Source organism: Cajanus cajan, chromosome 5, assembly GCF_000230855.2.
Source record: "Cajanus cajan strain Asha chromosome 5, NIPB_CcT2T_4, whole genome shotgun sequence".
NCBI lineage: Eukaryota > Viridiplantae > Streptophyta > Magnoliopsida > Fabales > Fabaceae > Cajanus > Cajanus cajan.
In genome coordinates, this window is record NC_138521.1 from 23,487,048 (window position 1) to 23,559,136 (window position 72,089).

Consider the following 72,089-nt stretch of genomic DNA (forward strand, 5'->3'; position numbering starts at 1 on the left):
GATACACGTGAATAAAATTTGTAATGAGTAAAAGATATACTCTTTACTAACAAATAATTTAATAAAATATATTTATACTTACTATAATTAATAGGTAGAGTCAATGGATATCAAAGTAATTTACATGCCTATCCGTTAAATATTTATTATAATAAAATTTGGTAAATGCCTTTATTTAATTATGCAACATTACATAATAATGTTCATTAAATGATCAAAAGTAAATGCTACAATTATAACTTTTATATTTAATCGGTTGGACTTATATATAAGTAAAAATAATTAATTTCACATTAGTTAAGAAAATTTACTAAATGTATTTAATTTTTATAAATTCACATAAAATATGCTTTATATTTTTTAAAATATCCTTAATTACATGATAGTATCCTTATTTATTATTATAAAAGGTATTTTTGAGTTAATCCAAAAATCTTAAACATTTTTTGCTTTTATATATAGGTATAGAAGGGAGTATAATAACTTTAAGGTTTAAGATTTATGATTTAGAATTTGAATTTATAATTTGTAATTTTTTTTATATATTATTATAAATATGTATCTCAATTATATTTTTTAATAAATTTGTTTTGTTAATAGAAAGAATACATTACACAAATGTTGTATCGAGAACTTGAGCCATAAAATCATGGAAGACTTAAAATGAATTTAACTTTGTATTGAGACAACATTTTAGTATTTATTCAGTCATCAACATTGAATTTATTGAAAAGTTTATAATATTTAACACACACATTACCCAACAACTAACATGGACAAATCCATGTTTGTATTTAGGGGACTTGGCCTCCCAACTTTTTACGAACAATATTTTTTTTATTAAACAGTTATTCTTAGTTAAATTTAAACTTAGGGATAATATTATTTAAGTTTTATTTATTTTTGTATTTTTATTTTGAATTAAATATAATTTTTGTCTTTATAATTTATCATTTTTTTTTATTTTTAGTTCCTCTATTTTTTTATTATTATTTCATCCCTAATCTTTTATAACGTTTTAAAAATAGTCTCCTTTGTCAACTCTCGTTAAAAAAATCCAATGTGATAAACATAATACATATTATATTTGTTATATTCTACTTTACCATTGTCATATAGATAAATTGATTTTAATTTTTTTTAGACAAAATTTTAACATGCACTTCACTATTGTCACTTCATCATATTTTTCACACACCTTTTTCGAGTCATGGAACGTCGTGCCCTAATTTTCGTTAGTAGTGAAGTTGGACCCCGACCTTCTTTCTCCAATGAGGTGTCATGCTCGTTGTTTTGATGGTAGTCGAGGTGGCAACTTCCTTGATATCCTGAGCCAATCGACACAACTCTTCATGGTCTCGGAGGAGGCGACATTGGTGGCAACTTCGGCTAAATGGTGATGCTTTGGCAGCACATATTTGCACACCCTCTATCGCTCATGTATAATAAAATCAATATAATATTTATGAAAAGAAAGAATAACTCTAAATAAGGTAAAAAGTATCACATCTTAAATGCAAACTCAAACTAAACACCTAGTTATTACAAAATTAAGAAATACGTGTAAAGAGATAAACTATAATTCTCAAAACAAAGATATAAAAACACGTTTCTTAAATCCCTGATGTCATAGGTATAAAAGCTATCCCTTCTATCAATTAAAAATTCTTCTAGAAAGGAAGCCTCCTACAAATATATTTAGAAATATCCACAAAAGAGATAGGGAAGTGAGAATATATCTCACTCTGACTACCTGTGTAAAATAAGGCAGGGTAGCCAAATACAAACAATACTCTTAACAAATAATCATATACTTTATAAATCCATACATATATAATAGAGCATTAATTTAAACAATACAACTTAGTTCATACTTCATCTCATCAACACATAAATCAAATATCACTTAAATACATACAATATGCTATGGTCATGCAAAGACTAGACTCTTCTAACTATATGCATGTGACATCAGTAAAAACATTTTTCCCTACTTGAAGATTGAGTAGTTTAAGAGTACATGTCAGGTCAAACCATTACCACATTCTCACTAAAAAGATATATTAATAAGGTCTCATTGGGATAGCTAAGCCACACAAGATATGCCTCATGCACACAATGGGTGAAACTAGGACTTCCCAAACCAAACTATCTCCAAGGACTAATCCCTAAGCTTTTACATAAAAGAGTTTTTCTTAGTGGTGTATTCCACATCGTACCCATCACAAAACACACATGCACATGTGCATGACATTCAATACTCTATGCACTTTCAACAAGAAATCATTTGTTAATCTATAATTTTCAATACTTCACAATTTATCACTTATCACATTCACTTAGCACAAATCCCTTGTCACTTATCATACTATGAATATCACTTATTTACAAAAATTCACGCATATATGAAATTTAGGTTCCTTGGCGAGGCATAGCCTATGCTCAACGTGTGTGAGGTTGTGAGCCTCTAGAAGGATCATGCCTGGTATGATTCCCCTTGTGCTTGGTGAGATGCATCTAGAGGGCCTCTAGAGTTCTCGTGCCTGATGTGACTAGCTTATGCCTAACATCAATAATGTCACAAGTGTTTTGGGCTTCCACACCTAACAAGACTAAGCCCACGCTTGACATTGAGGACACAAACATTTTGTGTTTCCTACACCCAACGAGTATAGGTTGCCCAACCACTATACTTATACATCAAAAAGAAAATTTCTCTCTTACTCAAAAAATATGTACAACATATTACTTTTTTTTTTCCTTGTTTTTTGTTTTTGTTTTCATTTTTTATTTTATTTTTAATTTTTTGTTTTTTGTTTTTACCTTTTTTTTGTATACAAGATAAATATTTACAACTACATATGAGAGAAAATTTTCTAAATATTTTGAATTCATGATCTCCTGAAATTTTCTTCATTCCAACCCTTACAAACTCTCAAACTCCCCCCAAATTAGAAATTTGCTTCCCTCAAGCAAAAGACATCTCATTTATGCTCTCCTAATCTCTAAGTGAGGGAGATTGATATTGGTTTTTCTTTATGAGGTTAAAGGGGTTGACAAAAAGAATTTTAAAATTGTAGGCTCAAATAGGGTTCAAGTGGAATTAAACATTCAAAGGTTGACTATTTGACCCTTGGTTAAATTCTTTCAAAGAAAAATTTTCCTAATCATGTCCATGCTTCATCATACCATGTAACAATAAGATAATCAAGCAATATTAATCACAATAATGCAGTGATGACTCTCAAAAGGTGTTTACAAGATGCACTTGTCAAAACCTGAAAAATTCTAATCTTGCCCACAAATGGTTAAGACTTCCATTTCGAAAATCTTATCGGTTAAGAAATGCCCGAAAACCAAACTAATCCTCAATCAATAGTTTTGAAAAGTATTCGAAGGAGTCACCACCAATGCTTTACTCAAAACATCGAAAAAAGGAAAGATTTTTATAAAAAATGACCTTCAAAGCCAACCTTGGGTTTGGGGGTCGGTTACGCATAGGGAAGGTATTAGTAGGCATGGCATTCTAACCCGACCCCGTGAGTACCCGCCTGAACTCGCCCTGATTTGGACGGAGAAAACCAGTGTTGATCGGGTTCGGGCTCGAGTTTTCCTCGATGGGTAAAATCAGGGACGGGGATGTTAATACTTGCCTCGCCCCGCCCTCATACCCGTCCCACTTAATAATATAATTAAAAAACTATCCTTATATATATATAAACTAAAATTATAAATCTTTATATGTATTTTTTTTTATTTTATTTTATTTTATTTTTTTATATTTATTAGAAATAGAAAAAAAATAAAAAAAAAGGTCCAGGAGTAGGGGCGGGGGCGGGGTGGGGAAACCTGAATCTCGTCGGGGGCGGGGATGGTACCTAGATTTTACCCCCAGTGGGTATTAGGGGTGGGGGCAGGAAACATAAAACCCACCCCGCCCCGTCCCATTGCCATGCCTAGGTATTAGGCACCCTACAACGACCTATCTCAGTACCCTATGACAAAATTAGCACGATAGAGAATAAAAGTTTAAATATTTAGTCCCCTTTATTAATGGTTATTTACATGCTTAACTTTAAAATTACATGATTGAACCTAAGACATCTACATGGTCGCTTTTATTTATGACAATGTTTATGACAGAAATAGTAGATAATAGAGAAGGAATTTGGTGAGAATACCTCTTGAACGAGCTTTTATAAAATATGCTTCCAATATGGTGGACTTGAGGCGCTTTTTGGTTGCCTTACACATTACAATTTACCTCACAAATCTCAAGAAATACAAAGAGGGAGAGAAATAGAAGATTTTGAGCTATATAGGACTCTACTAGGCAATTTTTTCCTCCCTTAGCACCGTACATGAGTCTCATATTTATAAATGTCAGACTTAATTGGAATGGATGTTCTGATCACCGAAATGGGCTATTATAGATTAGTTTGTTATGAGCAATTTTTTAAATCTAGAACGACCCATTTTGAAATTGAAATGACTCGTTCTAGATTTGAAGTTAACTCATAACAACTTGGGTCAAAACAACCCATTTTGGATTGGTAACGCCCCATTTTGACCTAGGGTTTATAATCCATTTAGAAGCTTGGAAAGGTCCATTTTAGATTGGGAATGACTTGTTTCGGGTTCCTAATTCATTCTTTTTGGGTTTTTAGGCCTTTTGATGTCATCCTGGTCCATTTTAATGTCAATGAGCCATTTTGATGTTGCGTTGGTCCGTTATGACGTCATATTCGGGCCTTTGGGAACTCCTTTGTCTCGTACTAAAGGCCCATTTCCTTGTTTGCATGCCCTAGAAGGAATTAGATGTCTACAGATGCCCCTTTTTACTTGTCCTTTGGATAACTATGTGTTGTTTTTCCAAAGCCAAGTAAAGACATAGACATTTCATCTAGATTTTTTCTTTTGCTTCATAGTGTAGGTGCTTCCACATCGTTTCCTTCGGGTAGATGGGTTTACCTGTATCCTTACCCTTTGGAGCAACTGAGTATCGAGTTATGTGTTCCATTGGGTGACAAGGATGGTAAACTATACCATTTGAACTTCTAGCTTGGTGTAGATGCTCCCTACTGATGCCCTTGGTCGCTTGTTCGGTGATGGCGTGATTGAGGCTTTATTCAAAGCACATTGAGGAATGAGTATATTCTAAGTTCAACCTTTCTAACCTGGACTGACATTAAGGCTTTAACTGGCCTTTTTCAAGTGTTCCTTGGCATAGCCTCTCCAAGCTACACTGGTTTTAGGGGTCCAACCAACCTTTGAGTGTTCTTTGGCACATCCTCTCCAAGTTGTACTGGTTTTGAGGGTCCAACCAACCTTTGAGTGTTCCTTGGCACAACCTCTCCAAGCTATACTATTTTTGAGGGTCCAACCATCCTTTGAGTGTTTCTTAGCACAGCCTCTCGAAGCTGTACTGGTTTTGAAGGTCCAACCAACCTTTGAGTGTTCCTTGGCACAGTCTCTCCAAGTTGTACTGGTTTTGAGGGTCAAGTCAACCTTTTTCGATCTTTTATGTGAGTATCCTTTACTAGCCTCTCCAAGCTTGAGGTGTGTAGATGATCATGTCCTTTGTGTTGGTGGATGCGAGAATCTTTTGTAGGATCGTATTTTGGTGATCCTGGTTTCGTTCTTTGTTTTGAGGATTTTAGCAGTGTCCTCAAATTGGTGCTTGCAGAGTGCCCCTAGGGATGATGGGCAAGGGATGCCTGGCGTGCCCCTTATTTTGGGATGAGATTAGCAAGGTGTTGGTGATGTCTCTACTTGTGTGAGTATTGTGATGCCTCACCTTGTGTGAATATTGTGATGCCTCTCTAGGCGTCTTTACCGGGGAATAGATGGGTGGTAGAGACTCTGGTGTTGCCTCTACCAGTGAGTATTGTGATGCCTCTCCAAACGTCTTCATTGGAGATGGAATATGTGGTAGGAATTCTGTGTTGTTCTTGCCGTGTGAGTATGTGATGCCTCTCTAGAAGTTGTGCTGGGGATATATAGCAAGAATTCTGTATTATTCCTACCGTGTGAGTATTATGATGCCTCTCCAGACGTCCATTGTGATTCCTTTGATTGTTTGATTGGTTGGTAGGAATCTTGTTTTACTCTTGCCAGGTAAGTATTATATGCCTCTCTAGGCGTCTATGTGGATGTTGAGTTTTTCTTTGTGGATGAGTGCTGATTGTTGAGGTGGATTCAACGCGGATGTGCTGTTGGGATGTTGTTTGGTAATGCTCATTGTGATGACATTGTGAGCATGAGGATGTTGATGTGGGAAACTTGGATGTTTTGTTGTCATTACTGGAGTGCTGGGGAATGTTTGTCTGTAGTATTAGCATGGTGTGGGATATTGATGTGGCCTAAGGGTGTTGTGGTTTGAAGATGTTGTGATTGACATGTGGATGGTTCTGATCTTTGTTGGATTGCTTGACTTCATCATGAGATAGGACTGCTACTATGGGAAGACCTTCCCCCTTGCTTGTGGTTGAGTCCCATGCTGAGGATTCTTCTGAGCCTTGAGCTTGTCACTATTTTCAGCTTTAACTTTTCTAATGTGGAAGCTTCGCCTTTTTTCCTATGTTGCTTATTTTCTTTTTGTTTCGACTTTAACTTTATTCAATGTACAGATGATGGATGCATGCTTTACTAGAATATCTATATTTTCATTGTTTATTTTTTTAGATAATTCCCCTTAGACGTGAAAAATTGTTTTTCTAAACATGAATTTCACGTATGTCATGCATGTGCAATATGCCTTTTAGGTGTCCCCTGTTATCCATTGTCTCGGGAAAATGGCCTTTCATTTCTCCTTCAAGCGAAACTTCTTTTGAATAATCTTCTCTCTTTTTCCCCGTTGTTACAAGTGCCATGGAACATTTTGTATTGCTTCCCACTTATTAGGAGCCCATACACGGTTGTTTGTTCATTTATTTTTCCTTTTATCAGACAGATTCAATTTTCATTTAATCAATAATAAAACACGTCATTTAAAGATGCAGGTCAAGAGAAATAAATGAAAAAAGGTATCTTTATTATAAAATCAAAGGCTTTAAGAAAAGATTACAAAAAGGAATTTAGAAAGAATGGCTAGCTGAGATAGGCCAGTGTTTGGGCTCAAGCAAAAATGTCCCTTGGAAAACAAAGGTAAACATCCCCTTAGTCGTCCTGGACTGCATGCTTCGAACTCTGACTAGATTCTTCAGGGGGCTCCAATTCCTTGATAGGGTATCTAGTTCTCTTTTTGGTTTTCGATTTTTTTAGATGCTTGTCACCTTCTTTTTATATTATCCCTAACTTTTTCCTAGGACGTATCCTAGCAAGATTTTTTTGCAAGCGATCTTGTTCAAGCGTAGCATTTCTTCACGCGTCGGAGTTCACTGGATAAGTTAAATCCTCACCATCCATGTTGGTAATGATCAATGCTCCGTTGGAAAAAGCCCACTTAACCACATACAGACCCTCATAGTTCGGTGTCCATTTCCTTATCTTGTCTTTCTGAGCTGGTATGAGCTTCTTGAGCAGGAAATCGCCCTCTTAGAAGTGTCGATGATGAACCTTCTTATTAAAAGCCTTTTTGATCCTCCTTTGATAAGTCTGCCTATGACAGATAGAATCCAGTCTCTTCTCTTTTATGAGGTTTAGCTGATCAAATCTACTTTGTACCCATTCAGCCTCGGGGAGTTTTGCCTCCATGAGCAGTCTTAAAGAAGGAATTTTCGCTTCTACAAGTAGGACTACCTCCATACCATATACTAAAGAGAAAGGTGTAACAACAATCAATGTACGGACGGATGTTCTATACCCATGCAAGGCAAAAGGTAACATCTCATGCCAATCCTTGCAAGTGACGACCATCTTTTGAACAATCTTCTTTATGTTCTTATTGGCTGCTTCAACCACCCCATTCATTTTAGGTCTGTAAGGGGAGGAATTCTGATGAATTTTGAAAGAGCCACATAATTTGGTCATCATCTTATTGTTGAGGTTGGACCCATTATTTATTGTAATCTTGTCAGAAATCCTATATTTTCATATTATGTTTTTCCTAACGAAGTTGACCACCACCTTATGGGTTACATGTGCATATGACATTACTTCAACCTATTTGGTGAAATAGTTGATGGCTATGAGGATGAACTTATGTCCATTCAAAGCTTTGGGTTCAATGGGCCTAATAACGTCCATGCCCCACATTGAGAATGGCCATGGTGATGTCATTACATTAAGTTCGTTGGGTGGGACTTGGATGTTATCCACGTATACTTGGCACTTTTGACATCTTCTTGCATACAGGATACAATCCTTCTCCATGGTTGACCAAAAGTAACTTGCCCTCATGGTTTTCTTGGCCATGGTGTGTCATGTCATATGGGTACCAAAGGTTCCCTTGTGGATTTCTTTCATCAAGGATTGAGCCTCCTTGTGATTGACACATCTTAACAAGACTAAATAGAAGCTTTTCTTGTAAAGGCTTCCCCATGTGATGAAATCCAATAGCTTTACGTCTAATTGTCTTCTTATCGTTGTCAGATGCTTCGATTGGGTATTTTCCTCTTTCAAATATATTGCTAGATGTTAAAATACCATGGGTGGCCATCATCTTTTTCGTCTACCGTGAAACAATGGGCTTTTACTTCATGGCGTCGAATTCTAATGATCGACATCTTGCTTCCTTCTTTTATGGTGAACATGGAGGATAGTGTGGTTAAGGCATCTGCCAATTGATTTCCTTTTCTTGGGGTGTGTTCGAAGTTGATTGATTCGAACTGGGGTATTAGGTTTTGGATGTATTCATAGTAAGGAATTAATTTGGAATCTATGATTTCCCATTCGTCCCTTAATTGGTGTATTACCAAAGTTGAGTCGCCATAGACCTCTAATCTCGTGAAGCCGTTGTCGAGAGTGGCATGCAAACCCAATATGATGGCTTCATATTCGGCCATGTTATTGGTGCAATTAAAGTCTAATATTGTCATCATCGGTGTGTTTTCCTTATGATGACATTAGTATGGTGCCTATCCCATGTCCCATCAGGTTTGAGGCTCCGTTGAAGAACATGGTCCAAGACTCCTCCTTGATTTGTCCTTTTTCTTCATTTCCCAGAGCTAAAACCTCTTCGTCAAGGAAATCATCCTTTATCACATGGTGTTCATCGGTCAGTCCATTTGTTAGATAATCAGCCAAAGTGCTGCCCTTGATTGCCTTCTATGTGACATAGGTGATGTCATACTTTGATAACAATATCTACCATCTAGCAACCCTCCCAATGAGTATGGGCTTTTCGAACAGGTACTTGATGGGATCCATTCTTGATATCAACCAGGTGGTATGCCTTAGCACATATTGTTTTAATCATTGAGAAGTCTATACCAAAACACAACAGGTCTTTTCTAAAGGTGAATACCATGTCTTGTAGTCTGTGAATTTCTTGCTTAGGTAATAAATAACTCTTTCTTGATTATTGGTTTCATACTACTGACCTAACATACATCTTATGGAACCTTCCAATATTGTAAGGTATAGGATTAGAGGTTTCCCCTCGACAGGAGGCATCAATATCGGTGGGTATGCCAGATATTGTTTGATCCTGTCGAAGGCGAGCTGACATTCTTCACTCCACTCCATCGACTAGTTCTTTCGAAGTAGTTTGAAGATGGGAGTACAAGTATCGGTTAATTGAGATATGAAATGAGCTATGTAATTTACTCTTCCAAGGAAACCTTTGACCAACTTTTTTGTCTTTGGGGGTGACATCTCTAAGATGGCCTTGGCCTTATTCGGATCCACCTCTTTCCCTTTTTCACTGATGATGAACCCAAAGAGTTTTCCAGATCGGACTCCAAAGGTACATTTGTCAGGGTTTAGCTTCAACTGGTACTTAAGAAGTCGATTGAACAGTTTTCTTAGATGAACAAGATGATCACGTTCACTTTTTGACTTAGTGATCATGTCATCCACGTAAACCTCAATTTCCTTATGGATCATGTCGTGAAACAAAGTTATCATGGCTCTTTGGTAAGTCACCCCGACATTTTTCAATCCAAATGGCATCACCTTATAACAGAACATGCCCCATGGTGTAATAAAAAAAGTTTTCTCGTAGTCCTCGATGACCATTTTGACCTGATTGTGGAGGTATTATCCACAAGCATGTCGAAGTGCGGTAATGGGAAGTCATCTTTAGGACTAACTCAATTTAAGTCTCGGTAGTCGACACAGAATCGTACCTTCCCGTTTTTCTTTAACACGGACACTATATTTGAAAGCCACTTGAGATAATGAGATACAACCAAGAATCCAACATCCAACTATTTTTGTATTTCTTCCTTTATCTTTAGGGACCACTCAGACTTGACTCTTCAAAGTTTTTGCTTTAAAGGACAAATCCCCCCTTTATAGGCAATTTATGTTCGACAATTTCAGGGTTTGATCCCAAGTCGACCTTCTCGATTCTCTCTTGATGAGGTTGGATTATTCGGGCCTCTTGGTCCAATAGTCTTTGCATTTTTGATGAGAGGTCCTCCTCGAGCTTGAGTGATGCATTGCAGACGTTCGGATTTTGATTAATTTTGTTTTCCTTAGTCATGATTGCTTCTTTTAGGTTCTGTATTTGGATTTTTGAATTATAATGTATGAGAAAAGGAAGAAAAGAAATGAAAAATGGACAAATTTATAAAAATAACGTGTTTTATTATTAATTAAAAAAATGTCATTACAAGCCCTTTCAATGTGGAAACCCACGATCTTGGGTGGGAGCCATGGGTAAAAAGAAATAATAAACTTAAAAAACAAAACAAAACAACCCTCTAACGGAACCCTTGCTCTAGCGGCCTTTCAACAACACCACTCCAAGGTCATTACTCATCATGCTTAGGGAACAACTGCTTGTCGATACTAGGTGTATTGGTATTGAACTTCAACCACCCAACATTTATAAGCCCTACACATGAAGCTGTAGGGCCTTGCAATGTTCTACCAAATGTCTGAGAGAACCGAAATGGTAATGACACCGCTCCTTATGCCTATACCATGTTGGGTAAGGTGAATCCAACCTCTTAAATGGGGAACTCGTACCAATATTGAAGCCTTTAGAAGCTGGGGTAGCAACTCCCCATAGGTAGTAGGAATTTTATCCATCATCCTCTCCTTCCTTGGCTTAGTTTGTGGTGCAGCTCAAATTCTTGAGGGGCTGATCGTAATAGTGACAACGTTGACCCCTTCCTCTTTTTTCTACCCATAGGAATTCTTGTGGTTGTGGTTCATTGGGGCCTTCCCTATCTTCCCGCTCTTTAGGCCTTGCTTGACCTTTTCGCCCATAGTGACTATGTCGGCAAAGAGGGTCAATGTGTTCTTTATCATCTTGTCATAATAGGGCCCACTTAAGGAGTTGATGAACATCATCACCATCTCCTTGTTGGATAGCAGGGGCTCCACTAATGCAGCCAGTTCACTCCATCTCTATGCGTAAGCCTTGAAAGGCTCATCACCTTTCTAGCCCAAGCTTTGCATATTAGACCCATCAGGAATCAGGTCATTGTTATACTTGTACTGCTAGAGAAAAGCGTCGGTGAGCTGTTTCCATGTCTGGACTTTCCCTTTGTCTAGTTGCATGTACTAGTTGAGAGCAACATCATATAGGCTTTCCTGAAAATAGTGTATTAGGAGCTTCTCATTGCCTATGTAGGTGACCATTTTCCTACAGTATATCGTCAAGTGTCCTTTCGGACAGCTAGTCTCGGTGTACTTATGAAAATTGGGGATTTTGAAATTGGTGACGAACTGGATGTCCTACACCAAACACATTTCCATAGCTTCCTGAATGTCAAAGTTGTGGCCCTCCATAACTCTCAGCCTTTCTTCCAAGGCATTCATGTGATCTTTGGAAGCATCCCCAACATTACTGGTGCTATTATCATCTTGCTGCAGCTTGTTCATGGCTTCGAACATCTTAACCATTTATTCCTTGAGCTGTGCGAGTTCTTCATTAGGCACACGGTTCCTCTCCACTAAGGCTTCCATAACTCTTATCCTTTGAGCCCTTGTAAGTATAAAGTGTTGAAAAACCACCTTTGAGGGACAATGGCAGCTTCCTATTAGGCTTATTGAATGAGAATGTTTAAAGGAGGTCTTTAACAACGAATTGGTGACTCACCTTTGTGAAAGTGAGTCATCGGTGTTCCTTTTCGTAATATTTTACGTGTGACAAAGGTTACATTGATTCATTTCTTATTTTTGTTAGAGATTCCTTGCTAACCCTATATATGTGCGACATACATGTTTTCTTTTGCATATTTACATTTATTATTTTTTATCTTAGGGGAATTATAAAAATGAACAAATAGTTTGAACAAACAACAATGCAACAATCATATGCTCAAACAACGTACACCCATGAGTAGTCATGTTCAAATCCATGGTTTATGGTCCCTGTCAAAAGAAAGTGCTTTGTATAGGAAGGTTCTAATAATCCTCACTAGTCTTTAAAGGCTCCCAAACTGCCCCCATTATAGGGACCTAGTACCTCTATCGCCATCACGTGGCAAACTCATAGGTCTGACGCAGTATTTCAGGTTAAAGTAACTGGTTATCATCTTGAGTGTGATTTTTGACAAGGCTCTCAAGCTGCATGACCATTCTTGGACCGGTCGTACGTTAACCACTCCCTATGTTTACACACTCATGCCCCCGGGTATAAAGGGAACTATTGTGTACAATTGTTTATTTCAAATAGGTGTGAAATTTAAACAAATATACATATATCAAAGCCAAATAAAATAAATACATATAAAGCAAACAAAGTAAAGGGAGCAAATATTTGAACTAATATTCTTATTTTGCTAATTTCATCATTTATTTGGGCTTGAACCTCTTTAAGCTTCCCCAATGGAGTCGCCATCTATCGTAACCCAAAAAATTCCGATCTTCCCCACAAATGGTTAGGACTTCAATTTTGAAAATCTTATCATTTAAGGAATGCTCAAAAACCAAACTAATCCTCAATCAATGATTTTGAAAATTATTCAAAGTAGTCATCATCGATGTTTTACTCAAAACATCGAAAAAAGGAAAGATTTTTATAAAAAAGACCAAAACAGCCTTCATAACCAGCCTTGGGTTTGGGGTCAGTTATGCATAGGGAAGGTATTAGGCACCCTACAATGACCTATCTCGGTACTCTATGACAAAATTAGCACGATAGAGAATAAAAGTTCAAATATTTAGTTCCCTTTATTAATGATTATTTACATGCTTAATTTTAAAATTACACGATTGAACCTAAGATGTCTACATGGTCACTTTTATTTATGGCAATGTTTATGACAGAAATAGTAGATAATAGAGAATGAATTTTGTGGGAATACCTCTTGAGTGAGCTTTTATAAAATATGCTTTCATTATGGTGGACTTGAGGCCTTGGGAATGCCGCATTTTGACCTAGGGTTTCTAGGCCATTTTAGAAGTTTGGAATGGCTCGTTCCAAATTGGGAATGGCCTGTTATGGGCTCCTAGTTCATCCTTTTTGGTTTTTTGGGCCTTCTGATGTCATCCTGGTCCATTCTGATGTCAATGAGCTATTTTGATGTCATGTTGGTTCGTTCTGACATCATATTCAAGCCTTTGGAAACTCCTTTGTCTTGTATTAAAAACCCATTTCCTTGTTTGCATGTTCTGAATGAAATTAGGTGTCTACAACACTCTACTCACCAACTTAAGTTTCTTTACTAACCAATCACTTGGCCTTTATGCCAAAAACACTGACCTTAACAATGTGTCTTAAATGTAACAATACTATGATAGTGTGAGTACAACCAAATTTATTTTGTTTATTTTTAGATTCATTGTTCAAGGTCATCAAAATACTAATCCAATGAAGCATTGATTCTAATTAAGATTAATAGTCAAAATTCATGCACATTATTAAAAAAAAAATAGTCACTTAAAACAAAATTTCCAATTGGTTAGAAGATAAAAGAAGTGTCAAAATATTCCAATTGGTTATTGAAACAAGGCATGCAAGATAAAACTTACCTTTATGTTAAAGTGATGAGAGGAGAAAAAGAAGTTTCTTATGTTTTGAGTGTGTAGAGAGAAAATGAAAGAAAATGTGAGAGAGTGAAGGAGCTTTGGGGGTTATATGATTTTTTTAAGAAGTAACTACTCCAAAAATAAAAGGGATTTAATTTTCAAAATTGCACACAATCTGCTCAGGCTTTTAGAAATGGTTGAGCGAATTGCTTCCAAAGAGCACCTCAAATTTTACACTCAAAAAAGTGCTAAGCCCCTTAGAAAGTGTTGAGATGTTTTGCTCCAAAAAGTACCCTCTATCCTAGGGCCAAAATATTTGAGCCATTTTCAAACGAATGAGTGCTTAGTATAGACAGTGACTTTTTTGTTGTTGTTGATATAAATGGCTCAACTCTTTTGAAATGATTCAACTCTTTGAAAACAAATCAACCCTTTCAAAAAGGCTAAGCCTTTTTTCCCTTGGGACCATGCTTTTTTTAGTGTTAAGTATAGGGGACAATCCATTTAACCCTTTCCAAATAGCTAGGCAAATTGCTTCTAGAGAGTAAACCTTATTCTTAGTTCAAAAATGCACTCAACCATTGAGAAATGGCTCAGTTGTCTTAGGTAGAGAACCCTCTTTCAAAATTATTTAAATTCTGACTAAGTCCTTAACTAAAACTTCTTGACTTAATATGCTCTCTCATTTTCTTTCTTGCAAAACTCAAGACAACTCAAGTGACACAAAACTAACATATAAGCTTAAGATAAAAGAAACCAAACTAAATTATAAAAACAACCAAACATGAAAACTAGATAAAGGAAGCAAAACTTAGTTGCAAATGAACAAGCATGAAAACTAAATGGCTAAGCTACTTCCCTGTAAGCGCTTGGTTAACATCTTTAGCTTGATGAAGCTAAATTCTTTAATGATCTTGCAACATAGTGGTGAACCTTTCAACTTCACCACCCAAGGAAGGTTTCAACCTTTTGTTGTTCACCACCCTACTTCTTTTAGTAGAAGAATCCTCCAATTCAATTGCTTCAAACTTCTATTATTTACTAGAGAGAATTCTCAACTTATAATTAAGCAAGAAAAATGATCGGCTAAGCTTGAGCTCCCATTTGAGGATCTTTTTGTCATGATATTTTCTTTCTTTTTTCCTAATTGATTTAGGCACAAATTTATTTTCAAGCTTGTCATGTGATTTCTTTGACTTCTTCAAAATTTTTGAGATGTGATTCTTATCAAGTGTGTCTATTTTGAGGCATTCTTCTCTTTTATTTTAACTTGGTTGTTACTTATTCTCAAACACACTAAAGATAACTTCTTCATCTTGTGCCCTCATTTTAAGTTTTCCACTATCAACATCTATGACTACCTTAGCCGTTTTCATGAAGGGCCTTCCCAAAATCAAAGGGATCTCCATGTCTTCAGCCATATTCAATACCATGAAATCCATAGAAAATATGAACTTACCAACTTTTACCAAAACATCCTTAACCTCTCCATGTGGGAATTTGACAAATTTTTTTTAGCAAATTGCAAGGTCATTCTAGTAGGTTTAACATCCAAATCTTCTATTCTTTTAAGCATTGATAATGGCATAAGATTAACACTAGCATCAAGATCCATCAAGGCTTAATTTATCAACAGAGAGACTTCCAATGGTAATAGGTTTAGTGAGACTAGCAAGATCTTTTGATTTTGGCGGAAGTGGCTTTTGGATAATTGCACTACACCTGAAATCTAAATGAATAGTCTCCTTATCAATAAACATTTTCTTTTTCGTTAGAAGCTCCTTCATAATCTTGCATAAGTTAACATTTTCTCTAATTCTTCTACAAATGGAATATTGATTTGTAACCTCCTGAAGATGTCTAGAAACTAAGCAAATTGTCTTTCCCTGTCATTTTTAGAGGGAGCATCTGGATATAGCATGTCTTTCACAAGAAGGGTCTTGGTTACACCTTTCTCCTTCTTTCTTGCTTGATTTTTTCTCTCATTTTTCCTTTTTCTTTCATTTTTTTTCTCATGTTTTATTCAACTCCACTCCTTGTTCATTCTCATTTTCAACTCCTACATTTTTCTTGTCACCAACAACAATCTATTTTTCATTCAAATTCTCAACTATCTCTCTTCCTATCACAATGCCTCTCCTAGTAGTAATTATTTTCCAATATTCCTTGAGATTGAATTATGTGTTGGCTAAGAATTTATTATTTGGTTGATCTACCAACTGTTTAACCAATTGTCCCACATGTATCTCTAAATTTCTAATAGAGGCTTCAGTGTTCTTTTAATTTGATGGAAACTTGTCTTGGAATCGGATTGGATTTGATTCCTCTTCAAGCTTCTCCCTAGACCTTTGGCTCCTTGGTTCTCCTTAAGCTTCTCCAAAGCCTCCAATGGTGGATGAAGCTTTGGAATTCACCAACAATGGTGAGGAACACGCCACTCCTTGGATGAAGATTAACCACTTTAAATCTCACCACACTCTTGTATGAAGAGGATAAGAGAAATGGATTGAAGTTAAAGAGGTTAAGACTTTTGGAAGAGAGAAAGTCATGAACAAATTTCAGAAATATCTCTATAATTGCATCAAAAGTATTTACAAAGTGAAGGAAAAGACTTATATAGTGAGGGAGTGGCTTGTGGTGCAAGCTAGACTAACTATGATTCAAGGAGAACCATGGTTAGATTTCTTGCACTCAAGCTAACCAGTTTAGTTATCTAGGAGACTTTTGGAACAAGCTTCTAACTTAGAAGCTTGGGGAGCAAGTTAGGCTAGAAGCTTGTAGCACAAGCTATCCAAGTGTGTGGGAGAAACCAAGTAATTTCGGCCAAGGAAGGGAGCTAGGCGGCCAAGGCTTTTTTCGTTCACTTAATCCAATCCAAAAAAACTTAGAATTAGTTTAGTTAGGTTCACCAAATGATGGTGAGACCAAGCTAAATCAATTCCTTGGAAAAAAAAATGGAGGAAAACAAGCCTAATATGTAAAATTTAGCCTAGGCCCACCAAAGACCCAATTACTAGTTACACCTACACACCTTACTATTTGTCACCCACTTCTACTACTAAAAATATGAAAAACAATGACCCTTAATACAAGGTCAAATTGAGCAAAAGTCTCCAAGTAACATACCCTAAAATCCTAAAGGGATAACCTATAAGAAGAGAAAGAAAATGCCTCACAAATATAAAAGTAAAATACACCTATACAAGTAACTACTATGTACAAGTATCATACAAGGTATATACAATGGAAACTAAGGGACTAATAAGAGGAATCATACTCAATGCTCATGAAAAGCTAAGGTCTAATAAGCACTTCCTCTGTAGAAGCCTCCTCTAGCCTCCTAACCATGGACCTAGTTAAAGGCCCAATGGTCTTCAAGTGTGCAGCCTCCTTGGATGGTCCTCCATCATAATTGGTTGTGGACACCTACATGAACTGAGCGAGTGCCTCCTCCATTTTTGACAATCTATTTGATTGATTTCGAGGAGGTTGTCTCTATGATGGTCCTACTTTCTACTTCCACCTACAATACTAATTCTGATTACTTCTCCAACCTTGGTTCTGATTGTAGTTGTTGGAGAAATTACCTTGCCTCCCTGCATTATTCATATAACTAACCTCTTCCTTTTGCTTTGAATCAACAATGGTACAATGACCATTTGGATGGTCCCCTACACAAAAATCACATTTCATATCCTGCTTATATTGAAAGCGTGAAGATGATCCTTCTTGAAGCTTAGACATATGTTTCTTCAAGTCTTCCATTTGTTGAGAAAGAAGTTTGCTTTGAGCTAAGATTGCATTTTGTGTGTCTAGCTCTAGAATTTCTCTTTTGGTGGGTTGGCTTCTATCATGGTGGGCTTAATAATCACTAATTGCTAGAGCATCAATAATGTTAATATCTCCTTCAAAATATTTTATCATGATTTTCAACATCTTCCCACATTGTTAGACTTTGATTGGAGTGAGATTGTAGCCACATTTTTGGCTTTTCTTCTCAAAGAGAAATGGAACAATCTAAGATACACTACCTCCTCATCCTCCCCAGGTACTCCCATGGTGCCAAATAATTTGTAGAAGGTAGATAAATGAGTGTAGGGGTTTTCATGATCCATCCTTGCAAATTGATTAGAGGTGATCAATGAAAATAAGGTCAATTTCATTTCTACTCCTTTTGCAAGTCTAACTATGCTAGAGAAGTGCCTAGGTCCTGAATAACGAGTGTATTCCCCTAAAAGGCTTCTGGGATTGTTGTTGTGTGGTCCTTCACCTCTTAGATTTCCTGCATCACCTGGATCAAGCATTGGTACATGCTCTAATTGTTTAACTGAGTTGAAGTCGATGTGCCTTCCTATTGCGAATTTTCTTAGTTTAACTTCTTTTGCTTCCTTTTGTTACTATTATTCCCCCTAGTTGTTCTATCCATTTCAATTTCAAATAACAATTTCTCAACTGGAGTTTTACCGTGCATGCAAAAAGAATCTAAACAGAGAAGTTAGCATAAAAAGCAACAAATATTAAATATACTGCTATAAATATATACAACTTAAATACAAACATGCTTAAACAATGATAAAATGAAATTACTAAATATCTTGACACAAGTCTTTGACAATGATGCCAAGAAACTTGATGAGATTTTGAGGCAAACGCATTTAGTCATTGTAGTATAGAAATTAAATACGGATTGTCGAATCTTAGGGACTTGGAAGATACTTATAATTTCTGCCATCTTAGTAAAAGCTTGAAATATAGAGATTCACAAGTATTATGAACATGATGATGATCACTTTTATATTAAAATTATAAAAGATAACAAGCAAAGCAGTAGTAAAGTTGAGAGATAATAGTAGGTAAATATGTTAGGATTAAGTTTTCCTAATCTCACCCTTATGTTCTCCTAAGACAATGTACATATGATTTCTATCATCCAATGTCATTGATTTCATTAATATCATTCCAAATCAATTCCTTGCATTTAGAAATTCTAAGGAGTCTAACTCAATAAATGTTTCCATTATTCATCCAATTAGAAGCCTTGCATTAAGTTTAAGAACTTGTTCAACTAACAACTCCAAATTTATTCCTAGCATTTAGAATTACTAGGTGATTTGATTCAAAACAAGATCCAGAAAATGTTTTCCAACCAAAATCCAAATCAAAGATCAAATATGAGTGATCCAGTCACCTTAGCATTCGAAACGAAATCAAAATCACTAACAATAAATAATAGAAAATTGCACACGTACACACGTATATAAAATCAAAAGGAGTACATGAGAGTTTAATGGATTACATTCAACCCCAACAAAAAAAAAAGACCAGTCATTCATGTTGATGAGAGCTAATCCAAAATACATAGAAAAGGAGTAGAAGATCGAAAAATCCAAGAACCCCCATTCCCAATTCATTATCAGACTCCTTGCTTGCTCCCTATTTTTTGCACAAGTCTCTATAGTTATCTATTTCTCTCTCTTTCTATTTTTCCCTCCAAGTCCTTATATGGGAGCATCAAAATAAAACAAAGTATAAAGGGGAGAGAATAAACCACTTAACCCTTTCCAAACGATTGAGTGGTTTGGAGAATTCTTCATGGTGACAAAAATTTATCAACTAAGCCCTTGGGAATTTGCTAAGCCTATAAGAAACCAAAGTTTTGCACCACTCTAGAGCCAACCCACTCAACTCTTTCCAAACGGTTGAGCAGTTTAGCCTCTACTTCAAATCTTGCTCTTTGCCTCTTAAGGGCTCAACCTTTTGGAATCGACTTATCCCTTTTCCAAACACGTAAACAGATTGAATTTTTTTTTTGAGACTTTGGATCTTCACTAAATCCTACAAGACATAAAATAGGAGTTTAATTAAAATTTTCACCAACTCTTGATAAAGTAACTAATTTACACAACTATTTTAAAATTTGTAATAATTTAGTGCAAAACACAAATTTCCTCAAAAGTAGTTAAATAAGTGTCATGAATTGGAAAATTGGCATGAATTTATATTGTGAATGACCCTCATGGTTGCTTCCTTATTAAACTCATGTTACCTCCTCTTGCATATCCTCCATATATAGTACTAGTGACTCCTTGGATTCCTCTATCATTGTTTTCAGCTTGTTATTGTTTAACCAGGTTTGCACCCTGTTTCTCCTATCTTTGATCTTGTCTTACTGGTCCTCGACCATTGCCTTTACCTCTACCTCTATAATCATTGCAAAATGTTTGATTATGTTGAACATAATGATCGAGTTGACTTGTTTAGATTAACTTTTAAATTTTGTCACATAATGTCCAACACTTTTCAATTGTATGTCATTGATTGTGATGGAATTGATAGTGTTTATTCTTATCAACATTAAGTGGATTATCCACTGGTGGAGGTAAGGTAATAAGATTTGCACTATGAGCTTTTTCTAAAATATTTGCATGAGGAGCATTTAACGGAGTATAAAAGTCATACCTTAAGCCTTGTTGTTGACGAGGAATTTTGAATTTTGCATTATTGACGACTTTCAACTTTTCTATACCACCACTAGATTCACCTTTGGAAGATGATAGATTTCATACTTTATTTTTGAGCTTGATATGTTCTTCCATCTGAATATAACCATCAATTCGTGCTCTAAGTTTGTCCATGCTAACAAGCTCTCTTTTGCATAAATTGTCTGTAAATGGTTCGGGTTTGAGAGCCATTAACATGGGAGAAAGAGCAACCTTTGTATTAAGATTATAGATTTTTATTGATACCACAACAAAATGCTCCATAAACTTTTGTAACGGTTCATCATCTCCTAGTCTCATATTGGCCAACATTGTTGACATGATGTGATGAGGATGACCAATAATGTGTTATGGTTTGAATCTTTGAATTAAAATAGCAAAGGAATCAATCAATCTTAATGGTAATTATGTATACCAACTTAAAGCCCCTCCTTTCAGGGATGTTCAAAAGGCTTGACACATGATAACATCATCATTAGTATACAAATTCATATGTGTGATATAAACATCAATATGTTCATTAGGATCAGTGGTTCCATCGTATCACTCCAAACTTAAAGGTTTCCAACCTGTAGGAAGCGGAACTTCCATGATACCATTCACAAATGAGTGTCGTCTAATAATGGCATGACCATTAAGATAATTATGATCATGACTGCCATAATGAGAAAAATGGGTGTTATCATGAACGATAATGTGTTAAGATTGATATGTATGTGTATGAAAAATAGTGTGGTGTTCTTGTCGCCACCGGCCCGAAACGGGCTTTCGGCATTCGCGAAGGATGGTTGGACTCTTTTATTTGTTTAAAATATGGATTGCTAGGATGACTTATTCTCAAACTGAGACCTCGTCAAACGAGCAATTTTATTAAAATGATTCACCAATCCATGTTAATCCCAAGCGGGACCCTCCATGAATTAGTGGTTTTCGCAAAAGGAGGGTTCTTTGGAGTCGCCACCAATGTTTTACTCAAAACATTGGAAAAAGGGATAAGGCAATTGATTTTATAAATCAACTTTGGCCATTACAACCAGAGTTGGGTAAGGGAGTCGGTTACGTGCGGGGAAGGTGTTAGCACCCCACAACGCCCCTTTCGGGTTCCCTATGACAGATTATTTTATAAATAACAGTGTAAAATTACTAAATTACCCCTATTTATTATAAACGACTATACTTTAAATATCTACATGATGATAATTTTAAATATGCACACAGAAAGCAGTAAAAGGAAGGACTTAAGAAGAAACCTCTGAAGCGTGCTTTTATATATTTCGAGTAAAACTGGGAAGCTTTTTGGCTTTCCCTCGCTCTACAAGCCCGCTCGCTCCCTCCTATAAAATTTTAACTATGGAAATCCGGAGGATTTCCCTTCGACTAGGTTCGAACCTCAAGCAAAATGGCTCGTGGCTCAAGAACTTCGTCGGATCAACTCTCCGAGTGATTTCTAGGGCAGAACACTGCTCAAAAACCCCAGAATACTCAAGGAGAGGGTTAAAACTGCGTGCCAAAGTGTTTAATGACGTCAAAATGACGCCATATTTATAGGGAACAGGCGCAATACGGGCTATGGAATCAATACGGCCGTATTGAAATTTTTGAACTTCAATACGGCCGTATTTAGTTCAATACGGCCGTATTGAAATTCAGAAATTTCAATACGCCCGTATTGAGTTCACTGCGGCTATTTGAAGCTTCAATACGGCCGTATTGATTTCAGTACGGCCGTATTGAAGTTTCAGAAACTTCAATACGCCGTATTGAGTTCACTGCGGCCGTATTGAAGCTTCAATACGGCTGTATTAAGTTTAGTACGGCCGTATTGGGCTTCATTCCCTCCACTTCCTTATTTTAAGCTACTCTAAGACCTCTAAACCTACAGATAGCCATCCTATGGTCTTCTAGGAGTCCTTCTGGCTGACTTTCCTTCGATCTTTGAGGGTCTTCGAGTTTTATTTCCGACCCGGACAATTTTAGGGGTCTACAGCTGCCCCCCCTTTACTTAGTCAAACGGCCTTTTGGTGTACCGTTTGATAAGTAAAGGAGTTGACCCAATTGTCCGGGGAATAAGCCATCCTTCCGACTTGTAGTGTCTTCAGGTGGGAAAATTGTTGAGTAGCCTCTCCAGGTTGGTGCATACCTCCGCGCTTCTAGTCACTTTGGTAGCGTGAGTCTTGCCCTCTCCAGGGTGAGTTTGCCCTCTCCAGGGTGGCTGAGTTTGCCCTCTCCAGGGTGGCTGAGTTTGCCCTCTCCAGGGTGAGTTTGCCCTCTCCAGGGTGGCTGAGTTTGCCCTCTCCAGGGTGAGTTTGCCCTCTCCAGGGTGGTTGAGTTTGCCCTCTCCAGGGTGAGTTTGCCCTCTCCAGGGTGGCTGAGTTTGCCCTCTCCAGGGTGGCTGAGTTTGCCCTCTCCAGGGTGGCCGAGTTTGCCCTCTCCAGGGTGAGTTTGCCCTCTCCAGGGTGGCTGAGTTTGCCCTCTCCAGGGTGAGTTTGCCCTCTCCAGGGTGGCCGAGTTTGCCCTCTCCAGGGTGAGTTTGCCCTCTCCGGGGTGGCTGAATTTGCCCTCTCCAGGGTGAGTTTGCCCTCTCCAGGGTCTGCGGTTTGCCCTCCCCAGGGTCTGCGTACCTCCGTGCATCTGATCACTTTGGTAGCGTGAGTTTGCCCTCTCCAGGGTCTGCGGTTTGCCCTCCCCAGGGTCTGCGTACCTCCGTGCTTCTAGTCACTTTGGTAGCGTGAGTCTTGCCCTCTCCAGGGTCTGCGGTTTGCCCTCCCCAGGGTCTGCGTACCTCCGTGCTTCTAGTCACTTTGGTAGCGTGAGTCTTGCCCTCTCCAGGGTCTGCGGTTTGCCCTCCCCAGGGTCTGCCTCCGTGTTCTTGACGACATTGGCAATGTGAGTTTGCCCTCTCCAGGGATCTGAGATGGTTTTTTGTCTCCACAGTCCACTATGCTGCTTTGACGTTTTTTCTGATTTTGTGCCACTGAGGGCTGGATAACGCAGGGATCCGTCTAGGGGATGTGCAGTTACTCATAGGTTCTTGTGTCCCAACTTTCCTCTGCGTAGTTGGTACCCATTGAGGAATTTCTGTTTCCTTGGGGTGTAGACACGAAGATGCTCTTTCTGATGTGAGCGATGCCTTATGATTTGGCTGACGTCCTTTCGACGATGGTGGAGTATCCCGGTTATCCTTATTCGGGTGACTCTTTTTTGATTTTTGGATTTTGTTGCCTCTGTGTAGGCTGTTATCCGCTAGGGGATTTTGTCATTGGTTGTAATTGGCCTCTTCTGTTAGGCGTATCAGCTTGACGTTCAATGATTGGCTGAGAGCCGGATTCCACTTGGGGAATGATTATTGATCTTTTGGATTTTTGATTTTCCTTTTTTGAAGGAGTGCCTCTTGTGTAGGCGACTGGGGATTTGAAGTTCTTATGTATCCCAGAGTATTATTTAGAAAGCCTCTTCAGGCTTAGCTTCACTCTTCGTTTGGAAAGCTACCTTCCACTGAGGAAGTTTAAGTCCTTTCGACTTGGATATTCTGTTTAGATGATCAAGCCTCCCTTGGGGAATTTTGCTGATCTTGGTTTGATAGCTTTCACTGGGGAATTTGGCCCGTGAGTGGAAGCTGAGATATCTCTGGGGAGTATTATTTCGGCGAGCCTCTCCAGGCTCAATTATTCTGTACAGTTTGTCGAGTATTATTTCGGCAAGCCTCTCCAGGCTCAATTATTCTGTATGATGAATTGGTTTTTTGTTCAGCCCGAGAATGCGAGCTGAGACGTCTTTTGGAGAGTATTATTTCGGCAAGCCTCTCCAGGCTTAATTATTTTGTGGGAGTATTATTTCAGCAAGCCTCTCCAGGCTCAGTTGTTCTGTGGGAGTATTATTTCGGCAAGCCTCTCCAGGCTCAATTATTCTGTGGGAGTATTATTTCGGCAAGCCTCTCCAGGCTCAGTTATTCTGTATGGTGAGAGAGTATTGTTTCTGCAAGCCTCTCCAGGCTTAATTATTCTGAGGAAGTATTTTTTCAGCAAGCCTCTCCAGGCTCAATTATTCTGTACAAACTGAGGAGTATTGTTTGTATCCTTGCCCTTTTTCATTTTCGGCTTTTGTTGACTGCTGTCATACACAAGCAATTTTCCTATTTTTCTATTTTATGCAATTGCCTCATGAAGAGGTCTTTGAAAATTTCTTTATGGCCAATACGGCCGTATCCATTTCAGTATGCCAGTATTGAATTGAAAATTTGTTCATAACCCTAATTTTGGTACGGGCGTACTGAACATGATACGGGCGTATTGTTTTTCTGAAGTTTATATTTTTTTGTTTTTTTTTCAATAAACAGAGAATAAGTGATCTTCCATTACACCTATCATCTGTATGCATGTATGCAGTATGATGCACCTAATTCTATTTGATTCACTTTTCAAAAGAATTAACCGATGCGTTTCTCTGTTTGGATTTTTGCCATTCCTCTAGACGGGCTGTGCGCTGCCGATTTCTGTAACCGAGGAATGATGCATGTTATATTGAGATGGGTGTCATCAACCCAGTGATTTTTCCCTTCCTTTAGAAGACATGTCAACCCTCCTATTGACCACTATATCTCCATGTTTCCACTAGATTATTCAAAAATCGTTTGGGACAAGAGAGAAAAGAAGGAAAGGATATATTTTTTCGAAAGTTTGTGTTTTAGAGGGGATTATTTATTTTTTGAAAAATGGATTTTGTAAGAATGGCTTGGCCAATGGTAGGCTTAAGTGTTTTAGGCTTGTTTGATTAAACACTTATGAAGTTAAGCACGTCTTGGTTATTAACATTTGTGATTTGACAACTTGGATAGCTTCCCTTGAGCCCCCTTGTTGAATTCGATTGATGGTACCATCATGGATTTATTATTATTCTTTTTCTTTTTGATGGCCCTTACTTTTGCCTAAAACACCCATTTGTGGTGTCTTAGCGGGCTTTTTCTTTTTGTTTATTATTTTGTAACCCTAATTTTTGCCTAGGTCACCCTTTTGTGGGATTCCTAGCGGGTCTTTTGCTCTTATTTTGCGCAGCCCCCTTTTTGGGTTTCCTGTCGAGTTTTTTTTTATATTTTTTAGGATTTCTTTTTATCCATGATGACACTTATTGAAGCCAAGAAAAGGTGCTCCAAGTTGTCGTGCACACTTCCACGCAAAATGATGTGGGTTTATTTTTTTAAGACGATTTTAACCTCATTCATGTTTATTCAAACAGGGTTAAATAACGCGGTCTAGAATTTTATTGCAAGCGAGAAAAGAAGCAATAAGAAATAATAATGAATGATTTTATTATAATCATAGTGGAAACATGTGCCCTATCGAGGCTCGGGGGTCGGGCTGTCCCCGAGGAGTGATCTCTAATAGTCATCAGGTTTACACATCCCTATTAGAAGGAAAAGAACACTTGATGACGACAGCTGGCCTTGACGTTTGTGAACCAGTCTTCTTAAAGATCTGGCTTAAAGAACGTCGAGAAGGATCTTGATTCCTCTTCGTCCTTTGATCTTTGCTAGGGTTGTATCCTAACCCTTGTTTCCCCGGATTGTTCTTGATAATAGGTAGCTCCGGGATCCCTTGGGAGTCCTTGCCTAATCCTTGTCCTGGCAAGTATCCGTTCTTTGTGAGCATATGAGCTACCTTCTTCATTTCTCGGGGAAATATCTCAACATTGGCGATTTCCAATGCTTGGAAGGCGGTTTCCAAAGCTTCCTCTGCTGCATCCACATAAGGTATGTTGGATGGCTTACTGATGAGTATGTCATCTTCAGCTTGCACGGTCACCAGTTTGTCACCCACGATGAACTTGACTTTCTGGTGGAGCGTAGAGGGTACAACTTTCGCATCATGAATCCAAGGTCGGCCGAGGAGACAGCTGTATGCAGGAGTAATGTCCATTATTTGAAATTCGACGTTAAAGATAGTGGGTCCGATTTGGATTGGAAGACTGACTTCTCCCACCACTTCTTTTTTAGAGCCGTCGAAAGCTCGAACGATCATGTTGCTTGGGCGCATTTGGACTCCCTTGATTGCCATCTGATCGAACGTTCTTTTTGGCATCACGTTCAAGGAAGATCCATTATCCACCAAGACCTTCGCGATGTGATACTCCTTGCACTTTACAGAGATGTGCAAGGGCTTGTTATGGTGCGGTCCCTCGGTGGGGATCTCTTCATCTGTGAAGGTGAGGTGATCATTAGCCGTGATGTGACTAACAATCCCCTCAAATTTGTCTTGGGATATGGTGTGTGATACATACGCCTCGTTCAAGACTTTCAACAGAGCTTGCCGATGCGGTTCGGAGCTTAGGATCAACGACAACAAAGTGATCTTCGCAGGTGTCTTGTGAAGTTGATCCACAATGGAGTACTCGCTCTGTCTGATGAATTTTAACAGCTCATCAGTCTCCTCCTCGGATTCTTTTTCCTCGGTTTTATCTTTTCCTTTTTCTTTATTCTTGGGAGCTTTATCATGAAGATCTTCGGGAGTGTAGATCCTGCCACTCCTAGTCATGCCCCCAAGTCCAGCGATATTGGAGATATCACTGTCGGCAGAAGAATGGATGTCGTATATCCATGGCACAGCCTTATTTGATTCGTAGGGGAAAGGCCTTGGAGCGATGATCCTTAACGGTGTCGGACCTTCCCCTTTGTCTGTCTTGATTACCAACAACGGAGTTGACGTGTGTTCGCTTGGCGCGGTTGTTGGCTTACACTTAATAACGAATGGCGTGCGATCCATCTTGAACATACGCATCGATTTAATCCTTTCTTTTTATTTATGTTTATTAATGATTTATTGGGAGGGATGTATGAAATGCAAACCTAGATCCCTCCATGATCTTTGATAAGAATGCATGACATGAGATGATGACGTTGAATATGCATGCATTGTGTTTATTCAACTAAGCATTATCATGTTTTTAGGATGTCCCTAAGATGATGCATGATATTGCTTGGTTTGGATAAATAACCTTTTTTTTTGGTATTTTTTGGGTGAAAAGGGAAACTACCTATATGAATGTGATGAAGGTAGATGTTAACACCATGCAATGGAAGATTCTTATTCCTATTTATTTTTATTTTAAAAAGGAATGTTGTATGTTTAAAAGGTGCAATGTATGCTCATACAATGTCACATAAAAATGCACAAACAATTCACTCATCCACGAACAGTCACGAGCGAATCACGAGGTAGGGGTATCCTGCAGAAATGGTGCATATTCAAGGTGGTTCTAACTGTTCTCACCAGTCCAAGGCCCCCAAGGTGCCCCCATTATAGGGACCCAATTCCTCTCATCGTAGGTCGATGGAAAGCTCCAACGCACCGTCGGACTCAAGTTCATGGTTATCACCTTGAGTGATGTTTTCCGACAACGGTCTACGGGCACCTATAGACCCATTCGACAACCGGCCGTACTAACATCCACTCCCTATGGTTAATCACTCATGCCCCCGGGTATAGAGGGAACTGTTGTGTGCAAAGGTTTGTGTGCAGTTTTTATTTCAAACAATTGCGTAAATTTTAAAAATACAACAGTTATTAAAGCCAAATAGATAAACATGTTATCATACAAGTGAGGGGTAATAAAGTAATTTTAACTATTATTTGTTAAAAATAATCTGTCACTAAATGGGACTGACTCTCGAGGCTTCCCCAGCGGAGTCGCCATCTGTCGCCACCGGCCCGAAACGGGCTTTCGGCATTCGCGAAGGATGGTTGGACTCTTTTATTTGTTTAAAATATGGATTGCTAGGATGACTTATTCTCAAACTGAGACCTCGTCAAACGAGCAATTTTATTAAAATGATTCACCAATCCATGTTAATCCCAAGCGGGACCCTCCATGAATTAGTGGTTTTCGCAAAAGGAGGGTTCTTTGGAGTCGCCACCAATGTTTTACTCAAAACATTGGAAAAAGGGATAAGGCAATTGATTTTATAAATCAACTTTGGCCAATACAACCAGAGTTGGGTAAGGGAGTCGGTTACGTGCGGGGAAGGTGTTAGCACCCCACAACGCCCCTTTCGGGTTCCCTATGACAGATTATTTTATAAATAACAGTGTAAAATTACTAAATTACCCCTATTTATTATAAACGACTATACTTTAAATATCTACATGATGACAATTTTAAATATGCACACAGAAAGCAGTAAAAGGAAGGACTTAAGAAGAAACCTTTGAAGCGTGCTTTTATATATTTCGAGTAAAACTGGGAAGCTTTTTGGCTTTCCCTCGCTCTACAAGCCCGCTCGCTCCCTCCTATAAAATTTTAACTATGGAAATCCGGAGGATTTCCCTTCGACTAGGTTCGAACCTCAAGCAAAATGGCTCGTGGCTCAAGAACTTCGTCGGATCAACTCTCCGAGTGATTTCTAGGGCAGAACACTGCTCAAAAACCCCAGAATACTCAAGGAGAGGGTTAAAACTGCGTGCCAAAGTGTTTAATGACGTCAAAATGACGCCATATTTATAGGGAACAGGCGCAATACGGGCTATGGAATCAATACGGCCGTATTGAAATTTTTGAACTTCAATACGGCCGTATTTAGTTCAATACGGCCGTATTGAAATTCAGAAATTTCAATACGCCCGTATTGAGTTCACTGCGGCTGTATTGAAGCTTCAATACGGCCGTATTGATTTCAGTACGGCCGTATTGAAGTTTCAGAAACTTCAATACGCCGTATTGAGTTCACTGCGGCCGTATTGAAGCTTCAATACGGCCGTATTAAGTTTAGTACGGCCGTATTGGGCTTCATTCCCTCCACTTCCTTATTTTAAGCTACTCTAAGACCTCTAAACCTACAGATAGCCATCCTATGGTCTTCTAGGAGTCCTTCTGGCTGACTTTCCTTCGATCTTTGAGGGTCTTCGAGTTTTATTTCCGACCCGGACAATTTTAGGGGTCTACAGTTCTTCCTCAACTTCATGAGTATTAACACGACTAGATTCATGACAAGGATGTCGAAAGTAGGCTATAATGTTATCATTTTTGCAAACAAGGCTTGTAGACCGACTTCATGTTAGCGTTGCATTACATTTAGGGCCTCATGATTTTGTTGTCGCATCAAATTCTATTTGATATATAAGTCTACATATAACTGCATTATCCTCCATAGTAAATGTGCCACAATTCTCTTGTTTAGATTTGTCTTATAATTGGCTTCAAGTTGAGACCATTTGTGGTCGAAGGAAAATTTACTTCGACCCCATGATGAGCGCCAAAATGTTCTTACCAAAAGTAAGAGATACTTCAACTTTACGTTAATCTCCTTCTCCAAGCTCTTTATTTGTGATCTTCCAATGTGTATATGAATTGTATATCCTCTGAAATTCCACAAGGAGAGGTTGTGTACCTACAAAAAAGACTCTAAAGATTAAGTTAGTATGTTATTTAGATGTCCTGCATGTGTTTGATCACATGCCTTTTCCTTGTTTCTAGTTGCTCCACTTCATCATTAACTTCTACTTCTATAATAGTTTATAGATGATTTTAGGCATCTCAGATTGAAAGGTTCTCATCTTATGTTTTATATATATCCAAGTTTAAAATTTGTGTTTTAGTCCCTTTAATTTAAAATGTATTTTTAGTCCTTATAATTTTAAACATTATTTTAATTCCTCAAATTTGAAATTTATGTTTTTAGTCTCCAAAATATAAAAAAATTATTAGTTTAGCCTCTCTTAATTTGTCAATATAAGTTGTAATATTAGTAATTGTTCTCCTTTTTTACAACTGATACTTGGTTCTCTAATTTTATCCTTTTGTTTTTCTTGAGACCTATCCTTTTCTCGTCATCAATCTCTCCTCTTGACATAATCTTTTATGTAACCATCTTTAATTAGTCATAGAGGCAGCAAACAATGACCTTACTCTATAGAAGATTTGAGTCACCGTAGAAGTCCTACACAGTGATAATGAGGAAGCACAAAAGAGTAACTAAAACACTATTTTTTTTAAAATTACATTACATGCACTAAAAAAAATAAGTTTTAGTCCCCCAACTTGTGTTTTTTTGTTGATATTTTAAGAATTAAAAATACAAGTTTTAAATTTTGAGAAAAAAATTAAGTTTAAATATGTTTTTAGTCTTTCAAATTTAAAATTATTATTTTTAGTTCTATAATTTTTAAAATTGTTGTTTTAGTCTTCCCAGATCATTAATAACATATTTTAAAGTATCAAAATGAGAAAATTATATAGTATCAACAAAATTTAATGTGATTGTCTAACTAATAAAGATACCAATAAATAGATTTCATGTAATAACATTTGACATATTCTCTAACAAAAATTGAGTATAAGGATTAAAGTAATTTTTTTAAAATTACACAATTAAAAAAAGATTAATTTTAAATATGAGAAATTAAAAATATTTACCTGAGAAAAAAAATTGAAGTCAAAATAAATTATATATAATAAATTTGGAGAAAAAAAATAATTAACTCAAAATAAAATATAAACTAATATAACTAACAACTGACCCTAAACGTCGCCGAGTGTCAGAAAGAGGGAATGCACATGTGGATGGAAATGTTTTCCCTATAAATAGCTGGGGGTGACAATTGAAAGCCGGTTGCGCCCTTTACCTGGGACACTAATCGGATCTCTCAACCTTTTCAGAATCCATCCATTCATTTCTTTTCGTGTCAAAATCTCATAACACCTTCGCCATGGGAGACTTCAACAACGATCCTCTCATGCGCAACCAAAACGCCGCCGTTCAGGCCCGTACCAAGGCCCAGAACCGCGCCAACGTCCTTCAGCTCAAGCTGGTTAGTGGTTACTTCCCTCTCTTTCAAATTTCAATTATTCACTTTCCTCATTATGCTTTATCCCAACGAAATTTTGTTTATTGCACCATAGCTAGGGTTTACGCGCGAAGCCCTTGACAGTGACGGATTCTACACAAATTGAATTGGTAGTGATTTTGTTTATGATGTAGTGCAGATTGGACAGAGTCACCCAACTGGTCTCACCGCGAATCTTTTGAAGCTCTTTGAGCCAAGGCCTCCTTTGGAGTATAAACCTCCTCCGGAAAAAAGAAAATGTCCACCACTTACAGGTAAGTGATTTTGCATTGGTTTTATGCTCTTATTATTGTTGATTATTGATTAATACATGATTGTTAATATATGTTAGTGTTTGTGTGTATGTGCATGTTTTGTTTTCGAAGGGATGGCGCAATTCGTGAGTAAATTTGCTGAGCCTGGTGATCCCGAATACGCTCCACATGTACCGGAAACTGAAACTCTTGTAATGTTCTTTTTCTTTCGAGTCTAATTGTGTGATAGAGTTATTTGGTATGACAATGTGTTGGATTTAGTTTCGTGATTTTGCGTGTTTGTTGCATCTGGCATGTCTCTCAATGTTGTGTTAATTTGCCTTACCAAGAGTTCATTTAGATATTAATATTGGTAATTTCGTACATACACGGGTAATAGTGTATTCATGTGGTGAAAAAGCCTGATGTTAGTAATGTTCTAATCTATTCATTTGTAATGATTGCCGAATTCTGTAATCAGGTTTTGCATGGGGTATAAGATTTTGCAAATTGTTATATGTTTGGCTATATGTTGGCATGGCTCTAAACCATGTTTGCAACATTGAATGTGCATTTATTTTAGTCATGTCTCAAGATGTTTGATTTTATGGTTGCCAATGTTTTAAATCCTGAATAGTGGTGAGTAGCAGTCGGCACCAAAAATGCTATAACAAGATATGTATATTGGTACAGCTGCTATTTTGAAATTTTTTATATAGTTTATATAATGTATTGTGTACTATATATGTATCTCAAAAATGACAAGAATTACTCAAAATTAATGACATTCATACTTAACATTCAAAAATCATAGGAGTCTTAAAAAATTATACAAGTAAATATCAACAAAAGTCAAATGCAAGTTTCCTTGATAGGAATCATCAATCATCATCATCTTCTAAATCCAAGTTGTCTTTATCATTTTCGCTTTTATCAAATAAATTAAAATCCCAAAATAGTCCTAATGTCTCATTTTCAAAGGGTTTTTTTTTTTAGAATCACCATATAGCGGCTGCTATAGCTGCTATTCAGCCCATTATTTGGTCTGCTATACTGTATCGCAATTGCTCTACTACAGCATCCCTGGTAGCAGGCAAGGGTCGCTACACTGCTATAGTGTCACTATTTAAAATCCATATGGTTTCATCTTGTCTCAAACAGATTTTAACCCTAAAATCAATTGAGCTTTAAGCAAATCTTGGGTAGCTTTTACACTGGGTGGAGAATTTTGTTCCAAGATTTTCTACAAACTTTTAAGATAGACATTTTCAAACATAATTCACTTCACTTCAAACTCATTTAAGCATAATATATTCTACAAATTTTAGATTATCCAAAAGTTTGCAAAGGTCCATCCAAACACGCACCTAATTGTCGTTGCATATCTGCTCTTTCATATGGTTCTAATTTGCTCCAATATATCGTTTTCTGTGGTCATGAGTAACAATTAGCTAGGTTGATTGCTGCAATAGATTAATTGAAAAATATAATTTCTCTTGTCTCTTGATTGTTTACAAGTTTTCAGTTTGTTTTTGAATTTATTTAGACAAGTGATTATTGTAATGTTAAGTGGACTGACATAACTCTTGCTGAATTTTGTCAAAAAAAAAAATATAAGTTCTTACCAAATCTATTTTATTCATAGAGATAATATATAGCAAATAAAAGCTGTAAAACAGTTTAATGTCAGATCAATTGCCCCACAAAGTGAATAGTATATGTATTTATTGTCGATTGATTTGATTCATTTTGTTGAACTCAGTCGCAAAGAAGAGCAAGAATACACAAGCTAAGATTAGAGAAGGGAGCAGCGAAGGCTGTCGAGGAGCTTGAAAAATGTGATGACTCCTTTATTATTGTAACTTTATTATCTTTTGTGGATTTTCATTCTCTTAATGCTTTTCTGTGCATCTGCTTCAATGTAGATGATCCACACAATGACCCAAATATATCAGGAGATCCATACAAGACATTGTTTGTAGCCAGACTTGTAAGTTATATTGTCCAATATAGTATTTGTTTGGCACTTTCGAGTGGCTTATTGCTTGTATCTCATTGGTGCTATCTTCTAACAGAGTTATGAGTCCACTGAGAGCAGAATCAAAAGGGAGTTTGAGTCATATGGTGCAATCAAAAGGGTAGGTATTTTGAATATCCCCAAAGGGATTTGGTAAGAGCATCGTATATCTTAGGTTCTTAATATCCTATACTAATATTTAACATCTTTACAAGCTATTAAGCTTCAAAATGTATTTTCAAATTCAATAATTTTAAAATAAAGATCTTATTTTATTATAATTGTAACAATATTATTTTGAACCGTATCTTTAGCTGATGATTAACCTGCTTCTTGTAATTTAAATGGTACTCATGATTAACTAGCTTGTCATGAAGTTAACATGATTTTTACTCCATTCTATCTGTTAGAATAGTGGATTAAGCCTAACTCAACCCTACAAAACCGGCTTGTAAGGTAAGGGTTGCTTTCCACTTATATACTATTCAATTGCCTAATCTCTAGTCGATGTGGGACTTGGGTTTTTCCCAATACACCCCCTCACGTCCAGCACTATTGGGCTTGGTACGTGGATAAATGGTGGGTGGCCTTTTTTAATGATCTAGGATTGGCGGGACTTGGGTTTTTCCCAATACACCCCCTCATGCCTGTGAGGCATGCATCAATGGTGGGTGACCCATTTTTAAAGTGGATCTAAATGGCTCTGATACCATGTTAGAATAGTGGATTAAGCCTAACTCAACCCTACAAAACCGGCTTGTAAGGTAAGGGTTGCTTTCCACTTATATACTATTCAATTGCCTAATCTCTAGTCGATGTGGGACTTGGGTTTTTCCCAATACTATCCAAAGTTTCAGGGTTATGAATTACACATCTTGATTTAATTTGTAATTTTTTAGTTGATTTGAAATTATAAAGAATTACATTTGTGCTTCCAATATGTTGTTGATGTCTTTTTATATATTGGTTTCTTTAGTTATTTTCCACTTAGTTCCATCCCACTGTTTATATGTGGATAGGAGATCTTGGGGCATGGGGTAGGAATTGTTTTAGCAGTTAGTTTAGCGTCTCAATACACATTTCTGGTAATGGTTGATAATCTTGTCTGCAAACGGTAAATGATTCTCAATTTTTGATCAAATCCGATTCCCATTCAAATGCTGCATGGTTATTTAGTTGGGCAGAGAAATGATGCAAAATTATGCCTTTCGCCTTGTTTTCAAGCAAGAAAAGGAGACTGACAACTTCTGTTCTTTTCCTGCACTGGGTAAAATATGTTGGGAGTATTACAATCTCTTCCTCTTTTGTTTAAATTATTAGTTAACCTACTTTGATGTTGCTAAAACTTTATTTTTGGCTTTAAAGGCTATCAAAACCAAATCAGCTGTTGAGAAGATGTGATGGTATTTTTTTATATTACTGTAGTTTTTTCATTTTATCAATTTTAAAAAAATATCCCTGGTAAGGGGGGACATTAGTCAACTACTGGTTAATTGGGCCCAAATACATCCGTTTTTCTGCAAGTATTGGCGGTGGTGATGCATCTCGCAATGGGAGCTTTTTGATTTAAAGGTGAGCACGGCTAATTAGGCATAGTGCCTGTCTGCCGTGCCATTTAGGTTTATAGTATTAGTATTTTATTTTGGTTGTATTTTAATGATTCCAAGGTGAGAGCATCTCTTATATTTTCTTCTTGTGCTCCAGACCAGAATGTTCTCTCTTGACTATCGTCTTTTTCCATTTTTTCTTATGATTTAGGTTCGATTGATTACTGACACTGTGACAAATAAGCCCAAGGGTTATGCATTCATTGAATATCTGCACACAAGAGACATGAAAGGTTGATATCGGTTTGATGTGTTTGACTGGTTATTACATAGGAATATTTAACTTTTTACTCACATTTTTTATGTTAATTATGAAGCTGCTTATAAACAAGCTGATGGTAGGAAAATTGAGGGTAGAAGGGTGCTTGTGGATGTTGAACGTGGGAGGACCGTTCCAAATTGGCGTCCACGTCGACTTGGGGGTGGTCTTGGTACTACAAGAGTAGGGGGTGAAGAAGTTAATCAAAAACATTCTGGGAGGTAAATTGAGTAATTGATGTTTTTTATAGTACTTCATACTTTTAATCTTACTGGTGTTTCTAAATAGTGTAGTTAGTGTTATCAGATTAGGCTTGGATTGGGCACCTAAACGGTGTGAGCCATGTATTAGATTGGATATGTCTTTGAACTGGTGTAAACAGGGTTGTCTTGGCTGGGTTTGATGCAAACGGGTGACCTGATGGTCATTGTGACCCAGCTTCAAAGAAGATAAAAGTTTCACTGTTATTTTTACTTTGGCATGGGGCTCAATGCATGCTGTGTAAACCCACGAGGCTCAAGGATGTGTGCCGTGTGGACTTACGGACCCTAGAAGAGTTGCTGCGCTACTTTATGATGTCTAATTTAAAAAGCGTAAAAGATGAAGCACACATGTTACTTATCTCAAACACATGACCTTTAAGTTGTTGAGTGCTGTAATCTACCACTAAACCACCATAATTCTTTGTTTAAAGAGAAAACCAAATAATATATGTACTATTTTTAAATATTATGTTATATAGGCCAGTTCTTACAGTTCAATTAATGATTCACTGATTTGATCAATAACCTACCAACTTAGTACCTTGAACAAGTCAATAACTGGTCTAGTAATGATAATACCAAGTGTAGTAGTAGAAAAGAAGTGAACTCAAAATGTTAATTGTTATGACATTCTATAATATGTATGTGGTGTAGAAAAAAAATCAAAAGTGAATTGAAAATGTTAATTGTTATGAAATTCTATATGTATGAGGTGCTTAATATCTTGATGGGTATAAATTTATAGGTGTTGTATTTGATCGAGTTATTTGCAATAATGAAATCCCCACTTTGTATACCTGGTGATTCTATGATTCTTCTGTATTATGGAATTCTTTAAACCTTTATCAACGTCATAGTATATGTAAATTGGACCTTTGGCAAAATCCAAAATGTTATGCTATTGGAGATATCTGACACCTATTCATACCTCCATATGCCAACCCTTTAGTGAAGTAGTTGTTCTTGTTTTCAGAGATAAAGTTCATGTTTGTGTCAGTGATTACCTGCATTTAACATTTCTTGTTGCCATTTGAAAGGTTATCTCAATTTGCAATACACTGTTGTGACTTATGAGCACCAATGTTTACATATTGTCACCTGTGGATAGTGTCGGATGCTTCCACTTACTGTTGAAGGGAAATTCTGACATGACTTAATTTGTTCAGGGAGCAACAGCAATCAGGACCTTCTCATTCTGAAGAACCTAGAGTGCGGGAGGATCGTCATGCTAATCGGTAAGAATTTCAATGTTTACACTTCAATTTTAACTAGTAGATTTTGGTACTAAACAAATGACTGATGATCATACCATAATTTGTTGGCAATAGAGGTTTGTGTGTGTGTGGGGGGGGGGGGGGGCTATAATTTCTGTAAATTAATTCTTGCAACAATGAGGATTTTGAAACAAGATAATTTCATCCAATGTTTTATGAGGAATTAACTGTGACTTCTGTTTGTCTGACACCATTTTAGGGACAGAGAAAAGTCACGGGAAAGAGGTAAGGACAGAGATAGAGAACGTGAGCGGTCACTTGAACGCCCTAGTGATAGGGCTAGGGATCGTGATCATAGAGAGGATAGGCACTATAGAGACCGGGACAGGAATAGGGACAAAGATAGGGAAAGGGAAAAAGAGAGAGATCGGGGTCGTGATCGAGACAGAACAAGTGATCGTGATCGCGGTCGAGATCGTGACCGAGACCGCGAACACGGTCGTTATCATGAAAGAGATAGGGATTATGAAATTGGGGGAACTGACCGGGGACACTTGCGTGATAGAGAGAATGATTATGATCATGTTGAATCTAAACATGAGAAGGAACATCATGGTGAAAGAGAGCGTGAGTATGAACTTGAGGATGATCATGGTTGGTACAACCAACCTGGATATGGACATAAGCGTGCAGATCCTGACGATGATCCTGATCGCTATGAGCATCATCGTGGAAGGGGGCAGTATGATGAGGGAGATGACCATGGTGATCATTACAATCAATATCCTGATCGTGAGAGGATGGAAGATGACTACCACACTGAACGGGCAACATCTGAATCACAGGACAGGGAAAGAAGTCGTGATATAGAGCATCAATATCATCGCTCAGAGAGGTCTCATTCCCGGGGGTATGATTACTAGGAAAAAGGACATATCACTTCTCAACTTTACTGATAAGATTCATGCTTTACATTTCAGTATACTATTTGGTTACTATTATTCTTGTCAGTTGGTATAAAGCCTGGCTTGATTCTTAATAGCTATTAATGGGTTAAGGCATGGAGATCAAAGCACAACAAAAGAACTCAGCTGCTGCACCTGCTATCCATATGTAATTGTCGATTTCCATATTTGATGTTGGAAGATTTACTGCCGCAGCTTTGGTTTTCTCAGTTTCTCAATTTGGACGTGGACTGCCAATATTGGTGATTGTTGTTCCTTTTATTTTCTCAACACATGTAACATTTTTTTTTCCAGTTTCTGTGAGAACAGTAGTCTGGATTTTAAGTTTTGGTTGGTCTGTTGATATGTGCACGAAACTCTTGCTTCTTAGATGTTGAATGGTGAGGGATTGTTTTCCAGTTATTGATTGTTACTATTACGGTCTGTTTAATCTTTGGGCAAGTTCACGATCAAAGCACAATTCAAGAAAGTGAGAAAGCAAAATAATTGGGTAAGTTAACTCAAATTATCAAGATTTTGCCTTGCGAATTGCGAATCCTGCTTGTGTTGGTTTCATTCATAACTACCGAAGATTTTAGTTTATTACATGCTGAATTGTATGGTTTGATTGGGGATTTGCATGCCAGTTTCAGGTTGATGACGTTGTGTGAACAGTTTTTTTTAATAGGCTAAGCATTTTGTTTTGCGGGGAGCGGCGGGGGCAGTTTGCTTATGATTTGCGGTGATAGGAGGGGCTCAATAATTGTGGAAGTAAGTGCTAAAGGAACTTGACTTTGGTTATTTCATGTTGCAACTTGTTTTCAGGATTTATAGAAAGCTGTAGAAAGAAAAGGCCATTATAGAATAATGATCCTCCCCACCCACCCAATCAGAGGAAAGAGAACGCGATGGGTGGTACTGTATAGTGCAAGCCTATTTTTTTGTCTGTGTTGTGTTGGTGCTGTGCAATGAGTTTATTAGTAAACGATAAACGAAAAGCCGAAAGCCAATGAAATTACCATGAAGCTTCATAGTTTTGCTGTGATAGTGGTTTAGCAAGGACGCACTGTTATCTCTACGAACGAATGCTTGAACGTTAAGTTGCGCGCTACGTTGCTTCAAATTGTTGAATACTTCTTTTATGAAGCTTCGTAGAGCGCTTTGGCTTGTTCCTCGCTCTAGACCCTGTGAAAGTACTTGGTATTGTCCTTACTCCCGATTGTTGATTATCTTGCCATCTCGTGGCTATTCACAATTTTTCAAATGACCATTAATATCATTTTCATTTTATTCATTTTTCTTGACTTTGCTTGAGATGAAAAGAAAACGCTGCAATATTGGAAGAAATGGAGCACCGATAACAGCTGGATTGACCATAATTGATGATGAATGAATAACATCCCTCGCTCCATTGCTCGTCCAACTCCATATTTATAATATGAAATCCGGCCAATTACTTATAAATATATAATATGTAAAAATGTGAATGTAGCGGTACTTATAGATAGAAGAGTTGTTTCTTAACTATTTTTTTCAGAGGAATAGTCTTATACTTTCGGATTATGAGAGTATTCATAGGTTCAACCCTGGTTTAGATAAAAACTAATTAGTGTGTGATTAATGTGTAAGCCATCAAATTTGGGGTTATAGTAGTAGCGAGACATTTGAATAAACAAAATAAGGTTATAAATTCAAATTTCAATGTTACTTCTCCCTCTTCACAGTCAAACCTCCGAGGCTTTCAATGGAACCAAAAGTGTAGAATTTGGAACAAATAAAGTTTTTATACATTATTTGTGTAAAGATACTATAACTTAATTAGAAATAATTTTAGACGAGTTCTAAAATTATGTATTTTTTTGGTTACCAGACAAATCTATTAAACATGTTAGTCTGAGTTATTAATAAAAATGTCAATCTAAGTTAGTATGAAAATGTAAAAACTATCATCGCATTCTTTTTAATCTTTCTATCCAACAAACTGAATTAGAGACTAATTGTGTTTTAGTACTCATCACTGCAATTAAAATTTTTTTATTCATCACTGCAATTAAATTAAATTAAATTTTTTTTCGCATCTAATTAAATTAAAATAAATAGTTTAATAAAAAATCAAATGAATAGAAGGAAAAAAAGTAAAAAAGAAACCGAGCACGATTTGCATTCTTGAAAAGCAAAATATTACTAATGCCTTCCATTAACTAACTCGTTTAATTCGAGTACATACACATGAGTAAATTACCGTGAAGAGAAGATGCTATTTGGAAACAGGGAGGACCGGACGAGGCAACAGAAATTAAGCAGCATGAAAATTTATCCTGGAAAATAAATAGTACCATTCACATTCACTCGTCCAAAAGGGAGAGAGAATGTGTCTTTGTTATATAAGAGAGGATGATGGTACTGAAGAACGCACTCCTCACTCCTTAGTCCTTACTTCTCATACTTTCCTCCCTCCACCATGCTTTCAGAGGCAGCATAAAGAAAATAATAAATTACCAGAGGAAAAAAAAAAGAAAAAACAGAGCGAGAGAGAGGTAGCATACATACATAGCATTCATTGGTCCTTTACTCCTTCCATCTCACACCGTCCACACATGGCCATAGAAGTGAAAAGGAAGACTTCAATATGGCTGCTCTCGTGGTGCCTTATTATGGCCTACAACGTGAGTTTAGCAGAGAGAGTTTTGAAAGACCAAACACCTCAGAGTTTTGTTCCCAAACAAACACAAGGAGTTTTCATCAGTATAATTGATTTCTTCTGGAAGGATGGAGAGTCTTCCAATGACCGTGTTTGGCCCGTCAGTTTATCAATTCATACCACGGTTCATTTTTTTGGCAATTTATTTATTTATTTCATAATATTCTTAGCATGTTGCTCTGAAATGCAGGAATTGAAGTTTGGTTGGAGAATCGTAGTAGGGTCAATCGTTGGATTTTTTGGAGCTGCGTTGGGTAGCGTAGGCGGGGTTGGAGGTGGCGGAATTTTTATCCCTATGCTCACTTTGATCATTGGTTTTGACGCTAAGACTTCCACAGCCATTTCTAAGTGTTAGTATAGTGCTCTATTCTGTTTATTTTGTTCTTTCATGCTAGACACAAGTAAAACATAGCCATGCCTCTAGTTCATATACAGAATCAAGGGTATGTGGATGCATGCATATTTGTACTTTATCATCTTTTTTGAAGTTAGAAGGACAAAATAATATTTACTTACAACTTGCATGCATGATTAATATTCATAGAGTCCTTGTTCTACTTAATCAAGGTTTCAGTTTTGAGTTTTGTGAATGGAAAAAACATTGTTAAGAGAAGAGACTCCATAAAGTAATCAGTTATGTTCCCCGAAAGACATTAGTCATCAGTAAAGTTGGTATATTCTTTGAATAGATAGCATATTTACATACATAAAATATAATTCATAGTGTCACACTTTAAATGCTATTATATTAGCCCATTACACCTAGCCATAAGAAAAAAAAAAAAAAAAAAGATAGTTTCAATTGCATCAGAACTAGTTTTCTTTTTTATATGGGGATAAATTAGGTTTGTGTAGTTTGAATTCATTTGATTATTAATTTTTAGCCGTTATTTCATAATTTCAGGTATGATTATGGGAGCAGCGGTATCGACTGTATACTACAACCTGAGGTTTAGACATCCAACATTAGACTTGCCAGTTATAGATTATGATCTGGCTTTGCTCTTCCAGCCTATGCTAATGCTAGGAATAAGCATTGGTGTTGCATTTAATGTCATGTTTGCTGATTGGATGGTGACAGTTTTGCTTATCATCTTATTCATTGGTAATCATTATCTACTTATCATAAGCTCAATCTTTTGAATTAATTAAATTTTCGTTCTAGTGAAAGCGCTCTTGTGAGTTTTGGGAAGAAAGCACGTGTTTTAAATAGATTCCTTCATCTAAGAATGATATTTTCATTTTTCTTAAATGAAAATTTCTAGAGAAGTATTTTATCTTTTGTAGCCAATATTACTTATTGTATTTTTTTATGATTAATAAGCAGCTTATTTATGCTACATATGACATGATTTTTTTGCAGTTCTATTCTGATTTTGAATACCTTATCATAATTTGTTTGATTTTAACAAAACTAATCGGTGATAGGTACATCCACAAAAGCTTTATTCAAAGGCATAGATACATGGAAAAAGGAAACAATTATGAAAAAGGTAAACTTACCTCTATGCACTTTCAAAATTCTTTAGTTGAATCTGTAATTTTTCCTACTTGATATCAAGAGGATTATGTTACTGAAATTTCAGGAAGCAGCTAAGATGTTGGAATCAGATTCTACTCCCGGTTGTAAGTCCCTGCAAATCTTCCTATAAATTACAGAGAAACTTTCAGCAACTATATATAACATTACTGCAAAGTTTGAAAACTACAAGGAGCAAAATAAGTACACTACTTAAAACATAGAGGAATAATAAGATTTATCAGATAATATGAACATATTCATTTTCCCCTTACAGCTTACAGGTATACTTTAGGAATGAACCCAGCGTTACAAATTTGTAATGGGGTGAAATTTAGTTTCTTTTCTTTTTTAGTTTTACTTTTACCTTGGCAGGATTTATATGGATAGACTTGATGCACAATTGCAGAGAGCATTGACTTTCCCACTCCTTGTCACTACTTTTTTTTTGCCATCGTATGTAGAGTAACTGAGTTGCTTCGCAACTTGGTTTTGTGATTCTATGCAAATTAAGGAAATATAACTATATAAGGGCGAGAAAATTAAACATTTTCTTTACCCAGCACTTAGTTGCAAAGACCCTCAGTAATGGGAAAATAATCGCTAGGAGAAAAATCATATTTATAGCTTCACAAATACTATGCCAACAAATTGAGGGATTTTAGTTTCATGTCGACTAATATGTTCAATTGCACTATGGAAATTGAAGTTAAAAGAAAAAAAAAAAAAGAAGAGAACTTAATCAAATTCAAACAATCATCTGGTAGAACAAATGATTGAACACTTATGACAACATGATATTCATTAACACAAACAAATAAGAACTGGCTACTTTTAGATAACATCAAACCTTTAGTTCTTAATTAACATTTGAAAGATCTTGTAGAATATCTCTCTAATATTACTGTTGAAACACTATTGCTCATACAGTCATACCGCTTAATGCAGATGCTTCTGAAGATGACTACAAGTCACTACCAGCTGGTTCAGCTGATCCACGAGATGAGGAGGTGATTCCAAGGACCACTCTAGGCAATTCCTTGTAGGAAGTTTATTGAAGATTTATTTAGCCTTATACGTTGTGTTAAATTCTGGTGTGCAGGTCCCTTTAATGAAGAACATCTACTGGAAAGAATTATTAGTCCTTGTGTATGTCTGGGTTGCTTTTCTCATTGTTCAGATTATTAAGGTAGTTAAGTTATTATTATTGGTTTGCTTTCCTGATTCAGTCACAGGCATGCAGTTTTGGGTTATGAAATTTATGTATTCAATCTGAAGCAAAGGAAAGAAGCTGCCCCTAGACCTGTACACCTATATTATTGGAGTCATTTTATTTCTTTGATCCTACAGTCAATGAAGTCAATCCTAGCAATAAATTCATGCCGCTTTGGATTAAGATATGCTACTTAAACATAATTTAGGCTGTCAATGAGGATCTGGGTTTTATATTAGCTTGCTCTACATCTTTTGGATTTGCTCTCTTAACATCCCCTATCCTTATAAATCCCTTTAGCTTGATTCAATTCTGAGAAATTTTCACGAAACAAAGTAACATCCTTACTGCCAACTGTAGCTTTTAGTTTAGTGATAAGCACTTGATCTAACAAAATATTATGTTTACTGAATATGCACCTCTTATCTGTTTCAATGCAGACTTACAGCAAAACTTGCTCCATACTGTATTGGGTTCTTAATTCCTTGCAGGTAAACATTCTAAGTAAATAAATATTTCAGCTATTATTTCTTGTTGTATGACTTGGTACACCAGTTTAGATCAGTTAACAAATACAAAAGAAAAATACAAAAGTTGCAGTGGGGCTGCAACTGTAGAATTCGTAACAAAAACATTTATATGAAAGTAGTAGGCAAATGAATAGAAAATTGCTAGCGAAGTAAATTACTAGTTTTCTACAAAATGTCAAGAGATGTATATAGCTGGTACGTGTGTAAAGGCTGACCCCGCGTAGGATAACTGTTATCTAGCCAATCTATTAGTTTTGAATTGAAGTGCACATCTTTGCTGCAACTTACATAATATTTTGACATCATTTCCCCCATTTGATCTAAATGAATTTTGGCTTGCATATCACTTTAAGGTGCCTATTGCAATCTCAGTTACGCTTTATGAAGCCATTTGCTTGTGCAATGGAACTAGAGTAATTGCATCAAAGGAAAAGGATATTACAGATTGGAAGAAGCTTCACAAGATCTGTCTTTACTGTTCCTGTGGAATAGTAGCTGGTATAGTTAGTGGACTGCTTGGTCTAGGAGGTGGCTTCATTTTGGGACCACTCTTTCTCGAGTTGGGAATTCCTCCTCAGGTACAGAATCATCCATTCTTGAGCATTTACTAGCCTTTAGGTTTCCCAGAACAATCAGACATGAAAGTATAGCCTTGATGCATGTGTCCTCTGTTGCAGGTTGCTAGTGCTACATCAACTTTTGCTATGGTTTTCTCTTCCTCTATGTCAGTGGTACAGTATTACCTTCTAGAACGCTTCCCAGTACCCTATGGTAAGAAGAATTGAATAAAACTATTTAAAGTCATTCCTCAATAGTCAATTGTAGCTAGCAGGTTTATGGAAAGATAAGAGAAACTCATACTAAAGCCAAATGTCCTGTGCCATCTATTTTCTTCAAGATTTTTTGTATTTCAACTCTGGACCTGGGGATTGAAAGAAGATTTTCCATTACGAATAAGGATCCAAATCATCTTTCCATTTGTGTCCCTTTCCCGTTAGCCATAACAGAAAAATGACACCTCAAAAAATTAACAAAAAGAAAGGCAATGTTACTTTTTAGTTTTTATTTTTTAACCATGTGGAAGGGGAGAGTAAAGGGGAACATGTAATTGCTATCCCAAAGAATAAAAGGATGCTAGTAGCACTAGACTTGGATTTTTTGTTAGTTTATTTATTTATTTATTTATTTTGCTTCATTTTAAAGTAGTGATGTGTGAAAATTACTAATATATTTTTTGTGGGTGGGGGGTGGATATGCAGCTTCTTACTTTGTTTTGATTGCAACCATTGCTGCATTAACTGGCCAGCATGTGGTGAGAAAGATAATTGCTATCTTCGGTCGAGCATCCATCATCATCTTTGTATTAGCATTCACCATTTTTTTGAGCGCAATCAGTTTAGGTACTCTCCATGATTTTAATTGGAAGTTTCAGCTTCTGTTCCATGCATTTTATCTTTTGTTGATTGGTTTCTCCAAACGTACTTATTTCCTCTTTTTTGGGTATCACAGGTGGAGTTGGAATTGAGAACATGGTTGAGAAGATGGAAAATGATGAGTATATGGGGTTTGCAAATATCTGCAATCAATCTTAGATGTGTTTTGCCTTTCTAGAGAAGTGGAAGTTTTCTATTGATAACATTTTCCAGAACTTTTAAATGCTAGTGACACACTAATACTCATTTGAACACTTTTTATTTTTTACTGAAATTTATTGGAAATCACAAAATTATATGGGTCTTACTTTTTATTTAATGAGTCCCATTTATAGTTTTGTAATGTCTAATAAATTTCCATTATTAATAGAGTGTATCAAAGAGTATGTAGCTCTCTTCTTGTACCTTTTCATTCAAGTAAATAAATTATTTTTTTTTCCTCCTGATGTTGTATTCATTGTAGAAGTATCAATACATCACTTAATAGCTGCATCATATCCTTTCCTATCTCAATACAGATATCATCCGTTCAGTTTCCACTTTGGTTTCGATCTTAGTAATTCAGTTGATCAAGTGTTAACAAGTACTTAAATAATTGAGACAAATCTGAATGATGTACCTAAAATCTATGCAACATGTATGCAATGATGTTTGTCGTTTTTTGGGGTACATAATGTGTGTGCTTTTTAATCGGTATAAATTTTGTCAAGAAATCAAACATAACATTTTTTTTGGCTCATAACAAATCTTTTAAATGACTAGGCTGAATATCAAACTTTACCTATGATATTGCAAAAAGAACTTTTCATGGGCAATTTGTTTGCTTAGAGCAAAATTAAAGGAAATAAAATAAACTAATTTTACTGTTAAGAAACCATATCTTAGTCAATTGCAGACTAGAAATGGCTTATTGGGAAATTCAAGCAATATTTTCTTATATAAGCATCCATTGTGTCTCGAAAAAAGAAAGGGCATACACTGCACAATTATGGAACCGAAATCGATTAAAAGACTGAATTTGCTCTTGATTGTCATTGAGGCCGTAAGAAATATATAAGGTTATTTAAATGCATTTACATGAAATAAAAAATGCAAAGAAAAATATATTCGTAATTCGGAAAGTGTAATGGGCCATTTTGAGGCATGGATGGACCTCTATTAATTTTCTTGTTTGATGAGCACTATCTTTATCATTGGGCCTATCGGCATATATTTCGGCTATTAATTAAAACCCAAAAAACTGTTAGCAAAGACAAAAAGAATATTGTTGCAAAAAAGTTCCATTGCCGGGAATCGAACCCGGGTCTCTTGGGTGAAAGCCAAGTATCCTAACCGCTGGACGACAATGGATTGTTAGAATGGAGTTTCCTAATATATCTATATATTAACGTGATATATATTATGCAAGAAGTGAAATAGACAAATTCTTTCAAATCTTTTGAAGTTGATTTTAACTTATCTTATTTTACTTTATTTCTCATTTCACGTTATTTATATTTTTTTTTCTTCTATGATTGACATTTTTAAATTTACTATAATGTTTTATGATTTTGTCATTATAAAAATTTATTAAACATTAAATTTGAAAAATTCAACAACATTAATTATCTCGCTACTCCATAAGTGAGTTGCAACATGATCTGAAAAATTTCTAAGGACTCATAAATCCTCAAGACTTCTTAGAAAGGACCTTATTACTTAAGAGTTCACAACACCATCTACCATGACCTTTTGAGGATCCTTGTGATTATCAACTACAAATACTTGAGCATTCACATGTTGCTTATCTTTTGTTATTCGTTGACGCTTTCATGCAACGCTACCGCCTCTTGTCCATACCATAACTTTACATAACAATAAGTGATCAATCAATTTCAAAATATAAAGATAGTTGATCAATAAATTTCAAACACATAAACCATAACAAGAATCCTAAAGAGAAATGTAGAGATGAGAGAGAGAAGTCAACAAAACAGAGAAAGAGTAAGCTAAAGATGAGAATAAGTTAGAAACAACAGAACAAATGAATGTAGAGGAAGGTAAAACGTGTGAGAAGAATTACTTGGAAGAAAAATGTATATGGACTGACACCTTTTCCTTTAACACTAAACTCTCTTGTAGCTTATAACAAAACCAAAAAAGGAAAAGGATAATGCAAAAATTGAGAGAGATAGAAGGAGAGATAAGGAGGTGCATAAATAAAACAGAAAAAAAAAACGACAAAGAAAAAACAAAGTGTGAAAAAAAAAAAGAATGGAGATGTAAATTTGAAAAAATATTAAGAATAATTTAAAATTTTAATATTTTTAAAAAAGTAAGGAAGTGTGTTTATAAAAAATATATAAAAAAAGGAATTTGTTTATAAAAAAAAAAAAATAAAGATGTGTATATCATTAGCCATTTGCTAGTGTGATGAGCACATAATTTTTTTCTGAAATAATATTTTTTCAAAAAAAAATTACAAGAATGATCACTGTGCAGGATTATTTACCAAGATAGAACCATTTACTGTTCAAGCTCAGAATTCGGTTCCCCGGGAACCGAATTCTGAGCATCAAAATGTAATTTTTTTTGTTTTTTCAACTCAGAATTCGGTTCCCGGGGAACCGAATTCTGAGTTGGTTTTAAATTTTTTTTTTTATTCGTGTATGGGGGCAAATATGGGCTGATCTGGGAAGCGGAACGACCCGTTCCAAAAGCAGAACGGGCCGTTCTGCTTAAAAAAACAGAGTGCAAATTCTGAATGTGAAACGGCCCGTTCTGCTTAAAGAATTTGCACTCTGTTTCTTTAAGCAGAACGGCCCGTTCTGCTTTTGGAACGGGCCGTTCCGCTTCCCAGATCAGCCCACATTTGCCCCATACACGAAAAAAAAAAAAAAATTTAAAACCAACTCAGAATTCGGTTCCCCGAGAACCGAATTCTGAGTTGAAAAAACAAAAAAAATTACATTTTGATGCTCAGAATTCGGTTCCCGGGGAACCGAATTCTGAGCTTGAACAGTAAATAGTTCTATCTTGGTAAATAATCCTGCACAGTGATCATTCTTGTAATTTTTTTTAAAAAAAATATTATTCCAGTAAAAAATTCGACGAGCACAATCTTTATTGAGCCTATTGCCTTATAGTCGGGCGTCAGCTATTACTTGAGAAAAAAAAAGCTTTTAACAAATAAATTAATCATAAAAAGAAAGAGGAATATAAAATGAATTCCATTGCCGGGAATCGAACCCGGGTCTCCTGGGTGAAAGCCAGATATCCTAACCGCTGGACGACAATGGATTTGTGAGCATTTTTCACCTTTTTTATATCTCCAATATTAATATACAAAATTATAAAATTACCTTACCAAACCGGCAAACTCTATTTGAAAGCAGGTGAAGGCACGAAGTAGTTGAGATAAGTATTATGCACGAAAGTATTAAACTATTTTAAAATGAATTAATCACTTATATACTGCTAGTGTAAAGTTTTTTTTATACTGGTAATCAATTATCTTTTAATTGTGTCATGTCATTGTAAACACATTTACTTTTAACAATGACATGACACAATTAAAAGATATAATGAGTTACTAGTGTAAAAAAACTTTACACTGACAGTGTATAGGTGATTAACTCTTTTAAAATTTATAGGATGATTGGTTGTCAGTGTAAAAAACTTTACACTGCCAGTATATGAATGATTAACTCTTAAATAAATTAGACGTCTCTTCCTTTTGAGTTTTGTGTCAATTGCAATTTTTATTTTAAAATATACGCTTCTCTCTTAGGAAAAATATATTAAATTAAATTTTTGTACTATTATGGACTATTTTAAAATATACGCTTCTCTATTAAATTTTTATTGATTTTAGAAGGTAGAGTAAAGTTTTAAATACCTCTATTATGGACTATTTGACTTTGAAATTTCATCTTTTAAGATTACAAAATTGGTTGATGTAAAAAAAAAAATTAGAACATTGATAATAAAAGTTCAAACATGTAAATCTTGTGGAGAATAATCATCAAGAAAAAACTCTAAAATACTCATTTAACACATATCTTTATTACATTAAAATGAACTTAATTTAATATTACAATATTTAACACATATCTTTATTACATTAAAATGAACTTAATTTAATATTACAATATTTATCTTCGAATAAAGGAAAGTGTAATTGTATAAATAATTTCAGCAGAGAAAAATATAATTTACTCCTATATTTAATTTTAATTTGTATTTATTGTTAATGTAAATTTTACAATATCGTCTAATTATAATGTATCGTTTATGTGACTTTTTAAAATAATTATTATAAAAATTAATACATTTAACGTACATAATGGATAAAAAAAAATTAGCATACATAATTTGTATTTAAATGATAATCACAGTTTGTAATTGTACCAACAAACTTAACATGTTTTTTTTAATTAGCAAAGCAAATTTCATTAAAAGAGTAAATTAAACAGATATTCAAATCCATATATATATATATATATATATATATATATATATATATATATATCATGACAATCGAACAAATGTGAATTAAACAAATCTAAATATACATAAGACAAGATTCATGCACCATTCAACTAGTAAACAATGCTCTTTAATTGGAGTTAGCTATAAACTACCTCCAAAACATAGCCTTTATTCCATCAAGTTCTCCTCAAAACTCACCTCATGTTAGAGAAAATAATCTGACTATAGTTCCAATATCTATGGGTTCCAATGTTCAAGGCACTTATCAACGGGGCTATGCAGATAAGGGTTGTGTAAAAGGATATTCATGTAAGCAGGTCTGCTTTTAAAATACAGACTTGGATCTCTAATGCCGTGTAGGATTCATGCATGTAGCTAGGGTCGTGGAATCATTTCATATTTGATTTATTAATGCGTGAAATGCATAATCTTTGCAGGGATGTTGTCGCAATTTGTTAGCTTTAGTGTTCTGCATGCTTGTCATTGCATTGTGTAAGACCCTTTATTCCTGGCACTTTTTGTATTTTGGGTTGTTGTTATATGCTTCACTATATTCCTTTCCTATACCCCTAAGAATATCTTAGCAAACATTTGACAAGGAAGGGCAAAACAAACCTGTCTTGTCGATATGAACACTCATTTTGATGATATCATATTAGGACTCAAAATGAATCGACCTAATTTGTTTTGGTTTAATAATATTTAATTTAATTCAAAATTCAACTTATTTGACATAACTTTTTTTTTTTTTTAATTCAAACTTAACTTTGCTCAAATTCACTAATAATTTGATTCAATTTGTAACTCGAAACACATTAATCAATATTATTTTTTAAAATTTTGTACATTTTAAAATTTTATTTATTAACAAATTTTAGATAAAAATAATTGTTTAATTTTTTTATTTAGAAATGCAAAACAACTTATTTTATTAGTTTTACAAGGTTATTATATATGACTTCAAACAAACATAATTACAACCAAAATTTATATATATATATATATATATATATATATATATATATATATATATATATATAAACTATTGAACTTAGTCCATAACTATAAAATCCTAAAGTGTCTACTTTTTTTTTTAATAAGTTAAAATTAAATAAAAAATTAATTATATAAATCATATATATATATATATATATATATATATATATATTTTTTTTTTTATAGGTTGACTCATTTATTTGTTGAGCTTGATTTTTAATTTAGATCTAACTCATTTAGTTCATAAAGTCAAATTTAATAAATTAATTATTAAATCGAATTTCAAACTATTTTGAATTGGTTCGATTAATTTTCATCCAATGTCTCACATAATATACATGACAAGTAAGGACACAATTGGCTTTTAGTTGCATTTGTATTTCATGGATGTTTTTGTGCTCCTATTTGTGTAGCATATAAGGAGTTTTTCCTACCTTTACGAGGGAGATGGTATTCATCTACACCAACCAAGTGAAGCTTTTCTAGCCTCTCTTTTCACGTGTAATATTCATAAAGTTTCACGTGTGATATTGTTGATTATCTTATTGACTTTTCAACCTTCGAGGAATTATTCCCATGATGTATGAGTATTTTTTTATTTTATTTGCAAAAGATGGATAATTTGCAAATGTAATTAATGGTTAATTGATAACTAAATATAGAAAGAAAAATAAAAATATCTTTGGAAATTGCATGTCAGCTGTCTAAGCAAAATATGACGTATCCAATTACTGCTTATGCATTGGTTTCTAGCTATTTCAAAATTTCTTGTATCATTTTCTATCTCCAGAGATTCTTTTCCTAGATATTAATTTCATCGTTCTTCCTCTCAAAGTCATATTTGAAGTCAAACATGTTTCATTGATGATGAAGAACCAATTTTCGAAATGAGATATGTACATTTTTTGTGGTAGAGGTATACTCTCTTAATTTTATGATAAAGAAAGCGTGGGTGATTAGAAGGATCATATTTGCTGGTGCCAAATTGCGAGGTGTTTAGAATTAATGTAATTTACTTTCTAACAAGAATGTTGTACATTGGAGCAGTACTAGTACAAGATAACAAAATAGATCAAATTTCAACTCATTTTGTAGAGGGTTGAGACATGAGGAGAATTGTATTCCTTTCCTTTCACATTCGCTTCTCAAGCATGGGCCCTCTTGTGAGCATTTTGTGTATAGCTCAATTGAGTAATGGATTACGATATAATTACTAATACAATAATTAGCAGGGATGATTCAGAATTAGGCAACGGAGGGTCGAAACTAAACAAATTTTAACATATATAATTATATTTTTTATACATATTAATGATATCTATAATCAAATAGAGTCTTTACTATAATCCCAAACGTGTGGTTCAGCGGTAGGGGTTGATCCACGCTTAAGCAAGGTCAGGGGTTCGAATTCTGCCTTGTGTATGCAGCCGTGTTAAATCTTGGGGCCAGCTATCCCACCCTTTGAGGTGCCTCCAACGTAGCGAGGAGATTAGTCACTGCTGTCGGCGGTGGATACTCCAGGGACGAACCAAAAAAAAAAAAAAATAGAGTCTTTACTATATCCAACAAGTACTGATTTTTGTGATCTGTTCCATAATCTTTGCTGTATTGAGCACTAGATATGACTGAACCCCAACTACCTACATAACAAATGGCAATCGACGTTTTCTAATGGCCTTGCTGAAATAAGCATATTATAACATTTATGCTTCATGCATGATAATTAAACTAGTTTATAAAGTACATTATCATATGATTAAAAAGCTGCTTAAAATGAATATTTTTATGCATGGCAGTTGGTTGGAAATATACATAATACAAAAGCAACACGATGCCCATGTGCATCATGTCTTGTGCTCTGGTACAAGACATAAATTCCGTTTGTCTCTCTCTTTAATTTGAACCCACTTTAGTGCTTAAATAGGAAAAAAAACTATTTGCTTTTTTTTTATATGAAATACTTTCCTATTCGATCGTATGGTAGTTAGAGAATTAATGAAGTCTTCCATATATCAAATAGTAATAATATTGGTGTGTTTTCTAATTTCTGTGACATGTCCTGGAACAGGAAATTCATATTTAATATTGATCAGCTTGTAGTTAGGTTAATAAATTAAAAGTTGGTTTGTTAGTAGAATGGGATTGGGAATCATATCTCGCGACACATTTTCCAATATAAGCACGACTTTATTGAGGAAACATTTATAAATATACTTTTTGAGTGATATACATTGACTTTATAAATCATATCCAAGTAAAATTAATTTATCTCAACATATATATAACTAGATATTGTATTACGATATATATCACTTTTCTTCGAATTGAAATATATAAATAATATTTTTATACTATAAAATATCATTTTATATTAATTACATTAAATTGGAGACGATTTATACTCATAATTTTGTATTTAATATGTTTAAGTTTATGTTGGAAAGCAATTTGATTAGTTGTCATACTTTACCAAAAAAGGCAATTTGATTCATATAAAAAAAATATCACGATCAAATTAACCATAATACATATTCAAAAGGTATTTGGGGATAAAATTAAAAATATAGGTAAATTATTCATACAGTAATTAATTATGTAGTTAATCACATTAAATAAAATAATCTAATATAATAATTTATTATCTATTATAATAATATCTCTTACTATCATCATCACAATTATCATTATTATCATCGTTATTATTATTGTCATCACAATTAATTAATTATCATCATTACTCTCAATGTTATCTACAACCATCATCTCATTATACGTGACAATGATTATGACAAGAATAGTGGTTTGTCGCAGCAACAATCATCACCATTACCATATTATTGTTGTTATCACCACTACCTTTGTCAATAATTTTATCATCACCACCCACCATTGCCATAACTACATGATGGTGGGAAGGAGCAATAGTTGTGGTGATGATGGTTAACGGTGACAAAATGTGTTGAACTTGTGTTATTCACAAATTTTTTACTTACTCGAAGAAAAATAATCTATAGATAGTTGCTCAAAGAAAGTTAAAAAGAGGACATTCAAGAATCTAAGATCATAAAAGATAAAAACTTTTGTTATATAAAAAATATGGAAGTTAAGGTCGTTATCATTAGTTTTAGAGGTCATTAAGATTGTACACGTGGATGGTCTATATACGAATAACTTTTGTAATATTTTTCTTTTAATTGGGGTCTTGACTGAGGGGTCAAAAACACTTCACACAAACTTACTCTTTACACCAATTTGCCTACTCTCATGACTTTCAATTTTGAGGGATGTCTGTACTTATTTCTATACCACTTTTCTTTTAGTGTGATATATTTTTTACTTTTCTTTAATCTACTTTTTGTTTCTGATTCTAATGATTTGATTTCTTCAACTAATGTTTATATTGATCAATTGGTCATTATAAATATTTGCTTAAATGAATTAACTTTTATGATAATGGTCACGTTACATATGGAAATCATAGTTTGTTAAAGTGTTCATATATTCAAGCATATTTAAGTTGAAATTGTTAATTTGAATAAAAAAATCCATCTAACAAAATTAGCTGAAAACAAATTGGCATGCTTGGTGGGTTTCGTTTGTGTCAAAATATAATTAAACTAGTCTTACATATGTTATATGAAACTTAGAAGTGGTAAAATGTCTACATCTAATCATGGAAATGCTAAATAATAATGAGGTTGGAAATCAAATTCAAGATGATTGGGACGTGGTAGAATAGATTCATGTAAATTAAAATGTAAATCCTGCAATTACTATGATAGTAACTCCTTCCCTAGTGATAGAAAACATAGTAGGACAAAATGTGGGTTTAACACAACCCTCAATGATGAATCAAGTTATTGGGAATATCCATGAGGTATGCCTCCAAATCGGAGAACAACACAACTAATTTATATAGAGATTCCTTTGAACTACTTCATTCCTAATCCTCAAGTTCGTTTATCTTCATATGGATATAATGCGAATCTACATGGAATGAGATTTGTGATGCAAGACCCTTTTTAACATGTATGGACGAGTCAAGAAGGATCTATGATTTGACAAGGAAGTTATTTACCAACTAGTATAAACAATCAAACAAAGATGACATTTAGATAACAATAGTAATCATGATATGATAAATATGCTTTCAAATAATGGAAATATTATAAATGAGGGAGTTGATAGGGAAGATGTTCAAGTAGTAGGAATTATAAATGATTTAAGGAATCTTGTGATAGTGAATATAGATCAAAATGCATATAGGTTCTAAATCATATGCAACAAAATTTAATCCCACAAAAGCAACCTAATCAAGTTTATAATGAAAATACAGATTGTGTGATTGAGTAAGTGTTGAATAGACATGATTTCGATACATGGTATTATAATCAATCTTATTTTGTATCTATCTTCCTTGATTATGTGATACAAACAGAATTACCTAGAGGGGTTAAGATTCCTAAATTTTCAAAATTTTCTAGAAAAATTGGGGAAACAATAGTTGATGGCAAAATTGATGGATGAATTCTTCAATGAGTTGCTCCAAGCTCCTTGGACCTTCCATGAGATGATTTATGGACTTGAAAGGAGTAGAAACAAAGGTTGAGACGTAGGGAATTATAGAGTAGGAAGCACCTTTTCCAAGCGAGAAAAGGATTGCTCACAAGGTGCCAAACCTAGAAGGTTTCTAGGAATCCTAGATCCTATGCATCAAGAGTGACTTCAAGTTGAGAAAATTTGGTTGAAATGTTAAATGCTCTGCATATAATACTCAAAGTGATTACAGTGAAGGGAGGAGAGCTTAACTTATAGGCCAAGGAAGCAAGCAATTGGCGCCACTCACCAAGCTCAACATTGGTGCCAAAATTTGAATTTTAAATGGAATTTGAAATTCAAATTTCTTTGGTAGCCACATGCTAGCTCCATGTGTAGATCAAATTTGATTTAGATTGCATTTAGGGTTAATTTGAGGTTTATTTGGGGAAGATCATGTGCAGCCAACCTTAGGCTAGCACATATGCACCAAATGCATATTAAATTAGACCTAAATGTGACCTAATTTAGCTAACTTTGCCTAATTAAATAAAATGGTCAAACTATCCTAAACATTAGGAAATAATAAAAGAAGCAAAATGAGTTCAATATTGAGTACCAAAATACCTAAGGCCCATTAAGCCCAAAAACAGCCCCAATAAGCCTAAGACCTAAAAACCCTAATTTATGTGGCCCAAAATACAACCAAAATGTATGAAACCTATACTAATATAATACATACTAAATGGTAGATAATCAAGATCTCAAAGTGTGGCCCATGAGAAGAGTAATTTGGGCTCACCAAGCTCACTAAGTTTAGAATTGACCAAATCCTCATGTAGTCTCCTAACCATGGTTCTGGTAGTTGGACCTTTGGTCCATGCTCATTCATCAATAGTGGAACATATAGCAATATATCAAGTAGAATAGGGATATAGTTATTATACCATCTCAGTATTTTGTTAACCATACATCATTTCCAAATAACAGTTAAGTTCCTTCGGGCTTTGACACTTAGGGTTGGAAAGCAAGTGTAACATCCTAGTATTTTCCTAACTATTATGCCATATAGGTATTTTTCTGAATAGTGTGCCATCTAGGTATTTTGTCAACTAGTGTACTATCTAAGTATTTTACAAATATATGCTTATAGGGAATACAACCAATTAAGTATGTGTCAGACACATGTTTAGTAAAGATTTGCTCAATTTGTAGTTGAGGGATATTCACTTCGACCTAATGTCTTGGGAAAAAATGGAAATGCCCTAGTCACCAAATATGGATCTTGAGATTCACACAAAAATTACGATAAAAATTATATTGACTAAAATTCATGACCCATTAAGTTCATTAATGATACGACACTGTTTGAGAGGATCGAGACAATAAATAAGGGATTTATGTTGGAGAGCTAGCCCTAATACATACATGTTTCCTAAATACTAAAAAAGGAGCAGATACTCACTAGTATTATGATAATGTTAATTTTGACCTAAAATTATTAATCATTCATATTAATAGAATCAACTATTCTCTAGCTTTCAACAACTTTAGTCCTTTTTTTATGATTTTTTGTAATTAATTGGATACTGGTTACTGTCATTTATCTATATCACTAATTCCCAATTTTTGTCTAACATATGGCCAAGAAGCTAGAGAAGCAAGTCAAGTGAGAGAAAGTGCATGGAAGCCAAGAAAGAAAAAAAGATGAAAAACAAAGAAAGCTTCTAGAGCTAGGCATTGCTCTACCTACGCTTGACATAATTCAGATAGAAAGCATTGTATTCTCTAGTGTTGAGCACCATTATACTTGCATCAAGCACGATCTTGGCAAAGAGTCATCCGAACTTCAGCATTAGGCACTTCAATAGTCACGCTCAACACCACCTTGGTAGAGAACCTTTTATTTTGTGTCCTGATGTTCGTGCCTAGTGCAACTAATTCTGTGTCGGGCGACATTTTTATGACATGGTAGTTTTGGCTCTTTTTTTCCCTCTCTCTTTAAAGGATGGAAGGAATTTTTTTCGACGGGGTTACTATTGGGACGAGTGTGAGGGCTCTTGGGTAGGGCTTGCTTGAAGGCCTCCAATTATCTCCTTGGCTCTCCATCTTCCACCACACATCTTATTTTCTTTTTGTGCTCTTCATGACAATGAGGGGCTAAATCCATTTTCTTGGGGTTAAATGTCACCAACTAAACTCTCATATAATTGTATTGCTATATATATATATATATATATATATATATATATATATATATATATATATATATATATATATATATATATATATATATATATATATATGGTTTTGCATTCCAATGTTAGTATTTTGTTTCTTCTCTTAATGCTTGTTATGGAGTGATCAATCATAGCTTGATATTTGATTCATTAGGTATTGAAAAATATCTTTTGAAATCTTGAACTGAAACAAAATACCGAATAAGCTTGTATCTAGGATAGAACTTGACTCATTAGTTGTCTTAAACCCTTGTTATTAATGCAAGTTTATTTATTAAACATTCAAGGGATTGAAGCTTAATAAGGGAACTTAGGCTCTTTCTTTTAAGGAATTAGGGTTTGAGTATACTAGTGGGTTGACATTAACATTAAATGTGAAAGAAGATCGAGTGATTATTATATGTATGAGAGTGAGCTTTGGTGAAGTTCAATCCCAACATTAGCATTCCATATAAGTTTCTAATTTAAACCACCTTCTAACTATTTGATAAAATGCAAAAAAAAAAGTGTTATTTTCTCTTGCATAAGTTTTATTTCTTTTACAAACCAACACTTAAATTATGGAAATATTCATTTGTTTAATTTAGTTGTAAATTGGATCAATTATCGTGTATTACACAAGTCCTTGGGAAAATGATAAAATACTTTATACAAGCTACTTGTGCGTACACATGCCAAAATTGTTTAACATGTTCTAGACCAAGGATAGTCGCTAGATTTTTTGGTGGCCACCCTTCATACCAGATCAGTTGCAAATGAATATTTAAAAATGAAATACTTCTCAAGTTCTTTAACTAAAAAAATTCATTTACTTGGTTTACAACTTTACAACCAAATCCAATCAATACTAGGGTGCAATTGGAAATGAGTTTTCATGAACATTTTTTTCTAGAAGAAACAAGAGTTAGTTAAGTGGATTTAGTTAACATTAAAAGATCTCATAATGAATCAATAAATGATTATTTGATCAACTTTAGATAAATGAAATCTAGATGTTACACAAAATTAAGGGATTTGGCTCAATTGGTAGGTAAGGTTAGAAGAATCGAACAAATTAAGATCAAGATAAAATTTTAAAATGTTTGATAGATTTGTTCAAAGAGAAAAAATATCTTATGTAAATAAATCTCTAGTTAATGGTTCAATATATTTTATTATAGATGGAGATTCATACCCAACATATAGGCTCAACCTTCTTTGAGGACCCATTTTAGTTCTTTGAGGTGGGGTAATTGGAACAAATATACAACACACTCAAAGATTCTTAAATGAAAAATATTGGGTTACTCACCAAAAACCAACTATAAAAGAGAGAATTTGTGATAGATTGTTTGCCTGATGCAAATTAATACTACAACATGCAAGATTGTTTGCCACCAAATTGACATTGGAAGTTTTGATCTCATGAGTAATGGTCTTGCAATTAGTTTTAAACATTTGATGAATGATTCTGCAATTCTATTTTGTGTAGAAACATGTGCTATTGGATGTTCAATATCAATTTCAATGAACATACAATACTTATTAAAAGCATGAGATGTGAATTCACAAGTATTATCTAGATAAATTTTCTTAATTTGATAGTTAGGAAAATGAGTTCTTAATCTAATTATTTGAGCTAATAATCTCGAAAATGCCTGGTTGCAAGTTGATATATTTAAACATGTAACCATCTTGTTGATGCATCAATTGAAACCATAAAATATATAAATGGTCCACATAGGGTGTATTGATCCACAAATATCACCATTTATCTATTTTAAAAACAAGATAAATTTATTCCTAATTTTTGTTGGTGATGGTCTAATTATTAACTTCCCTTGGGAATGAATTCATTCTCAATATTTGATTGAAGAATCTCCTGACTCTTCAAAAAGTATTCAAATGAATTTTTCATTATATTTCTCATCATGATAGACTCAAGATGACCCTACTAGTCATGCCAAACCTCAAATTTATTTTGATTTGTAAACTTCTAATTTCCAATAGTATGTATTTTAATTGTATTAACATATGTGCAATACAAAGAATAAGAGGATGCATGTAATTTTTTCTAATACTTACTTTGTATTTAAGTGACATTTCGTGAAATAAATTAAGTGAAGGTTCGAGATATAAATTAAGTGAAGTTTTATGATATAAAGATATTATACATTTCCTTCATTGTGTGTTTCAATATGACACTACAAGAAATTTGTCATTTTGCGGGGTTTTTTTTTCATATTGTGGCAGTTTTCGCCCCCCTCAAAATAAGTAATGGCGTTTTATAAAAATGCCGTAGTTATGTTCGCCACAAGCATTATACGACAATTTTTACCAACCTCCGTGATGGAGGACCATCCTTGGAGCTTCATGTGGGACCCATCACTAGGTCCATGACTAGGAGATTGAAAGAGGATAGGGGAGCTAATACCCCTAAAGACATGCTTCTCATAGCTAAAGAATATTGATCTTTCTCCTAAGCTTTATTAGCATAGAATTTATTTTTTCCTATTTTGCCCTTGTCTTTAATTTTCCTATTTTTACCTTGTATTTTGGGTATCTTAGAAATAGGATTTATTTTACTTATATTTCCCATTTTACCCTTGTATTTTGGGGTATCTTAGTCATAGAATTTATTTTCACTTGTATTTCCCATTTTACCCTTGTATTATGGGGTGCCTTATATTATAGGATTTTATTTTAGACTAAGGTATTTTATTAAGGTGAGAAAATAGGCTTAGACGTATTTTTGGTGAGCATTGGATTTATTTTTGGACTTGGCAAGGCCTAGGCCCAAGTGGAGGGCACCTAGGTTGCATGGTCTTATCATGTACCTAGTTGTAGTTTAGCCAAACCCAAAGATTCCATCCTTGGCTACCAAGTAGCATCTAGGGTTAATTTAGGTTTCATTTGAAGTGCATTTGGCATTGCATTTTTGGCCATACGCTCTCAAATGCAACCCTAAATGCTCCCTCCCTTCTATAAATACGCTAGGCTATCCAACTTGTAATCACTTTGGATTATTATGATATTGAGTGAGCATTTTATGCCTCAACATCCCATCCTTGGTCATTAGGTTAACTTCGGCTAGCCTTCATCTATCTCCACCCTTGGAGAGTGGGAAACCTAGAGTGGCCTCCATTTTCACCTTGGAGTGAGCCAACCTACCTTGAGAGCACCCCATCTTCACGCCCAAATTCCTTCCACCATAAGCGTCTCTCTTACCCCTTGAAGACTAATCTCCCTTGTTGTGCCTAGATCATTGGGCAAAGGTGACCCTCTTCAAAGACGTCTACTTCACCCATGGAAGGCAGGTCTCCATCACTCCGCTACCTTTTCCATTCTACAACGTTTTGTTTAGAGGGGGGTTTTTGACCTCCTCAATTTGAATGATGTTTTTTTTTTAATTTCACAATATATTTTATTTTTTTAATCTAAATTACATTTAACCTGTATACAAAAAAAAAATAAGGAGGTACTCATAACATAATCCAAATCCCATTGGATAATATTAACTTTTTTATAAGAAAAAAAAAGGAATTAATGGGAATACAAACTACCGATAGAAACCCATAATATAGAACGGTAATCAAACATTTAATATCTGTGACAACAAGACCACATTGAGTGCACAATTTAAATTCAAATTTCTGCTCCATCCATAATAGTAATGGATAATGGATTGATAGTAATGAAAGTAACATAACTACAAAAGAGTAACAATAATCAAAGCTAATTCAGAAGTCCAATTTGACAACAAATAGAGCACCACAATATATAACCAAAAGAAACTAAATTTTTACAACACTTTATAAATTCAAAAACCATGATAACCTAAAGCAGTCCATAATATAAGAAACTAGGTCTAAATATTAGACTGGCTATTTAAGTTGCTACCACCAGATGATCCTCTAGCATCTAACGGCGATTCAGGTTCATTTCCAACGTCACTAGGCTGAAATAAGAAATATAAATTAGTATCAATACAATTTAGAGATAAAAGAAGTGCAATTTGGTCCTAATATATAATTCCATAATTCAAGTGCAATCTCCAAGATCAAACTAATAAGTATCTTAAGAAATAAAAGAATAAAATTGTCACCCCTATATGGTGTTGAAGCAACAAATAAGAGAAAGAAAAAACAAGCAACCTAAGTCTATGCAATCACATCCAATATTACATTCAATCACCAAATAATAAGTCATAATAGTTTCCTATTTTTATTACTTTGTTTTTCTCTCTTCATTTTAAGTACTAACTCTGCTGATACCTAAATTAAACCCAACAATATAAACAAACTTGCATCGGATCATATAGATATTATTATACTAATAACTTTTCAAATAGATTTTTTTTCAAAGAAAAATTTAGCACATGAAGAAATACCTTTTCGCCTTAATCAAGTTTGTTGGGTGCCCACTTCTCGCAAGGGAAGAAAGGTGATTCAGGGAAGACAAATTCCAAAATCTCACTTTTGTATGTTTTCACTTTTCAAACTATTTATAAAAAGAAAGTACACAAAGTTATTCATGCTCTGAAATTCACTAGGTTAATATAATATAACAACCATAAGAATCATCGATATATAATAAAAAACCATTTTCAAGAACCATATGCTCAAATACATACCTATAATTCCAACTATTATATATGGACACATAAACATAAGCATACAATAGACTTCTCACAAATGAAGGATATAAAATCTTTTACATCTTGATCTTGAATTTCTAGATTTTCTTTTAGGCCTTCATCAAGGCTAATATTGTCTCCCACAACTAGTTTTTATTATTAAAATAACTATAAGACAACTTAGTAAAGGAAAAAAGGGAAGCACATATACATCAGGGGAAGAAACTCATTCAACAGAAACAAAAAGCTTTGAACATTTTATCAAACAAAAAAAAATTACTAGAAAGAAAAGATAAAAGTTTGCAAGGAAGAGGTAAAGTAATTTACAAAGATAAAAGTACAAGGACTAGCATCAGGAGATTCTGCAAGTTTTAGATATTGTACCTTTGATTACTCAACAACTTACGAAGTCTAAATCAAATGTATTTGGCATGTTAAAGACATTAAAATCTAGCTTCAACTTAAAAGGTTTACAGTTGATTAATTTGTAGACATGGTAAGCAAGAATGATTAGACAATTTTCTATCCCTATATATGATATTAATAATTGATATAAAACAGCTGAGTCATGCAAGTTGATTAAATCATGTGTTGTATCCCTACTTAAAGCCCAATGAGATTTTAATTCCATGCTTTAGGGTGTGTGACAAGAGAAAAATAAAGAATTTATTATTGAAACCACTCTTTGCAGTTTTAACATTTTATAAAATAGTAAAATACAGGACAAAATGCTACCCGAGCTGTGAATTCATGGAGCTCTCTCATCCTCTAGCTCAACAAATTGAAAATAAAATTTAGGGTTTAGGGGTACCTCCTCAAGAACAGGTTGTTATTGTTGGGGTACATCGTCAATCACTTTAAGGAAAAATACTGTTTCGTTTTATCCTTGACTGTATAGTGTCAATTTGGTAGTAAGTGGTTCACTTCAGTTTGACTAACAATGAAATAAAACTTGTTACCATTGTCCTTAGTGATACACTGCATCATCCTTAATAATATACTATATAGCCCAAATGTTTAGCGATTGAAGTTATTAATCCTCATTAACAATATGACTAAATTTAGTGTTTGAAATGCTTTGTATTTTCCTAAAAAAAATGCTTTGTATTTTGGTTTCTGTGGCACGAAATTCTGGACCAGAACGGCCCATTCTGGTTACACTGTTGATGTGTTAATTTTGGACCTGGAACGGCCCGTTCCAGGTGAAAATTTTACACACCATTAATGTAACCAGAACGGGCCGTTCTAGTTTCAGAACGGGCCGTTCTGGTTCCAGGTGTATTCAAGCATTTTTGGATCCACCTACGTGGCATCTACGTGGCATCCACCTGACATCCACGTGGCCACCAGTTAACTCCGTCTAAATCATTTAGACGGAAGTCCCAAATTGGAACGATTTAAATTATTGGGGACCAAATTGAGACAAAAAATTAAAGTGGGACTAAATTGAAAATATTAAATAATGTAAGGGACGAAAAGAGGTTTTTAACCTTATTTATATGTAGAGTTACATGAGGGAATTGGGTAGAAGAAGAGCCCTTAAGATTATGAGTAATTTTATAATTATTTCTGTTTGGAGAATTATTGGTTTTATGAGATTCGGTATGAATTTAGGATTATGAATATATATTTTATTTGTAAAAATGATGCTCTGGAAGAGAGAACGAAATTATAGAAAACTGCCTGTAAGTTAGGTTTTGGAAAAATTGGATTATTTTTGTTTGAGGAATTAATGATACCATTAGATTCTGTATGTGTTGAAGGTTAGAAATATATATTTAATTTGTAAGAATGATGATCTGAGAGGGAGAACGAAACTGTAGAAAAGTGCCTGTGAGTTAAGTTTTGGAACAATTGGGGGTTTTTCTATTTATGTTAAAATTATATTAAATTGATAATTCCATTGATTATTAGATTAATTTATGAATGTTATTGTTATATTATTTGATAAGAATTGATGATCTAGATGTGAATTGCTCGAAGGGTGTGTAAACCATTATTTTGTTGGACTTATCTGTCGTGTATGTGATATGGAATTGTGTATTTAACATAGAATTGAGATATGAGATGAGATGTTGTATGGATGTAAATATGATTGTGATTGTGGTTCCCCACACTAATGACCAGGGATGAGACGAACCTTGAGTAGTGATGCTTCAAGGACGAGCGTGCCCCTGACATGGTGTGAGATGAGTGAGACAATTAACATGCATCACTTATGTTAAATATGGCAGCCTTGGCATAGGGGTTAATTGCAAGAGATTGTGTGGATTGTGATGTGATTGTGGTTTCTCACACTAATGACCAGGGATGAGACGAACCTTGGGTAAGTGATGCTACAAGGACGAGCATGCCCTTGACATGGTGTGTGATGAGTGAGGCAATTAACCCGTATCACTTGTGTCAGTTGTGGCGTGTCTTGACATAGTGTTAATTGTAAGATTTGTGTGGATTGTGATGGATTGATGTAATTGTGAATTGAGATGTGAAGATGATGAATGATTGATAAAATTATGATATATATGAATGCTTTTAAATATTTTATTATGTAACGAGTTATGATGAGATTACATTTTTGGTGTGTTTGTATATGCTTTGCATATAGGTATTTTATTTTCTCACCGTATAAATTGTGGATGTTTTTGGTGAGGAAGATCCGGCTACGAGTTGCATCTAGAATGCCAACAGTTGAATTGTAGGTATGCTCTGATATTGTGACGTCGGGGCAGAGGATTTTTAGGACATAGATTTTTATATGGATTTGGAATTGTAATTATTATTTTTGAAAACAATTTGTAAACTCCTGCGTTTCATTTTTATTATTGTGGTTATTGAAGAATAATTTTGAAGATTCTCATGTGAACCCTTTTACCAACGTTAAAAATTTTATTCTTTAGTTTATTTATATGATTAATATTTATATATGTGTTGGGGTAGTAAGGGTGTCACATTTAGTGGTATCAGAGCAGGTCGATCCAATCGGCCGTGAGTTATGAGTCTACTATGCTTGTTTGGTAGATTAATAATGTGATGAATTGATTGTGGAACTTATTGATGTGCTAATGATGAACAACTATGTTTATTGTTTATTTAATTGTGTGTACTCTAACAATGTTTTTCTTTATGATAATGATAATGATGATGATGTTTCCCTTGTGTTGTTAGTGTTGTGCTCACACTTATATTGTTTTCTCATAGTTTGGCTGAAAGAAATGATACAGCTTAGTTGATGCTATTCATGATTGCTTATTTGTTTTGATACTTCTTGCTTATGTAAAAAGTAGTGGTTGAGCGGTATCGCTCGTGTTGCAAGCATATGTGCTAGTAATAGTGGTCGAAGCATTGTGCTAGCCAACTAGAACTATTAGAACCTTGGATGTGGGTGAGACATTGACTTATCGAATGTATTAAGAGTTTATGATTGGTGGCGTTTCTGAAAGCTATAGTTGTAGTGATTGAATCCAAGAGGTTATGTGTCGAGCATTAGAGCTTTGAGTGTTCTTGATGAAAGGTCAAAGTGTTGGTGATTTTCTTAAGTTTTGATGCTTGCATATTAATCTTGTTAGGGGTTAGGTTGCATGAGGATTTTATTTCAGCTCTAAGTCTTTTGTGGAATAGGTGAGTTATTTTCGTTTAGGGATTGTATTTGGAAGCTTGGATATGAGTTTAAGGTAGAAAGAAGTAAGTTTGAAAGGGTTGAGGTATTTTGTGGGATGATAGTGCACTATTGTTGTCTAGTGTAGGAGATGTTTTCGCTGTAGTTTTGTTATGCCAGTAGGTGTACTGTATTGATAAATTTAGATTTTGTGGTCTTCATGTAAGTTGTAGTCTTGGATGTGATCTTTTCAATGGCATTGGAATCAGGTAAAATGAAGGTTTAAAACTCCAGTTATAGTTGTTTTGGTAATCAGAGGTTAGTTGTAAGCGTTAAATATATCTGTTGTGATTTTTGAATTGTTAGCTGAGAAGAGGATCTATTCAGAATCTCATGTCTTCATAAGAGTTATAGCTTATTCTTTTATCTTTCTTTTGACATAGGATTGAGATCATTGGACGAGTGTAACTCTCTAGGTATCATTTCTTGCCAGTTGTTGAAGGGATATGTACAGTGTCATGATGTTTTGAGTTGTTAGGCAATGCAAGGATAAAAAAAAATTGATTTGGTTATGATGTTTTGAGGTGTTTTCATATAGATTGAGAGGTAGTTTAAGGTTGTATGATGCTATGTGGTAAAGTTGGTTCATGTACATGCTGTATGGAGTAAATGATGATGGATTCGTACATGATTAGGTATAGTAGATACATGAATGTTTGAATTAGGTGTTTTAATATGATTTGATATGCATGTATATTGATATGAGGATAGATGATCTTATATATCAATTAGTGGGTGTTTGTGTGTTTAGTAAGATTGACCTTAGGATGTGATATCATCAAATTAGAGTTGAGGATGCTAGACAATTTTATGCTAGTTATCTAAGTGTGATTTTTGATTGTATGATGTGAGTGTTCTTGGCCCTGTAATTTCTAGAATGCCAACAGTTGAATTGTGGGTATGCTCTGATATTGTGACGTCGGGGTAGAGGATTTTTAGGACATAGATTTTTATATGGATTTGGAATTGTAATTATTATTTTTGAAAACAATTTGTAAACTCCTGCGTTTCATTTTTATTATTGTGGTTATTGAAGAATAATTTTGAAGATTCTCATGTGAACCCTTTTACCAATGTTAAAAATTTTATTCTTTTGTTTATTTATATGATTAATATTTATATATGTGTTCGGGTAGTAAGGGTGTCACATAAAAAGCCTATTAATATCGGGAAAACAAGTTGAAATTAGCCCAAAGAAACAAATACCTCATGAAATCTAGAGTCTTCTAGATTGGAAATATAAGGCATCAATAAATACTATCATCAAACCTCTATTAAAAGAAAAAAAAATTAAAAAAAGAAACAGCAGACTACAAACAGATGGACTTCCTTAATTAACATCTTGCAATATACTTGGGGTTCGGGGATACAAAGTCAATACTATAGGGATATCGTAGTTATCATTGTCCACGGTACGCCAATTTTGTAACCAGGACACAAAGTCAATACTATAGGCTATAGCAATGGATTGATTGAGTTGTGAAGTTAGTCATCAATCGAAGTCAGGAAAATAACTTAGCAAACGCTATTCCAGAAAATAAACGAAATACGAAGACTAGCATCTTATTCGTGTAACCTTCATACATGATACGAGCACATTGAACATTGATTGAACAAGCGACGCGATAAAATCAAATTAATTTAAGTCAATTCTTCAAGACAAAGGAAACTGGATCCAACATTGTGGAATAAAGTGCAAAAGACGTGGGATGAGAGATCCGAAACGAAAACCTAATGGAAAAGAGAAAAAGGAAATGGTACCTGTGGAAAAAAGGAAAGGGATTGTAATGGCGAGAGAGAAGAAAGGGTTGAAGCACGAAATGGTTGATGGATGCGAAAGAATGATAACTTAGTGATCCAAAGAGTGGAAGAGTGATTGAAGGAGGGATTGGGTGAAAAAAATTGGGGAAAAGTAAAAGAGGGAAAGCGATGAAAATTTTTCCGGAAAAAATTGTATATGAATTTAGGAGGGCATAAACCTTCTCAAAAAAATGATAGAAATTGCCACTATATTCAGAATTTTAAGCGTTTCTCAAAAATGCCGCAAGTCATGTTAATTTGAGGAGGTTTTTAAAACCCTTGTAAAATAACCCCCACTAAATAGCATTTATTTTGTAGTGTGATACCCATCTAACAAATATTCTTGAAACTTAATAAGTTTTTATAAGACTTAGAAGAATATAATGCATTTTTAATATGCAATTTTGTTCCGTCCAATAACAACATATGATGGAAGTTGCTTGAAGAAGTGATTGAGGTTCTTCTTCAATGCTCCTCTAAATTCCACAATCTTTCTTAAGGTTGAACAAAACTTAATGAATCACAATCCAAACTCAAAAAGACAAGGTTTGGCGTGCCTGTTCTCCTTGAAGGAGAAGAAGATCTGAAGGTACAAAGGAAAGAATCCTTTGTGGAAGTTCTTAAGGAGAAAGTGTTCTCCTCGGTTGAATGACTCTTGAAAGAGATAATTTATGAAATTTCAATTCTCATATACATCAAAAGTGAATCAATGGTCGACAAAACACTCATTAATAGGACTAGGAAACTTGTGGAAGAAGCTAAGCTTAACTAGGGTTAAAAAGAACCATGGTGTGATTTCCTTTAACCCTAGTTAGCCCAAATTTGAATTTAAAATTCAAATTTGGGTGGCTTTGGCCGTCCCACTCAATCTTTACCCTATCACTAAACCTTGTGTTCATTTGGAATTTGATTTAGACAACATTTCATGTGGATTTGAGTTATGCAACTGGCACCTAGGCGTGACCATTTATGCATGCTTCAAATGCACATGAAATGCAACCCTAAATTAAATTCTAATGAACACGAAGGTTCTCCTATTCTAAAATGTCCTACACTAATTATCCTAAAATATAAGGTCAAAAATAAACTATACAATAATTTCTAAAATGAAAATACAAGAAAAATGAGACCATTGGCTATGTAAAGCCTATGGTCAAAAATGCCCAAAATACAAGGCAAAAAGAATACAATGAAATAGTCCTAATCTATGTACAAGTTTACTAGGCCAAGCCTCAAGATGTAATAGTCCACGTGAAGAGTAGCTTGGGCCTAGAAAGTCCACTATCCTCCAAACTAGCCAATCCCTTATGTATGCTCTAAGCCATGGCTCTAGTAATCTCTAGTAATTAGGCCTTTAGCCCATGGTCTTCCATTATCCCCTCCCTATTGAAGAGGATTTGTCCTCAAATCTATAGGCTCACCCTCCTCCTCATCAAATCCTACAAAAAGAATAAGATCACTAACATTAAATGTAGTACTCACTCCATAATCATCTGGGAGGTCTAACCTATATGAATTATCATTAACTTGTTGGAGGACTTGGAAAGGACCATCTCCACTATGATTGAGTTTAGACTTCCTTTGAGTAGGGAACCTCTCCTTCTTCAAGTGAAGCCAAAACCAATCCCCCTCCTCAAAAATGAGGGTTTTCTTTCCTTTACCTCTTTCTAAGGCATATCTCTCATTTTGTTGCTGAATGTTATCTTTAACCCTTTCATGCAATTTTTTTAATAAAATCATCCTTAAATATCCCTTCTTTATGAAAATAATGATGAGTATAAATCAAGTAAGGGTATCAAGTCTAAAGGTGTGAAAAGGTTGAAGCCATAAACAGCCTCAAAAGGAGAGATTTTAGTAGTCTTATGGACTACCCTGTTGTAAGCGAGTTCTTTATGGGACAAGTACTCATCCCAAGACTTATGATTTCCTTTAAGGACTGCCCTTAACATGGTAGATAGGGATCTATTAACTACTTTAGTTTTCTAATTAGTCTAAGGGTGACAAGTAGATGAGAAAAATAGTTTAGTTCCAAGCCCGCTCTAGAGAGTCCTCCAGAAATGACTTAAGAACTTTGTATCCCTATTTGATACAATGGTTTTAGGCAGACCATGAAGTCTAACCACTTCCTTGAAGAAGAGTCTTGCTATATTACTAGCATCATCTATCTTGTGGCAAGGAATAAAATGGGACATTTTACTAAATCTGTCCACTACCACAAAGATAGAATCCATGTCTCTCTGGGTTCTAGGTAAGCCCAATATAAAATCCATACTAATATCAATCCATGGAGAATTAGCAACTAGAAAGGGTGTGTAGGTGCCATGATGCATTTCTTTAGACTTAGCTTGTAAACAAGCTATGCATCTAGAGCAAAACCTTTCAACATCTTTCCTCATATGGGGCCAAAAGAATCTTTCTTTAAGTAATTTTAACTCCAAAATGCTCCATGAGGCCACCCTTATGACTTTCCTTTGCAAGGAGTTTTCTAATGGATCCTTGGGGTATGCAAATTTTTCCTTCTTTATACAAGTACCCCTCCAAAACATAGAACCTTCCTTGTGACTTATGCAAACATTTGTTAAATATGTCATTAAATTTAGAGTCATTAGAATATAACTCCCTAATGTGATCAAATCCTAGAATTTGAGATCCAAGAGAGACAAGTAAAGTATGTATCCTTGATAAAACATCAACAACAATATTAGATTTTCCCTTTTTGTATTTGATCACATATGGGAATTATTCTAAAAACTCAACCCATTTTGCATGTCTCTTATTTAGCTTGCCTTGACCCCTCAAATATTTTAGTGACTCATGGTCACTATGAATGACAAACTCTAACTAAAACATATAGCTCTTTGTCATAGGTGGGGTAGTTGAGTGAAACACCTTTTAATTTTCATTGAAATAAGTGATTGGGTGCCCACCTTGCGACAAAATCGCCCATATGCCAACCCTAGAAGTATCACATTCTAGCTCAAAAGTTTTTGAAAAATCAGGTAGAACTAGAAGTGGAGCATGAGTGAGTTTATCCTTTAAAGTTAGGAAGGCTTTTTCTTGTTTTTCTCCCCATTGAAATTCAACATTTTTCTTAACCAAATCATTTAGTGGGGAGGAAAGTGTAGAAAAGTTAGAAAAAAATCTTCTATAAAAGCTTGACAAACCATGGAAACTCCTAACATCTCCAACACTTTGAGGTGTAGGCCATTCTTGGATGACCTTGATTTTCTAGAGGTTCACATGAACCCCATTTTTGCTTACTATAAAACCTAAAAACATTACATTATCTACACAAAAAGTACATCTTTCTAAGTTTCCAAAAAGATGATTTTCCCTAAGAATTGAAAAGACTTGCCTTCAGTATCCTATGTGATCACTTAGGCTACTACTATATACAAGAATATCATCAAAATATACTACTACAAATGTACCTATACAATCCCTTAGGACATGATTCATGAGACGCATAAAAATACTAGGAGTATTGGTAAGCCCAAATGGCATAACCAACCATTCATATAATCCAAACTTGGTCTTGAAAACGATTTTTCATTTATCTCCTTCTTTAATTCTAATTTGATTGTAACCATTCTTAAGATCAACTTTGGAAATATAATGGCTCCATGAAGCTCATCTAGCATGTCATCAAGCCTAGGGATAAAGATGTATATATTTCACAGTGGTGTTGTTGATGGCCCTACTATCACAACACATTCTCCACTTGTCATCCTTTTTGGGAACCAACAACACTGGAACAATACAAGGACTTAGACTCTTACGAATCCAATCCTTCTCCAATAATTCTTGGACTCGAGACTCTATCTCTTTAGTCTTCTGAGGATTATTCCTATAGCAGGCCTATTGGGTAGGTTGGATCCAAGTACTAAATCAATTTAATGCTCTATTCCTCTAACAGGAAGAAGGCCCATAAGTCCTTCAAGAGAAAATAGGTCATCAAATTCTTTTAAAAGATTTTTAACCTTATTTGGAAGAGTCTCACTTCCTAGAATTGTGGTAGTGCAAGTGAAAGTCCTTCTACAAAGAAGGATATAGGAGGCTTGTTCTATCAAGAAAGTTTATTTAGAGAGATTTTGATTTAAAGAACTCTATTAAGGAAAAACTGCTAGGGAGGGGACTTTATTCTCCCTAGACAACTCCGTAACCTTATGCTTTAAGGACTTTTTTCTTTCTCTCTTTTCTACTTTCTTTTTTGTTGTTTTTTCTCTTCATCTCTTTTGAGTTTCATTTGTGCCTAATCCTCAATCACTTATTGAGGTGACAGAGGTTGAAGCACAAATTTCTTTTCCTTATGTGTGAAGCTGATCTCATTAGTAAGACCATTGTGCATAGTTTTCTTGTCAAATTGCAAAGGTCTTTCTAACAAAATATGATAAGCTTCCATTGGCACTACATCACATAAAACTTGATCTTCATAATTCCCAATGAAAAACTTGACCTTCACTTGTTGATCAACTATTATGTCC

General features: G+C 35.0%; 3 protein-coding genes and 2 non-coding genes across 6 annotated transcripts; 2 read left to right on the plus strand and 3 right to left on the minus strand.

Annotated features, from left to right (window-relative positions):
• Positions 1-7,362: 7,362 nt before the first annotated feature.
• LOC109792149 (uncharacterized) lies at positions 7,363-8,945 on the minus strand. The gene is made up of 3 exons (XM_020351533.2): positions 8,856-8,945; positions 7,666-7,935; positions 7,363-7,515 (listed from the first exon to the last, which is right to left on the minus strand). The coding sequence occupies exons 1-3, from the start codon at positions 8,943-8,945 to the stop codon at positions 7,363-7,365; spliced, it is 513 nt and encodes a 170-aa protein (XP_020207122.2).
• Positions 8,946-31,056: 22,111 nt separating this feature from the next.
• Positions 31,057-38,320, plus strand: LOC109792148 (U1 small nuclear ribonucleoprotein 70 kDa). 2 transcript variants are annotated; one of them, XM_020351531.3, is made up of 10 exons: positions 31,057-31,324; positions 31,500-31,614; positions 31,726-31,805; positions 33,356-33,431; positions 33,519-33,583; positions 33,669-33,731; positions 35,369-35,450; positions 35,535-35,697; positions 36,906-36,974; positions 37,213-38,320. In XM_020351531.3, the coding sequence occupies exons 1-10, from the start codon at positions 31,223-31,225 to the stop codon at positions 37,874-37,876; spliced, it is 1,479 nt and encodes a 492-aa protein (XP_020207120.1). In that variant the 5' UTR covers positions 31,057-31,222; the 3' UTR covers positions 37,877-38,320. The 2 variants fall into 2 exon arrangements, with proteins under 2 accessions (XP_020207120.1, XP_029125909.1); XM_029270076.2 differs by having other exon boundaries at positions 31,060-31,324; positions 31,416-31,614.
• A 1,834-nt stretch (positions 38,321-40,154) lies between these two features.
• LOC109792151 (sulfite exporter TauE/SafE family protein 3) lies at positions 40,155-45,739 on the plus strand. Its single transcript, XM_020351535.3, has 12 exons — positions 40,155-40,698; positions 40,789-40,948; positions 41,503-41,703; positions 42,027-42,091; positions 42,185-42,224; positions 43,066-43,127; positions 43,220-43,306; positions 43,771-43,821; positions 44,214-44,438; positions 44,538-44,631; positions 45,120-45,260; positions 45,370-45,739. Exons 1-12 carry the CDS (start codon positions 40,267-40,269, stop codon positions 45,450-45,452), a joined length of 1,641 nt encoding a protein of 546 aa, XP_020207124.1. The 5' UTR covers positions 40,155-40,266; the 3' UTR covers positions 45,453-45,739.
• An 832-nt stretch (positions 45,740-46,571) lies between these two features.
• Positions 46,572-46,643, minus strand: TRNAE-UUC (transfer RNA glutamic acid (anticodon UUC)). The gene has a single exon. It is a non-coding gene; the product is annotated as a tRNA-Glu (tRNA).
• Positions 46,644-48,500: 1,857 nt separating this feature from the next.
• TRNAE-UUC (transfer RNA glutamic acid (anticodon UUC)) lies at positions 48,501-48,572 on the minus strand. Its single transcript has one exon. It is a non-coding gene; the product is annotated as a tRNA-Glu (tRNA).
• Between the last annotated feature and the right edge of the window lie 23,517 nt (positions 48,573-72,089).

Coding starts and splice junctions, on each gene's coding strand:
- LOC109792149 (XM_020351533.2), bottom strand. CDS start 8,945: ATGGCCGAATATGAAGCCATCATATTGGGTTTGCATGCCACTCTCGAC. Junction 7,936..8,855: donor TCTATGGCGACTCAACTTTG/GTAATACACCAA, acceptor AAAATTCATCAG/AATTCCTCCCCTTACAGACC. Junction 7,516..7,665: donor AACTCCCCGAGGCTGAATGG/GTACAAAGTAGA, acceptor TTCCTGCTCAAG/AAGCTCATACCAGCTCAGAA.
- LOC109792151 (XM_020351535.3), top strand. CDS start 40,267: ATGTGTCTTTGTTATATAAGAGAGGATGATGGTACTGAAGAACGCACT. Junction 42,225..43,065: donor ATCAGATTCTACTCCCGGTT/GTAAGTCCCTGC, acceptor CGCTTAATGCAG/ATGCTTCTGAAGATGACTAC. Junction 44,439..44,537: donor AGTTGGGAATTCCTCCTCAG/GTACAGAATCAT, acceptor CCTCTGTTGCAG/GTTGCTAGTGCTACATCAAC.
- LOC109792148 (XM_020351531.3), top strand. CDS start 31,223: ATGGGAGACTTCAACAACGATCCTCTCATGCGCAACCAAAACGCCGCC. Junction 33,584..33,668: donor CATTGTTTGTAGCCAGACTT/GTAAGTTATATT, acceptor ATCTTCTAACAG/AGTTATGAGTCCACTGAGAG. Junction 33,732..35,368: donor CATATGGTGCAATCAAAAGG/GTAGGTATTTTG, acceptor CTTATGATTTAG/GTTCGATTGATTACTGACAC.